Raw genomic sequence first — 72,089 nt, forward strand, 5'->3', positions numbered from 1 at the left:
CTATGTTTATATTTGGAGTTGAGCTTGGTAGGTTTCGAACCTATGTGACAATTTAAATTGAAGTCACGTACATAAGAATTATCGTGGAATAAGTGAAAAGTCATGTAGATGTATGAATGCAACGAAAACAAAATGGTGTATAAAAATGCTTCAAATATCCTATTGATTAGTATATGGAATGTGAATGTGTAACTTGGTATGAGATTGAATCGAAAGGTCTAAGGAACTATGGTATAGTTCGGTTTGAATGGAGTAATTAGCCTCGTTCCATTTTGTTTCCTCTTGCGATAATGTTATTAATGGTTGGTAGTGCATTGCTTATGACTTACTGAGTTATATACTCATTCGGTGTTTGCTTGTCACCTATTTTAGGTTTCTTGGACTCGACTTTTTGCGTATTCGGGACCGTCATCGAAGTCATCACACCGGCTAACAACTTTTGGTATTTTCTTCGTAGTTGGTCTAGGAGTACATTTCGGCATGTATAGGCTGTTATGCTTTGTTGAAATTTGGTATGTAAACTTTTAGCCATGCGAAAATGGCGTAAATGTTAGGTTGGAATTGGTTTTGTGATGTTTGGACACAAATCATGGTTATAATTTGGGACATGCATGATGAATTATTAGTTAAATCAAGGAAAAGTCATGAAATAGGCATAATTTGTTTTAGTAATAGATGCTGACAGCAGCAGTGGTGTGGATGTGAAAAATCACTAAAAATAGCAGCAGTGGAATTAAATAGTGAATAAATTATGTAAATGAGCCTTGATGAATCTACTTTCATATGGAAGAAACTAAACGGTCATATGAGTTGTATATTGAGAGATATTTAAGTATTCGTGAAACAGGGCCAGAACGGTTTCTGGATTCCCTGTTCTGACTTTGGAAATTCATTATAAATTAACCAGAGATAATTAGGAGTCAGATCATATATTTATAGATTCCTCTTTGAGTCTAGTTTCTATAGAAATAAACGGTATCAGTATTGAAGCCCTGCACAGGGAGATATTCAAGTTGTAACGCATGAAGGTCAGTGTTGTCGAGCCCTTTAACATGGGAGACTTTAACTAATAAACTGTACTAATTGGCTTGACCAAAAATTCTAGAAAAAAATCTGTAGATGGAAATATGAGTCTAGTTTCAGGGAAAAATTACGAAACTTATTTTCGAGTTTTGAAACTCCAGATATGATTTTTAAGGCGACAGTGATGCAGTAACCAGCTTGTCTGGAAATTTTTTTTTATGGACTGTGAAAACAATTAAGTTAAGTCTATGTGCACCTTGTATTCGACTCTGGTAACGGATTCGGGTACGGGGTGTTACAAGGAATGTTCTTCGAGCTGGACCAGATGAGTCAGATAATCTGCCTGTAGTAATATCGTCTTTGGCTACCAAGAAATATTTGAGGAAAGGATATGAGGCTTACCTAGCTTTTGTGTTGAATACTCAAATGTCTGAGTTGAAGATTGAATCAGTGCTAGTAGTTTGTGAGTTTACAGACGTGTTTCCGGAAGAATTACCTAGATTACCTCCAATGAAGGAAATTGAGCTTGGAATTGAGTTGGCCCCCGATACGACACCCATCTCGATTGCTCCATATAAGATGGCTCCAATGAAGCTGAAAGAGTTGAAAGTGCAGTTGCAAGAGCTAACGGAAAAGGGCTTTACGAGACCGAGTTTTTCCCCGTAGGGTGCTTTGGTACTCTTCGTGAAAAAGAAAGATGGGTCGATGAGGTTATGTATCTACTATAGGCAGCTTAATAAGCTAACAGTGAAGAACAAGTATCCTTTGCCAAGGATCGACGACCTGTTTGATTAGTTAAAGGGAACCACTGTATTTTCCAAGATTGACCTGAGATCCGGATACTACCAGTTAAGAGTGAAATAGAAAGATGTGCTGAAGACTGCGTTTCGGACAAGATACGGGCATTCTGAGTTCCTCATCATGCCCTTTGGTCTGACTAATGCCCCAGCGATGTTTATGGATTTAATGAATCGCATTTTTCGACCGTATCTAGATAAGTTTATCGTCGTCTTTATCGATGACATATTGGTTTATTCGCGTGATGAGAGCGAGCATGCGGAGCATCTGAGAGTTGTGTTGTAAACCTTGAGAGACAAGCAATTATACGCCATGTTCAGTAAGAGTGATTTTTTTCTTAAGGAGGTCAGATTCCTAGGAAACATTGTGTCAGAGACGGGATCCAAGTTGACCTAGGCAAGATCTTGGCTATTGTAGAGTAGAAACCACCAAGGAATGTATCTGAGGTCTGAAGCTTTTTGGGTTTGGCCGAGTACTACAGACGGTTTGTAAACAGATTCTCTATGATAGCTACGCCGATGACAAGACTACTGCAAAAAGATGTCAAGTTCAAATGGACAGAAAAGTGCCAATAAAGTTTTGAGAAACTGAAGGCTTTATTGACCGAAGCCCCGGTGTTAGTACAGCCAGAGTCGGCTAAGGAGTTTATGATATATAGTGACGCCTTCTTAAATGGTTTGGGGTGTGTGCTTATATAAGAAGGTAAGGTCATAGCTTACGCTTCAAAGCAACTGAAATCACATGAGAAAAACTACCCGAAACACAATTTAGAGCTAGTAGCATTGTGTTCATGCTAAAAATTTGGAGACACCATTTATATAGCGAGAAATGTTGGGTATTCACCAACCATAAGAGCTTAAACTACTTGATGACTCAAAAGGAATTGAATTTGCTGCATCGCCGATGGTTAGAGCTGTTAAAGAATTATGAGTTGGTAATAGATTACCATCCGGGAAAGGCGAACGTCGTCGCCGATGAATTATGTAGAAAATTATTATTTGTGCTGAAAGAAATAAATGCTAATATGGCTTTGTTTGATGATGGTTCAGTTTTAGCAGAGTTGGGAGCTAGATCGATGTTTCTTCAAGAGATTCGTGAAGCTCAAAAAGGTGATGAGAAATTGCAAGCCAAGAGAACTCAATGTGAGTCAGGAATTGAATCAGATTTTTGTATTGGTACGGATGGATGTATAATGTTGAAAGACAGAGTTTGTGTACCCAAGGAAAATGAGCTTATTCAGAAGATTCTGAGAGAGACACATAGTGGTCATTTGCCTGTCCACCCGAGTAGTGTGAAAATATACAACGACCTGAAGAAAATGTACTGGTGGTCGGGTATGAAAAGAGATATTTCAGAGTTTGTGTCTAAGTGCCTAGCGTGTTAGCAAGTGAAGGCTGAACACTACTTCAGCCTATCATGGTCCTTGAGTGGAAGTGGGATCAGATCACTACAAATTTTGTGATAGGTTTGCCGGTAACTCCAAAGAAAAAGAATACAGTATGGGTGGTTGTGGATAGGTTAACTAAGTCGACACATTTTATACCAGTACGTACTGACTACTCCTTTGAGAGATTAGTCGACCTGTACGTTTCTGAGATTGTGAGGCTTCATGGAGTGCCGTAGTTGATTATCTCAGATCGAGACCCGAGGTTTACCTTAAGGTTTTGGGAGAAGTTACAAGAGGCATTGAGAACCAAGTTAAGCTTTAGCACGGCATTTCACCCACAACCGACGGACAGTCAGAAAGAGTGATTTAGATTTTAAAGGACATGTTGCAATGTTGTGTTCTAGAGTTTTAGGGAAGTTGGGAAAGATACTTGCCATTGGTTGAATTTGCTTATAACAACAGTTATCAAGACACGTTTGAAAATGGCGCTTTATGAGGCTTTGTATGGGCGAAAGTGTCGAACGCCTTTATATTGGAATGAGCTCAGAGAGAGTCAGATTCACAGGGTCGATTTAGTCAGAAAGATTGTAGAGAAAGTTAAAGTGATTCGTGACTACTTAAAGCCCGCTGCGGATAGACAGAAATCTTACGCGAATTTGAAATGAAAGGAAATTGAGTTTCAAATTGGCGATAAGGTATTTTTAAAAGTATCTTCATGGAGGAAAGTTCTTAGATTTGGTAAGAAAGGCAAGTTGAGTCCTCGTTTCATAGGACCTTATGTGGTTATCGAGAGAATAGGGCCAGTTACCTACCGATTAGATTTGCCACCAGAATTGGAAAAGATTCAAGATGTGTTTCATGTATCCATGCTACGTCGATATAGATGAGACCCGTCGCATGTGATTGCGCCGTCAGAGGTTGAGATTCATCCGGACATGACTTATGGTGAAGAGCCGGTCAAGATTTTAGCCTGAGAAGTCAAACAATTGAGAAATAAGAGTATAGCACTTATGAAAGTCTTATGGCATAGACATGGGGTTGAGGAAGCCACATGGGAACAATAGGAGACTATGAGAGATTAGTACCCGAACTTATTCACTGGTAAGATTTTTGAGGACGAAAATCCCTAAGGGGGAGAAATGTAATAGCCCGATTTTTGAGCTAGTTGGAATAGTGGTCTCAAGGCCACAAATTCAAAGTCAGAGAAATAATTTTATTATTATTTTAGAGTCATAGTATGATCATAGGAGTGCATGAAAAATTTGGTGGATTAATTTTAGCGTTTATAAGCCCAATTGTGAAAAAGGATTAATTTGGTGTAGAATTTCTGTTGGAACCTTAGGAAGTAAATGGGATATTATGCCATGACATTTGGGTTATTCGAGTGTGAGCTAGTGTAAGACATGACTGGTACATGCATCGGCTACATTATGAGAGCCAGTTTAAGACCATGTCAAGGACATAACATTGGCATTGAGACGAGGGCTAGTGTAAGACATGTTTGGGACATGCATCAGCCTCGAGAAGTAAGCCAATGTAAGACATGTCTGCGACATGCATCGGCTACAAGATGATAGCCAGTGTAAGACCATGTCTGGGACATGACACCGACTTGAGATGTGAGCCAGTGTAAGACCATGTTTGGGACATGGTATCGGCACCTTACCCATGTTTGAGGTTTGATGAATATCCGGTAGTATTTCGAATGGTTCAACAGTGAAATTTATGTTCTTAATCTAGTAAGAAAAGTATAACCACGTTGTGAGTGGCACAGGTACCTAATTGGTACGCATGAGATATGAGCTCATTTTATAATATGTGACTTGTATGGATGGTGATGAGTAAGTTATGTCTATGCCTACCTTGGTATTATGAGCATGTTGATTATTGATATATTGTTGTTGTATATTTATTTATATGCAACTAACTAAGCTTTTATGCTTACTCCCTTTCCCTTCCATTTCCTCACAGTGTCGCCTAGCTAGCTCAGGGATCACAGGAAGTGAGAGATATCGATCACACTATCAACTAAAGCATTCGGTATAGTTGGATTTATATTTCTGAATATGGCATGTGTAGGACTTAGGCTTTATTATTTTGTGTCATTAAGGATTGCACATGTCTATTGACTTGGGTCAAAAACCCTTCAATTTGTATTAAGCCTTTAATGATGGCTAACATTCATTTTGAATTTATAAAAGATACATTATCATGGTTGAATGAATGCCTATTGTGGCTGATTTGGTTATTAGGAATTATGCTTGTTTTGGTATTTGTATAGAACCACTTATGTAAAGGTGGCAATAAGGCTTGGTAAATAGCCTTATATTGTCCACACAGGTAGGCACACAGGCATGTGTCTAGGCCGTGTGTCACACACGGTCTGCCCCATGGGCGTGTTGTCCGGCCGTGTGTCCCCTGCATGTAAACATTTCAAGTTAGTATGCATGGTAATAAACACACGGGCAGAGATACGATTGTCTGTTTCATCCGTGTGAAGGACACGGCCTAGCACACGGGCGTTTGCCTCGGCCATGTGACATTTTGAGCATGCTGACGTTAAAAACAGAATGTCCATGTTTTCGTACACGGGCTAGGACACGGGCGTGTCATAGTCGTGTGAAAGGCCGGGCCATTGACACAGGCATGTGTCTGACCGTATGAAAATCCCTATAGGTATGAATTAGAAATTAATTCTACACGGGTGTGGGACACGGGCATGTTCCAGGGTGCTTAGGCCATGTGAGCCATACGAGTCAACAACACGACCATGTCGAAATAGTCACACGGGCATGTGCCCTATTTTAAAGGCAAATTTCTTAAGGATGGTGTAATGACCCGGAATGGTCCCGAATAGTTTTCAACGGTCGATTTGAGGCTCGTAGGCCCATAATGAGAAGTTTAAAGTACAAATTGGAAAAGTTTTAATTTGGACCGAGTCTCGCTGACTTGAGATTGTTTGTATGCATAAGATCAAGTTAGGTAATGCCTTGTACTCCGCCCCGGCGTGGGTTACAGGTATGGGGTGTTACTGAATTAAAATTTATACAAATAAAAATGAATTTCCATAATGTTATGTAAATTACATGGTATTGATGTTATTTGATGAATTAAATATGGAATGAAGTTATATGTACTTGAGATTAAATATTTATTGTTTTCACCTATGGTGACTTGATTTTTACATTGATATGATGATACTAATATATTGTTGATTTTACATGCTTATGCATTGGGTAAATTTGGTTGGATTGTATTGAAGTGGTAATATAGGTTATAATGATGTACGAACAAATGTTATATGTGAATTGAGATATAGGTAGTTTAACCACATATTTGATGTTATTTCCATGGTTTAAAGGATAAGATAATAGTACGAGACTTGAAATGATAATATGAATCAATTCAGGTATACGTGACACGCTCGACAAGTAATATTTAATAATTTCATATGATACATAAGTGAAAACCGATGAATACATACAGGAATTATTAGGTTGTTATTATAATATGTGTTAATTTCAATGGAGCTGATTTATATGTATTCATGCTTATCTAATTGTGAATTAAATTGTATATAGTACATACTAGTCAGACGAGCTTACTAAGCTTATTAGCTTACTCTATTTATTTTCTCGTATTTTACAGTGATTTGAAAGCTCGCTCGGGTTGGAAGTCATCGATGATTTCATAACACTATCCAGGAGTTGAATTGGTATTTTTAAACTCTTTGAAATTGGTAATATGACATGTATAGGCTAGTTGATTATATGAGATGTATAAGTTATTTTAGCTATTGAAGCTTATATGTATTGAGGTGTTTAAGCCATGTGATTTGGCTTAACTTGGTTAAATATTGGGTTATGTTTATGTGTACTAGATATGGCATGTTTTGGTAAGTAGTTGATGGAATGAGGATCTGAACATGCTTTGGATATGTGATGGAAATATGAATCGAAACTGTTTGAATGAAAGTATGGTGTTATATGTGAGCTTAGGTGATTGAAGTTTAGGTGAGGAAAAGTGGCTTAAAACAAGCCTATTTCTCGTCCACGCGGTTGAGCACACAGGCACGTCACTCGACCATGTGTTTGCTAAAGCTTAGTTAAAATAAGTCAGTGAGTTACACGGCCTAGACACACGGGCGTGTCTATTGTTCATGTGTGGCACACGGGCTGAGACATGGGCGTGTGGTCAGCCGTGTGACCCAAGTTAGTATGTATGCCCTGTTTCCACATGGCCTATGACATAGACGTGTCTGGTGGCCATGTGAGGCACACGGCCTGGGCACACGGGCGTGTGACCTCTGTATTCAAGAAAATTTTTTAAGTTTCCAAAGTTTTCAAATGTTATCAGTTTAGCCCTGAACCTCTTCCAAGCATGTTTTAAGATCTCATCGAGCCTTATAAGGGACAATATGATTGTATTTGAATGATGTATGTGTTTGAATGTTTAAATGTATGAGTTATGTATATGTTATGATGTGATAGTTTGATAATACCTCGTAACCCTATTCCGAAAATGGATATGGGTTTGGGGTGTTACATTTATTAGTATCAGAGCTACGGTTTAGTCGATTCTAGGACTAACGTAACATATGTGAGTCCAGCTATACATGCATATTAACTTGTGATAGTGTGATATCTCCTGACTCTGACGAGAATTGTTTTAATTAGACAGACGTGCTTTCCAACCGAGCTAATTTTGATAGTACTGAATGTGATACTCAAATATTTGAGTAAAAATGTGTTTATGATGAGTTGAAACTCATAATGGTATGAATTATAGTTTATGACATTATGTTATTGATAAATGTTATGTCATAAGCGAGTATATGTAAAAGTCAAATTATGAGGCTTTACGACCTTCACCCCCTTACCAGTATAGAGTTATAACGAAATTTACTAGATTAGCATTGAATAAGTTCCCAAGTGTGAAATCAAAGAGTTCCAGGATTGAATGAATTATAACAAGGTCAGATATAAGAACGGGTCAGCACGTAAAGACTATTCTGGAAGAGATGATAGATTGCTTAGAAGATCATTCGGATTACGCAATGTCGCTATTAAAGAAGAAATTTACTTCAGTTAACTAAATTATTTAGGTATGATAATTAAAGAATGTATTACCGGAATTTCTTCTTAATTGATTTTCACTAATGGATGAGAAAATGTGGGATTAGTGATGACAGGATTAGATAGTGAAATAATGTTTGAATTGTATTGATAGCTGAGTGCAGCGATTGTAGTTAAAGTAAATTGCCATGATTTCTTCTGGGTATTCTATATGTTCATCTATCCTCAGAGGTATGTGTAACTATATATTATCAGATGAAATTCTTATCATTTAAGAATGTTATTTAAATATACTAATATACTAAAGCATTGTTGGGTTGTACGAGTTATGATCGACGTTATTCTCTCTTTCTCTGGTATTCTATTACATTGTGTCGATAGAAGGTCGACGGTAAAATCTGTATGATGTTAGTATTCTATTCCTACTGGTTATTGTTCTGTTGAATATATATGAAGATTATATTGCTTCTGTTACCATTGATTCCAGTGCATATGAGCGACGCTTTACTTCTGGATTTTCTCTGAAACATCATAGAGATATTTACCATCTAATATGGGTGCTTTCTCAAAAAATTCAGTATAGTATTATAATTGGGATTACAGTATCTCAGTTTTCTTATGATTCTATATGGTTATCTGTGAAAGATATTTATTGAATGGATATAATTATATTTATTTCGATTATGATTTTTGGTTTGATCATAGTAACGTTGCTGTACAAATCTCGGATTTATAGCAGTTGTGATTCTGCATTGGTTGTTATTGGAACTATATTTGATTTTCACTTTTGTTTCAAACTGCATTATTGACATTAGAGATCGACTTATTTGTTTAATCTGATTGAGTTATTCACTTGAAAGGTAATTGAATTTTGTGTGCTTGAGTTTATCTGTAGGTTCGGAAAATAAATCTTGTACGCTCACGAGTGAACAGACGGTAATCTGAATGAAGAGTTCATATTCTAGAAGACATGGTGTAGAATTATAACTATCGGATCAAATCTAGTTCAGAAATGATATTGTAAATTAAATTTATTCTGATAGAGAAAGTTATTGCATTTGTGAATTTTGAATGGCATGATACTTGTTAATAAAGTTATTAACCGTGGAAGGATTTTGGATTAGCTATTGATTATCATCTAGGGAAATTGATTGTAGTCACAAATACTAGGAGCAGAAAATATTTGTTTGCTTTACGGGTATTGAGTGCATTTACTTTATCAGAAGCTGATTCGATATTAGCTAAGTTAAAAAGCTAAATCAATGATTATTCAGCAAGTCTGTAGGACTTGGAAATAAGGTAGTGAATTGCAAGTTAAAAGAGTACAATGGGAGACTTCTTTTGATTCAGAGTTTCAGATTAGAACCGATGATTACTTGTTGTTCTGAAACAGAGTTTGAGTATTGAGAAATCCAGAGATTTTACAACGATTGATATATAAAGCTCACAGTAGTAGTTTTTCTTTTTTTCTAGGAAAAACAAGTTGATTAATAATCTGAAATTGTTGTATCGATGACAGGTATGAAACAAGATATTTTTGACTCTACGCTTAGAAGTTTAAAGTATCAGCAAGTTAAACTGATTGTTATGTACCTTCAGGACTGTTACAGTCTGAGATGATATTTGAGTGAAAAATGGAATAATATTACAATGGATTCTGTATTGGGATTTTTCTTATCGCCGAAAAAGAAATATGTTATTTGGGTTATTTTCAAATGTTTAAAAAAGTCTGCAAATTTATTTATATACGCAAAAATTTCTCTTTTGATAGACTTGTTGAATTGTACATTTCAGAGATTTTCAAATTATATGGCGTATCAGTCTCTATTATTTTGAGAACTCAAGGTTTATATTGTGATTCGGTAGAAAACTATACAGTAAGTTCTGGGTACGAGGTTGAGTTCTAATACCACATTTCATCCTCAAACTAATGGTTAATCTGAGAAACTGATTCAGATTCTCCGAAATATGTTTTGTTACTGTGGTTTAGAATTTGAAAGCAACTGAGAAAGACATTTACTGTTGGTTGAGTATCCGTATAATAATGGTTATCAGATTAGTATAAAGATGGTAGCTGTAATTACTGAACTTTGTTGTACGGGATAGAGCTTTGTGAGAGAAAAATTTACTGGGTTGTTCTAATCAGAGAGATTGAAGAGTTAGTGAAAGTAATTCATAACCGTTAAAAAGTGATTTCAAATCGACAGAAAAATGATACGCACTTGAAATGTAAAAACATTGAGTTGCAGTTAAAGGACTAAGTCTTTGAGAAAGTATTGCCCTGGATATAACATTACTCAATTTAACTGTAAAGTGAAGTTGGGTCCGTGATTCATAGGGCCGTATGAGATTAATGAGAAAATTAAGCCAGTGTTTCATATATCTACGTTGTGGCGGTGCAGATCAGATCTTTTACATATAAATTCTCCTACTAACTTTGAGATACACTCATATATAAATAGTATGTTGAATAGCGGATCAAGATTTTAGCTCGAGAGATCAAAGAGCTGAAAAATAAAAGAATAGCGCTACTAAAAGTTTTCTTTTTTTTCAACACGGGATTAAAGAGATTACGCGAAAATCTGAAAAGTCTATGAAAAAGCAATACTCTGATCTGTTTCCTGGTAAGATTTTAGAGGAGGAAAATCCCTAAAGGGGGAAAGTTGTAATAGCCTGTTTTTAGGGTTAATCGAAACGGTGGTTTCAGGACCACAATCCAAGTCAAAATATTTATTTTATTATTTTATTAAGGTTTACAGTATGATATAATGTTTGTGTGAAAATTTCGTTAAGAAATTTTACCGTTTAAATGTTTAATTCCGTAAAAAGGACTAAATTTTGTAAGGCATAAAATATGAGTTCTCTAAGTCAAATGAACCAAATGACTATAGAAATGAAAAGAATGAGTACTTGCATGGTAAATATACCATTAATAGAATTAGTGGACAAATATGGGCTTATATCATGAGAATTATAAGGTTAATTAACAAGGTTATAATAGTAATTATGAAATAATGTTTAATAAATATAATAAAACATAAAAATTCACTAGTTGTCATCTTCCTTTCACTGAAATTGAACAAAGAAAATAGTCATGGAAGAGTTCTTAGGTTCGGCTATTTTGGTTGCTTGACTAGGTATGATTTTGATCTCGGTTTTTAATGATTTTTACATTTTTGAGATCGTTGCTTCGTATTCTGCTAGCTCATACCTCCGATTTCAAAACTGTTATTGATTTTGAATGATGCCATTGTTGAATGCTTGAGTGTTTAAATGTTTTATGATAGATTATTAAAGTTTGAAGCTAGATTAACAAGCTTTATAAAGTGATTTTTGATAAAAATGTCAATTACGGATTTAATTGAGAAATTTGTAAAACCCATGGGTAAATGTGTAAATTAATGAGACAAATGGGCTGATATGAATATAAGGAAAATTCGGCTAGCATGGGCTAGTATTGAATTGTATGAATTTGTATTTTTAAATAATTTGGAATAAATTGTAAAAATGTGAAACATTAGGGGAAAAAGTTTAATTTTACCAAAATGTGTGTAATGTGTCAAATTGAATAGTTGGAAATTTAATATGCTAATTTTGATATAATATTTAGATCAAGAAAGCCAAGATCGAGCTTAGATTGGGAAAAAAGGAAAAATGGACGAATAACCGAAAAATTCCATTTGAGCAACTCGAGGTAAGTTTGTATAGCTAGAACCTAATTATTAAATACATGTAATTGTTTAAAATGTATGTGTCTAAGTTGAATGAATAATCCACTTGAAATTCGAATTACTGATTATATGATTAAATTACTGTTTTCATGAATGAAAGAGAAATGCTACAATTGTTATATATGTTACATGGATTCGGTATGATAATATGCATTAGGTATGCAAATTGAGTATTTAAATGTATATACTTAATTGAATTGAATATATTTATGATTTGAGAAAATGAATTATTGATAATTGAATGCTTAAATGATGAAGTTGGATAATTACTGAGCCCCGTTTGAACCGTAAGAATTTGTTAGATACGAGTGACATGTCACTAGGGTTACCATTTTGGTCGAGCTCTTGCATTTGTTACAGACTCACCACAGCTCGTATGAGCTTACCAATATATCAGCTCATAAGAGCTTACCGTTTTCAGCTCATTGGAGCTTACCGATTCAGCTCATATGAGCTTACAATTCAGCTCAATAAAGCTTATTGTTTAGCTCAATAGAGCTTACCGTTTCAGCTCAATAGAGCTTACTATTTATTAGCTCAGGAAGAGCTTATCGATCATGGCTCAAAAGAGCAAATGGATAATGAATTGATCGATTACCGATAAATACATTTAGTGTGTATCACCCGATTATCTATCCAAATTCTACATAGTTCAACGGGCATAATTACTCTTACCGATTATATGAATAAGCTATGTTAAATGAATTACTATTGAAACAGATAAATTACTGGTTATACGAATGAACTACTAGTTATATGAATGAATTACGGTTTATACGAATAAAAATGAATCGCCATAATGTTATGTGAATTACATGGTATTGATGTTAATTGATGAATTAAATATGGAATGAAGTTATATATACTTGAGATTGAATATTTATTGTTTTCACCTATGGTGACTTGATGTTTACATCGATATAATGATACTAATCTATTGATGATTTTATATGCTTATGCATTGGGTAAATTTGGTTGGATTGTATTGAAGTGGCAATATAGGTTATAGTAACGTACGAACATATATTATATGTGAATCAAGATATAGGTGGTTTAACCACATATATGCCCATTAGTGTGAAAAATACAAAATATTCGATGTTATTTCCATGGTTCAATGGACAAGATAACGGTACGAGATTTGAAATGATAATATGAATCACCTCAGGTATACGTGACACGCTTGACAAGTAAGTAATATTTAATAATTTCATATGATACGTAAGTGAAAACCGCTGAATACATACAGGAATTATCAGGTTGTTATTGTAATACGTGTTAATTTCAGTGGAGCTGATTTATATGTATTCATGCTTATCTAATTGTGAATTAATTTTTAAATTGTATATAGTACATACTAGTCATACGAGCTTACTAAGCTTATTAGCTTACTCTGTTTATTTTCTCATTGTAACAGCCCTGTCTAGACCTTAATTCAGAACAGTGGTTTCGGGACTACAAATTCGAGTCAAAAAAATATTTTAGTATTATTCTTGGTGTTTACAGTATGTGAATTAATATGTGTGAAATTTTCGTGTGAAAATTTTATCGTTTGTGAGCTCAATTTTATAAAAGGACTTAATTGCGTTAAATGTAAAAGTAGCATGCTATAAGTTAAAAGTGTCTAAAAGCTATGGAACTTAAAAGTTAGGGTCCTTATGTGATAAATGGACCATTAATTAGTTAGTGGAAATGTTGGTTTGGCATTATTGAAATATTGAATTTGAAATAAGGTTATTTGAGTAATTTATGAATATATGTTAATATATTAATAAAATAAAAGTTAAATTATCATCTTTGATGGTTCTTTCAACCGAAAATGAGAAAAGAAAAAGGTTCATGGAAGCCATTAGGGTTCGGCAACTTCAAGCTTTAATTAGTAAGTGATTTTGACTCGATTTTTGATAATTTTTATGTTTTTGAGATCGTTGCTTCGAATGCTAGTAAACCCATGCTTCAATTTTCGGAATTTATGTTGATTTTATGTTTTGCCATTGTTGAAAGTTTGATAATTTTTGTGTTTGATGATGAAAAATAAATATGTATTAATAGATTTTTCATGTTTTGGTTAAATAATGATTCGGTTGATGAATGTGTTTTCGGTTGTGGCTTAATTGGATAAGCTAAGTGATGAATAAATCATTGCTTGTATAATTGGATTTATTGGTGCATTTACAAAGACAAGAATATTCATGAATTATAGTTGATTTGTTAATTATTAAGTTAAGTTTAAGGTGTTTAGTTAATATGACTATTTGGTTATGAAATTGGTATAAAATATTTTTTATATAATTTGCTAGCGAATAGATGAAAAACAATTTGGTTTTGAAAATGATATTTAGCATGATTCATAGCATGTGAACTTGACATATTTTGATTCGGCATTGGTACTTAGTAAATGAGTGGTGCATGAATTATTTTTAAATACAATGGAGATTCGGTCATTTGGTAATGCTTGTATATACTTGTATATTTTTGTCTAATAATCCGTGTGGAATAACTTGACCATTCAGTAATGGTTGCTAATATTTCATGTTTGGATGTATTAATGTATGTGCATTATATGTGCTGAATCAAGTTGTAAATATATATATATATATATATATATATATGTTACCGAATTGAATTGAGCTTTGGAGAATTTGTTCCGAGTGTGAAATAAATTGAATAAATGGGCTACTAAGGGCTAAGGTAAATTCGGTCTAACGCGGGTTTGATGAGATTTTGTGTATTTTGTGCTATTTGGAAATAGGGACTAATTTGTGAAAATGTGAAATATTAGGGGCTAATGTGCAAATTTCCCTTTTTATGTGTTTTTGGGTGAATTTGAGTATATGTGAGATTAAATAAGTTTAATTTATATTAATTTAGATCAAGAAAAGAGGAAATCAGAATTGGATCGGAAGAAAAAAATCTAAATTTTTCGAATAGCCGTCCCGGTTCATTCATCTTTGTCCGTGGTAAGTTTTAAGTAGTCACCTTTAGTATATAATTGATGATGCCTTGATATGTATACATTAGATGAATTGTGACCTTTTGGTTCTACTTGAATTAAGTTTTGTGATAAATAATTTATATATATGACATATAGTTGAATGGTCACTATGGGTTAAGCTTGAATGGTGAAATGGATAGGTGATATTTATGTATAACTTTTGAACCGAAATGTAAATGATGATGTTCATATGGGACTTGTATCCGAATGTAGCAAATGACTATTAATGTGATATGTTGAATGAGATGTGTTAATATATGATTAAATATGCATTATATTTGATGTGTATCCGGGTTAAATCCCGCAGGCTTCGTGCTGGTATTATATCTGGTTTAAATCCCACAGGTTCTACTTGAATTAAGTTTTGTGATAAATAATTTATATATATGACATATATTTGAATGGTCACTATGGGTTAAGCTTGAATGGTGAAATGGATAGGTGATATTTATGTATGACTTTTGAACCGAAATGTAAATGATGATGTTCATATGGGACTTGTATCTGAATGTAGCAAATGACTATTAATGTGATATGTTGAATGAGATGTGTTAATATATGATTAAATATGCATGATATTTGATGTGTATCTGGGTTAAATCCAGCAGGCTTAGTGCTGGTATTATATTCGAGCTTAAAGTCCCGCAGGTTTTGTGCTGGTGACTGGATTCGGGTTCTAAACCTAGCAGGCTTAACGCCGGTGATTCAAGTAAGCTTATGAATTCGAAAGTTCGAGGTAAACTACTATTGATTATGTATGATACATTATGATAGTCAGGTACGTATTATGTTCTCGCATGTGAATTGATTTTTAAGGTGAATTATTAGTATCAAAGAGCGATATATGTGATTTTCATGTAAGACCACGTCTGGGACGTTGGCAGCGATATACGTTATTTCGTGTAAGACCGCGTCTGGGATATTGGCATCGATTAGTGATTTTCGTGTAAGACCACATCTGGGACGTTGGCAGCGATATACGTGATTTCGTGTAAGACCAAGTCTGGGATATTGGCATCGATTAGTGATTTACGTGTAAGACCATGTCTGGGACAGTGACATCGATATTTGATTACACGTAAGACCATGTCTGGGATGTTGGCATTGTACGAGCTTCCAGAGATATCCGAGTATCCTCTTTGTTTCCGAATGGTTCAACTGGTAATCTAAGAAGTAAATGAATATATAAATGTGCATCCGATTCAGGTATGTTGCAATGTTTATGAAATTGAGTAATGAAAGTGAATATGATTATGATCTATGGATATATAATTCAGGTATGTGTGTTTTGATTATGAATTTCAGAAATGAAAGGTGATTAGGTTTCAAGTGAGAATATGTGAAATATATGACATCAAATGATGTGAATGTATAAATAAATGGTGTGATACATATATGTTTGTTATACGAATTGTGGTCTTATGTTTTGAACATGGGAATTATAAAATGAGAAACATGGTTTTGGGAAATGGAAAGTAATAATATGTGTAAGATAATATGTGATTTATAAGAAAATGAAATGTGAATATGTGCTCTATATATATATGAAATGAAATGTATCCAAATGAATAAGTTATATATAAAGTGGTTAGTGAACCATTACATGTTTTGATTATTCATGTAATGATTATGTGCAAACTTGATTTATATGATTGAGTTAACAGTTGTCTTTCGAATGTGAAAACGTGATATATATATATATATATATATTCATTGATAAATAAGATAAGAGAAGCTACTTAATGTGGTTATATGAATTTACGAGTACAAGATTGTATAAGTGATTGATGTTTGTTAAATTTGGTTTAATGATAATGATTTGTAAATATCATTGAAAGGATTTATTTGCTTATGACTTACTAAGCTTTTTAAGCTTACTTTGTGTGATTTTCCTATGTTCATAGAGTTTCGGAGACTTGCTCGGGTTGGAAGTCGTTGGCGACCACATTACACTATCTAGTTATCACTTCGGTAATTAAAAGCTTTAAGTTTTTGGTTATGTGGCATGTATAGGCTAAATTCAATGTGGTTCATTTTGATTTGTATACGTAGCCATGCGAGAATGGCTTGTTAATGATGTTAATGTTTGTGTATATTCAGACATGGTATAAGCTTATTTTTGAGAAATATGTCTTCATAGTATGAATGAATGTGTGAAAATTTTAAATTTGTATGCAAGATTTATCTTTTGAATGTGAATGAATATTAAAATGTAAGTCCGGTAATGTCTCGTACCCTATTTCGGCTTTGGATACGGGTAAGGGGTGTTACACTTGTATTTTACAGTTATTTAATAGCTCGCTCGGGTTGGAAGTGATCGATGATTTCATCACTCTATCCAGGAGTTGAATTGGTATTTTTGAACTCTTTGAAATTGGTAATATGGCATGTATAGGCTAGTTGATTATATGATATGTATAAGTTATTTTAGCTATTGAAGCTTATATGTATTATTGTGTTTAAGCCATGTGATTTGGCTTAACTTGGTTAAATATTGGGTTATGTTTATGTGTACTAGATATGGCATGTTTTGGTAAGTAGTTGATGGAATGAGGATATGAAAATGGTTTGGATATGTGATGGAAATATGAATCAAAACTGTTTGAATGAAAGTATGGTGTTATATGTGAGCTTAGGCGATTGAAGTTTGGTTGAGGAAAAGTGGCTTAAAACAAGTCTATTTCTCGTCAACATAGTTGAGCACACAGGCGTGTGACTCGACCGTGTGTCTGCTAAAGCTTAGTTAAAATAAGTCAGTGAGTTACACGGCCTAGACACACAGGCGTGTCTATTGGCCGTGTGTCGCACACGGGCTGAGACACGGGCGTGTGGTCGGCCGTGTGACCCAAGTCAGTATGTATGCCCTATTTCCACACGGCCTATGACACGGACGTGTCTGGTGGCTGTGTGAGGCACACAGGCGTGTGACATCTGTATTCAAGAAAATTTTCTAAGTTTCCCAAAGTTTTTAAATGTTATCGGTTTAGCCCCGAACCTCTTTCAAGCATGTTTTAAGATCTTATAGAGCTTTATAAGGGACAATATGATTGTATTTGAATGATTTATGTGTTTGAATGTTTAAATGTATGAGTTAAGTATATGTTATGATGTGATAGTTAGGTAATACATCGTAACCTATTCCAGCAATAGATACAGGTTTGGGGTGTTATAGTACCGAATGCTTCAAGCTATTCTAATGGCTTTATCAACCTTAAATTCGGCTTTAGAGAAGATGAATGAAGCAAATTTTTGTTTTGTTTTATTTAATTTAACTTGAATAACCAAATTACCTATTTAACCTTAAGTTAAATCATTAAACTTTACTTAAATGATGTCCAAGAATGTCCACTAACTATATAAATGGGCTAATTACCATTTAAGGACCTTTACTTTAAAGTTCTATAGCTATTAGACACCTTTGGATAATAGAACTTAAGTTTTATACTTTACGTGATTTAGTTTTTTTATCAAATTGACCATCCAAACGATTGAATTTCTTAACGAAATTTTCACACAATCATTCTATCATGCTATAGACATTAAAATAACAATAAAATAAATATTTTAACCTCAGATTTGTGGTCCCAAAAACACTGTTCTAATTTGACTAAAAATGAGCTATTACAATTTTAACCCTAAAAGTTCGAACGTTTAGAGGCGATCAAGGAGTCTCTGATGTTTGGACAAGCTAAGCTGATGAGGATGAAGAATTTAATGTCAGTTTTTGTACTCTGCATTTGGGTGATTGATGATCTTGGGTTGCGGGTATGATTTGTGTTTATGTCTTTTCTGAGTTTGTTTAAATCTGCGGTTGTGTGTAAATATGGTGTATAAGTATGTTGTGCATGCATAACATTGTGTAAGTATGTTCACTGGATGTCAAATGGTTGTGAATTGACATATTGATAAATGGCGTACTATATGCTACAGTAATAAGTACAATGACTTAAGTGAAATGCATGTTTATTATGTACGGTGTATGGAGGGAGTTACATTATCGGGATAGTAAAGATAGGAAATTGGTGCAATGGAGGAATGAGAGGATTAAAAATGGATACAAGGGAGTTTGGTAGCATCATGGAATCGTTATCGACTAGTGTTTGGGGCGACATCGTAACGATGGTCTATAGGTCCTTCGGGGTGACACCGTGCAAATGGTATATAGGTTCTTCACGGTGACACCTCGAAATCAAAAGTCCATGGTTAAGCTATGACATAATCTAATGGTGAATAGTTACACCTTCTGGCAAAAATGGAGTCTACCAGGATGATGAATAGGGAGCCTATCAGGCCATAAAAAAGGAGGTTATTGTATGACTTGTATGGCGAGAAGTTTGACGAAATGATCATTATGCATCTGAAAACATAGGTAATCATGTTGAATAGTGGGATCCGCCAAAATGAAAAGGTAAGAGAACTGATAGAAGCGTCTTAAATGTGGCATATGTAGAAGGAATGAGTATTTCTTTCGAGGAAAGTGTAAATAATAGTCCGCCAGAGTTGATGTAGACTCATCATTGGTTAAGTGTTTACAAAAGAGTTCATTGAATCTAATATACTAAGTGGTAATTGATAAAGAGCTCGCCAAAAAAGTGGGAAACCCACCAAGGACCAATTTGAAGGGATGTCCATCGAAACTATACCATTGGTAAAGTCTAGCAGAGATTTACAAAGAAAAAGGATGTCCGTCAAGCTTATGTAGCGAGTGGAAAATCCGCAAAAACTATCAAATGAGGAAGTCCACCAAGGACAACCTAAATAAGAAATCGAGAACTATCTATTAATTGAAGCATCTTAGTAAAGTGGTCTAAAGTGGAAAAGTCCTATGGGACTACCTTACAAGTACGGGTCCGCAAGGAAAAAGAGGTGTTTATTGATTAGCCAAACCTCATAGTCAAGACTGTAAATGAAGATGTTGGATTGGGCTATCCTTATGGAAGGGTCTATGCAAAGGTTAAGTGAGGACAAGATAGTCATTGGGGTAATATGGTAAACATATGTTGGGTTGGTGTGGAATGAATAGAGTGGGGTAAGGATCCGTCGTTATGGCGAAGACAATTTAAAGTCCACTAATAGTAGCCAACAATCTACATATTTGTGTATATGGTTGCCTTTAAGGAGTCAACTAAGAAAGGTAAATTGGAAGTCTGAGATGAAGCTGAACAGGGTCAAGACCCAAAAGAAATTGATATTAGGTAGAGCACACTTAAGATTAAATCAGGGGATATGTCTGCCAACTATTAGCTCAGAGAAATAAAACAATCGGTTACGTCAGAGAAATTATGGAACTTCCTTACGATATTAAGGGAGATTAAATTTGGTGCTTTTATTCTTATTCCCTAAAAATATAAAGTCTTTATCATGAAATGTTGCATAGAATTTCACTAAGTTCATCTGAACTTACAATTGTACTACCTTGTATGTAGGAACAAGGATTGTCGGGGACGTTATGGGAAGGGCCCAAGCGAAACACCATCAAATCCATGCATTGGGCATTGAAGTTGTTTCATGTGTATAGATAGGCACCCTTAAAGGCTATGCCTCGAGGTAGGATAGTGTATGGTTTTGAATTAAGTTTGAAGTCATAGTAAGTGTAAATAATAGGGCCTAGTACAAGAAATTGATTGTAAAAATTTAAATACTTGTATAATAGACAATTTATTTAAAATTAGTTTTCAAAACATGTTGATAATCAGGGTTTTGAAGTAAATTGCATGGTAAATGTGGGATCACAATTCATTTTTGTCACAATTCATTTTTATCTAAATTTATAATTAAAATAAGTTTGAAAGGTGGATTTTATAACTCAGGTTAATTGTGACACCTATTACTCGAACCCGACGATCGAGTCGGGTAAAAGGCATTTCATTTACAGTATAATTGAAAAACAAAATAGTTTAGGCTTAAACCATAAATTTGTACCTAAATTGTACATTTTTTTCTCATTTTGATACCAAAACTTTTTTTCTCACTAGTGGTACCTAAACTAATTTTCCCAAGTTGGTACCTCCATTGGTCCTATAGTTGGCCAAATCGTTAAGTCTATTTTTAAAAAGGGCTTAACCTACAAATTGGTTCCTAAATTGTGCCTAGGGGTGTGAAAATTTCGAGTAAAACCAAATTAATTCGGTCAGAAGTCGATTAATAATTTTTTGTAAGTTTGGTTAACGGTTAATTCGGTTCAAAATCGATTAATTAACCAAATCAACTACAATTTTATATATTTTTATATACATTTTACATATATTAAATTTGGTTAATTCAGTTAATTTTTTATATGTTTTATACTTCTTTTAACCAAAAAAACATATAAATTTCGGTTAATTCGGTTAACCGACCGAATTAACCGAAAAAGTTCAATTCGATTATTTTTTTTGAAAAGAATTCGATTATTTTTTTTGAAAAGAATTCGATTCAGTTAACAGTTAAGGGATTAAAAGGGTCGGTTGATTCGATTAATGGTAGTTCGGGTCGGTTAACAGATTGAACACCCCTAATTGTGTCTTTTTCTTTTTGTTTTTGTACCTAAACATTTTTTTTATAAATAGTACCTAATATACATTTTCTTTTCCTTGTTGGTACCTCTCTTAATTCAATTGTTAGTCAAACCGTTAAGTTTATATAAAAAAAAGATAACCGATGAAAAATTGCCATGTAGCCAAAAGGCAAAATAGTATTATATATATATATATATATATATATATTCTTATAAAGAAAAACTACTTTTTTTATAATAAAAAGAATTTCTATTACCTCAAAGAATATTATTTTCTTAAAATAAGTTAATAATATATACTTAATAATTTATCACCTACATAACGGGTGTCACATAAATTGAAAATTTCCTATGCGGTTCTTTTAATATTGTGATATTATTATAATCTTTAAAAATATGTCATCTATTGCAACACACCAAAATTATAGATATCGGAATTCACAAAAAATTGAGTAAAATATAATGAGGTTTAATGATAATTAATTATTGTAAAATGAATTTAATTAAATATTGTAAAGTGAATTTAATACGAGAGATATAATTCTTGGTATTAGATATTTTTTATTTTTAGCAATTACTGGGTTCAATAATTAAATTATTTAATTGAGAATTTAAAGTTTAAGAATTAAATTGAAAAGAGTTTAGATGTCCCAGTTTTATGTAGGAAATAGCCTAAAGGTTTGTTAGCCCTTAAGTTCTTTTTTCAGCCCGTTTCACGTGTTTTTCATAATCCCTGATATATTTTGGAGTCATTATATCTTTGATGTGTATGAATTTGAAACTAGTCATTATATCTTCGATTTGAAGTAATGGTTTTTTGAAGGTGAATCTGTTTTTGCAAAAGGTGATTCTTTTTTAAGAAAACCAAGGAGTCTAATGTGTTTTTAACCTATTTTTACTTTTATTTACTTGGCTCCTTAGATTCATTGGCACATGCTACTGGATAGAAATTATGCATTGATGTTCAGGGTATCTGGTTGCTTGAGTTCTTCATTTTGACCTTTTCAAATATATTTTGCAGGGTACCTTTAATTAATTTAAAATTTTTGCATATTTCTTGACTAATCTTACCTTTTGAAAATCCTTTTGTATGTATAATTTTACAATGTTTTAAAATAATAGACATTTAAAAATTAAAAGGTAACTTGTTTGAAAAACATTTGAAGTTCCTTTTATTTAAATGTTTTTGTTATATGATAATTAATAAAAATATGTTTTATTTATTATATAATGTATTTATTTTATTGGATTTGCATGAAATTTAATTCCATTGTTAAAAGTTATTAAAAAGTCCTATCATTCAGCTTAATTCATGTAATTTAATTGTTTGAAAACTGCTTGAGGCATACAACTTTGGTAAGTAATTTAGTAATAATTAAATTTTATATATTTATAGCTATTATTATATATCTATAGCACTAATTACCGGAAAGTTATGTGGTCTAATAATATTTTTGTGTTTTTATTAAGTAACTTGTAATTTGTGATTTTGAGATGTTATTAAATTTAGAGATGTTACATATTGCCTTTAATAATTATATAAATTAAAATTTATTTTTAGAACTATTATTTTATATTTACAACAAATTAGAGATGTTAACATACGTAAAACTTGTCAAAATGTTAAAAATTACAAAAAAATATTAATTTCTATATTTTAATAAGCATATAAGCACATACTCACAAAAAACATTGTCAAAATAATACAATTCATTTAGAATTCTTGTAGGTAGGTAAGTTGTTTGTTACATCTCAAAAATAGGACTAGAAGAAATAGGGATAAAATTTAAAATTTTCTTTTTTAAAGAACACGATAAGAGAGTTAGAATATCTTAAAAATTATGTGTTAAAATTTAATAAGAATGAGTTTGTTGGTTTAATGGGAATAAACTTAAAATCATTATGTACAATCAATGTACTAGAAAATAAAGAATCAATATAGGTGAACCCCATAGAAATTATACGTGAACACCAACTATATAAAATGTGAACCATACATGTTTAGTTACGGGAACGCTTTTAATTTATGATGAGTGAACCTTGTATTTACGAAGCCTAGGTGTGCAAACCCAATATGTGCGAACCTTAGTCATATAAACCCCTATGTACGAACCCAGATATGTTAACTCTGATGTGCAGATCTCTAAGGTGTCAACCTTGTAGGTGCGAGCCCTATGTGTGTAACACCCCGTACCTGAGACCGTCGCCGGAGTCGGACACGAGGGGTTAACGGGCTTAATCCACTTACTTGCACAGTTCATTTTAAAAATTTCCAGACAGCCGGCTAACTGTGTTACTGTCACCTTAAAAATCATATCTTGAGTTCCACAACTCGAAAATCAGTTTCGTTATTTTTCCCTGAAACTAGACTCATATATGCATCTAAAAATTTTTTTCTAGAATTTTTGGTTGGGCCAATTAGTACAGTTTATTAGTTAAAGTCTCCCCTGTTACAGGGTGCAACTACACTGACCTTCCTGCATTACGATTTGGATATCTCCCTGTACAGGGCTTCAATACTGATGCTATTTGTTTCTACGGAAACTATACTTGAAAAGGAATCTGTACATATATGGCATGACTTCTAATTATCTCTGGTCGATTTATAAATTAATTTCCAAAGTCAGAATAGGGACTCCAGAAACCGTTCTGGCCCTATCTCACAAAAACTTAAATATCTCTTAACATACAATTCATATAATCGTTTCGTTACTCTCCTATGAAAATAGACTTGTCAAGGTTCGTTTGCATAATTTATTCACTATTTAATTCCATTCCTACTATTTTTAGTGATTTTTCACATCCACATCACTGCAGCTGTCAGCATCTGTCTTTAAGGTAGGCTTTACCTATTTCATAGTTTCCATGATTCAACTAGCCCTTAAACATAAATAGCACAAAATATGATCATGATTAACCATCTCAATGGCTAATCGTTTCCAAACATTTCCATACCTCTTAATGAACAACATACAATGATTATAACACCATGCCCAAAGTATACTTAAGCCATTTTCGCATGGCTATCCAAATTTACACAAAACCGAAAGGTACATGACCTACAACAAAAGGGTAGTCCTATACATGCCATTTCAAAGTTCAACCAAAAGTATACCAAAAGGAGCTTTGATAGTGTGGGCGACTTCGATTTCAAAATCCCGAGTCCGATAGCTGAAGAACCAAAATCTATAAAACAGAGAATCAAAGTAACGGAGTAAGCATTAAATGCTTAGTAAGTTTTGAGCAAAGAATTTAGACACAACCAAAGTATAGCATTCATGTAGCTAAACAGATAATTTCATATGCACAAATTTTCAATATCATACTTACTTCACATTACCAACCCTTATGTTCATACACAAAGATCAACTTAGCCAAAGGCGGTAGCTCATTTATCAAGCGGCGAATACTTATTTGTAAGGGCTCAACTACTTCAAAGCACATACGAAACATACCTCAATGTTGGGATGTTACAAGCGTTTTAACTGAAATTTTTACAGCAAGATCGTTCATTCCCGAATCACGTACCTTCAGAATTTAACCGGATATAGCTACTGTTCAAATGCCTTGGGACATAGCCCGATTATAGTAACTTCGCACAAATGCCTTGGGACTTAACCCAGATTTAGTAACTCGCACAAATGCCTTGGCTTAGCCCGAATTAGTAACTCGCACAAATGCCTTGGATCTTAGTCCGGATATAGCCACTTAGCACAAAGCCTTGAGACTTAGCCGGACATCATTCGAATAACCATGCACATTTATCAATAAATCATGACACATCCGTATTTCATTTTCATTAGCAAAGCTCAAACACAAGGCACTTTTCACACTTGCAATTTCGGCTCAATAGCCACACACAAAGAGCATGATTTTGATTTGCTTAAAACATGATCTAATCAAATCATAATCTAAGTTCCATTACTCGAAAACTTACCTCGGATGTTGTCGAACCGATTTCGATGGCTATTCGACCACTTTTTCCTTCCCTTTATCGGATTTAGATCCCCTTTGCTCTTGAGCTTAAATTGACAAACAAATTGATTTAATCATTTGAGTATCAAAAAGAGGAACTCAAGGTACTTAGCCCATATATATTCATTAGACATTAAAGTCACATATGTACGAAATCATGAATCTAACTCAACACAATAGTCCACACTCTCTTTTAGCCAATTATCTAAGCCAAGAATAGGCATCAATATGCTTGCCTCTAACTGAATGCATGCACACCAATCCACCTCATGTGGCCGAATATGCATGTCCATGTTGAGGCCAATTATATACTTAATATCACACATAAATGGCATACATTTTACTAACTAACGCATTACATATTGTAACTCAATACGCATCAATCATTTACTTCATAACTGAAACATCATCCTATGTAAATATATACCTTGAGATAGTATATATGTCATACCAATACATCATGTGCAAACATAAATATATATATATATATATGTGCAAGAGCCGAATCACAAGTTGATTATAACCAAATATAAACATATATCCAAAACACAAATCTTACCTATCATGCAATGAGCATAAATCATGCTTATGGATATACCATGGCCGATACTTCCAACAACACCAAATAAAAATATACTTCATGGATCTAAGGTAGACCCAAGAAAGGAACTCATAATCATCAAGATTTAGCATGAAACACAACCATCACCCTTATTAATCTCCATAGCCGAAAACCTTACTTATTCCAAAATCACAATTTCACATGGGTTACCAACAATAACTTGATATCTCACTCAAAATCAACTAGGATTTCAAGAACTAGTATCAACTTCCTTACCTTAATATCGACCTAAGATGACCGATTGCTTCACTCCTTTCTTCCCCCTCTCAATTCGGCCAAGAAGAACCAAAGAACACAACTTGTTTTCTTTCTTCCTTAGAATTTTCAGCCAAAAGAAGTGAAAAATGATGGACACTTTCTTTTTTTTTTCTTCTTTCCCTCAACTCACGGCAATGGGGGGGGAAACACTTACACCATTCTTTTTTTTCCCATTTCTTTATTACCCATACTCCTTATTTTATTTTTCCTAACATACACCATTGTCACAACATGTTTTATGACATGTTTTGCCCATCACCCTTTGTCATGGCCGCCACTAGCAATTAAAAAGGGGAAATTGACATGCAAGTCCACCCTTTGATTACATGCACTAATAGATCCTCATAGATTTACCTATCACATTTCAAAAGTGTCACACATAAGTCCTATCGACTAATTTCACATGCAATTTACTAAATCAAGCTTAAAACCTTCACACATTCATAATCACATATTTTAGACAATAGATATCATATTCAAATAATTTGGTGATTTCGGTTTAGCGGTCCCGAAACCGCTTTCCGACTAGGGTCACTTTAGGGCTGTCACAACTCTCCCCCACTTAAGAAATTTTCGTCCCCGAAAATCTTACCGGTAAATAGGTTTGGGTATCGCTCTTTCATAGAGTTCTCGGGTTCCCAAGTAGCTTCTTCCATCCCGTGTTTGAGCCATAACACTTTTACTAACGGAACCCTTTTGTTTCGCAACTCCTTCACTTCACGAGCTAGGATACGAATCGGTTCTTCTTCATAACTCATATCAGCTTGAATTTCGACCTCGGAGGGGTTTATTACGTGTGAAGGATCGGATCTGTAACGTCGAAGCATCGAAACATGAAAAACGTTGTGGATCCTTTCGAGTTCAGGGGGTAAAAGCAACCTATATGCAACTGGGCCAACTCGTTCGGAGATCTCATACGGCCCAACGAATCTCGGACTCAATTTGCCCTTACGGCCAAATCTGAGTATCTTTTTCCAAGGCGAGACCTTAAGAAACACTTTGTCTCCCACTTGATACTCAATATCTCTTCGTTTTAAATCCGCATACGATCTGATGCTGCCTTCAGACTTTCACAAATTATTCTTACTTTCTGTTCAGCATCTTTAATCAAATCCACTCCAAAAATTTTACTTTCACCGAGCTCGGTCCAAAACAATGGTGTACGGCATTTACGCCCGTACAAGGCCTCGTAAGGTGCCATCTTAATACTTGATTGAAAACTATTGTTGTAAGCGAATTCAATCAAAGGTAAATACCGTTCCCATGAACCACTAAACTCGAGGATGCAACATCTCAACATATCCTCAAGTATCTGAATTATCCGCTCGGATTGACCATCGGTTTGTGGATGAAAAGCGGTGCTAAAATGCAGCTTGGTACCCAAAGCTTCTTGCAATTTCTTCCAAAATCGCGAGGTGAATCTCGGATCTCTATCCGACACGATAGAAATAGGTACCCGTGTAATCTCACAACTGAGAAATATACAATTCAGCTAGTTTATCCAATGAAAAATCCGTGCGTCACGGGGATAAAGTGAGCCGACTTAGTCGATCTGTCACAACAACCCAAATCGCATCTTTCTTACTTGCCGATCATCGGCAACCCGGATCTGAAATCCATCGTGACTCGATCCCATTTCCATTCGGTACCATGATTGGTGGAGTAAACCCAGAGGCACTTGATGTTCCGCCTTTACTTGCTGACATATTAAACACTTCGAAACAAAATCGGAAATGTCTCGTTTCATACCATGCCACCAAAACTGGCGTCTCAGATCGTTGTACATTTTCGTACTCCCCGGGTGAATTGACATTTGGCTACAATGGGCTTCGTTCAGAATCATCGAAATGAGTTCTGAATTTCTTGGAACACACAACCGACTTCTGAACCTCAAACAATCATCATCATCAATTTGAAATTCGGATTCCATATTCGGAACACATTCAGCCCATTTTGCAACCAATTCATCGTCGACTTTTCGAGCTTCACGAATTTGATGAATCAATAATGGTTTGGCCTTTAATTCACTACTAACACATTGTCGGGTAGAAACGGACAAGTGTACATTCATCGTCGTAAAGCAAGCAAAGTGATTTACGGCTTAAGGCGTCCGCAACCACATTAGCCTTTCGGGTGGTAATCAATGACAAGCTCATAATCTTTCAACAACTCAAGCCAACGTCTTTGTCACAGATTTAAGTCTCTTTGAGTCATCAAATATTTGAGACTTTTGTGATCCGAAAATACATGACACTTCTCACCAAATAAGTAATGTCGCTATATTTTCAAAGCGAATACGATGGCAGCTAATTCGAGATCATGGGTCGGATAATTTTTCTCATGTGGCTTTAATTGTCTCGACGCATAGGCCACAACTCGACCTTCTTGCATCAATCGCAACCTAACCCAAGTAGGGAGGCGTCACTATAGATGACAAACTCTTTGCTTGATTAGGGTGCACTAAAATTGAGCTTCCGTCAAATAAGTTTTCAGTTGATCAAAACTTTTCGACATTTTTCCGTCCATTCGAACTTAACATCTTTTGAAGTAGCCGTCATGGGTGTGGCTATCATCGAGAAACCTTTACAAACCGTCGGTAGTAAGCAAGTCCCAAAAAGCTCGAACCTCGGTAATATTTCTCGGAGGCTTCCAGTTAAGTATGGCTGAAATTTTGCTCGAGTCAACTCGAATACCCGATACGGATACCACGTGACCCAAGAAGCTAACCTCTCTTAACCAGAACTCACACTTACTGAACTTAGCATATAACTGCTTATCCCGTAAAATTTGCAACAATAATCTCAGGTGCTCAGCATGTTCGGTCTCGTCTCTTGAATAGACCAAGATGTCGTCAATGAACACAACTACGAACCGGTCCAAATACTGTCTGAAGATCCGATTCATCAAATCCATAAATACCGCAGGGGCATTAGTGAGCCCAAACGGCATCACTAAGAACTCGTAGTGGTCGTATCTTGTTCTGAAAGCAGTTTCGGGTATATCCGAATCTCGAATTCGCAACTGGTAATACCCCGATCTCAAATCTATCTTTGAAAACACTGAGGCTCCCTTTAGTTGATCAAACAAGTCATCAATACGCGGTAACGAATATTTATTCTTTATCGTCACTTTATTCAGCTGACGATAGTCAATGCACAACCTCATGTTTCCGTCCTTCTTTTCACAAACAATCTGGTGCACCCCAAGGTGAGAAACTTGGTCAGCGAAACCTCTATCGTCAACTCTTGCAACCGAGCTTTCAATTCTTTTAACTCGGTTGGTGCCATACGACACGGAGCTATCGAAATTGGCGTAGTCCGTGTACAAGCTCAATACCAAACTCTACTTCCCGAGCAGGTGGTAAACCGGTAATTCTTCGGGAAAAAATTCGGTATTCACAAACCACCGTGCAGATTCGGGTTTCTTTTCCAATTCCTTGTCATCAAGTACATACGCAAGGTATGCTTCGCACCCTTTCTTACATATTTCGGGCCAACATTGCGATATTACGGTGGCAACCCTTTAAGTCCGTAGACTCAACTCGGATTATCTCGTTATTTGTGCACCTCAAATCAATAGTCTTGCTTTTGCAATTCACAACCGCATCATGCACGGTCAACCAATCCAAACCAAGAATAACATCAAATTCATCGAACGGCAAAAGCATCAAGTCCGCCGAAAAACAGGAACCTCGAATTACTAGGGGGCATTTCTTACACACTTTGTCAACAAGCACGTAACGACCCAAGGGATTTGACACCCGAATTACGAACTCAGTAGACTCAATAGGTAGAGTCTTACTGGATGCTAAGGTTTCGCATATATAAGAATGAGTAGAACCAGGGTTAATCAAAGCAATCACATTAGTATCAAAGAGAGTGAAAGTACCGGTAATAACATCTGGCGAGGAAGCATCCTCGCGTGCGCGTATGGCATAAGCCCTAGCAGGAGCACGAGCCTCAGATCTGGTGGTAGCATCTCTAGATCCTCTCTGACCGCCGCTAGCATTGCCCGTATTCCTAGATGGTCTACCCCGAGCAGTGGTAGCACCCGGTTTCCCACTCTGATTTACATTCTATTCAGACAATCTCGGGCAATCTTTGATAAAGTGGTCGGCTGACCCGCACTTGTATGAGGCGGTCATGGAACCTACAACTCCCGAATGCCATTTACCACAATCTCGGCATTCGCTCTGTCTCGACGGTCATTTCCAACACTGGCGATCGAAGTGACTCGTGTGCTCACAGGGGGTCGATCGCGATCTCGTCTAGAAAAGCCCGAAGTGTCTCTAGACTGGCCTAAGCCATCTCTAATTTTCTTCCATGACTGTGGGAAGGGCTTCCCCGAAGACCTCTTACGAAACTCCCTTGCTCCCGCCTCAGCTTTGCTTTTCTCCATACTGAGCTCCTCAGCTTTGCAAGCTCGCTTGACAAGTGCCACAAATTCTCGGATTTCCAAAATGCCAACATACAACTTTATATCATCATTCAATCCATCCTCGAAACGTTTACACATTACGGCTTCTGAGGAAATGCATTCTCGTGCGTACCGGCTAAGCCTTACAAACTTTCGTTCATAGTCGGTAACCGACATGGAACCTTGTTTAAGTTCAAGAAATTCCTTCCGTTTTTGATCCATAAATCTCGAGTGATATACTTTTTCCAAACTCGGTGCGGAAAAACTCCCAAGTTACTTGCTCTCTAGGCACACAGAAGTCAACGTATTCCACCAATAGTAGGCGAATCACGTAGCAAGGAGATAGTACACTTTAGGCACTCATCGGTGTGCAAGATAGCTCATCGAGTACCCGGATAGTGTTGTCCAACCAAAATTCAGCTTGCTCGGCATCATCGCTGTCCGTAGCCTTAAATTCGGTAGCCCCATGTTTTCGGATTCTGTCAACTGGGGGCTTATTTGACCTTATTTGGTCAGTTACCGGAGGTATTGTAGGTGCGGGGGTGGTATTTGTCGGGAATGGAGGTTGTGGAATAGCCGTATTAGTTCGAATGGATTGGTTGAACCAATCATTCATCACGCTATAGAAAGCTTGTCTAGCTTCATCATTCGGATTACTAGCATTAGGTTGAGAGTCCGCCGGCGCTGTCCCTTGTGCGGGAGCAGGCGCTACACTCTCAAGATCATCAGCTACAGCTCGGTTGGGATCGGGATCCATTACTATAAATAAACACATTTGCAATGTCAGAAATCACCACACTATCAAATAATCACATAAAATGGCATGTATAGCTAAACCCAACGCATTACGGTAGTCCTAGAATCGACTAAACCGTAGCTCTGATACCAATTTAATTGTAACACCCCGTACCCGAGACCGTCGCCGGAGTCGGACACGAGGGGTTAACGGGCTTAATCCACTTACTTGCACAGTTCATTTTAAAAATTTCCAGACAGCTGGCTAACTGTGTCACTGTCACCTTAAAAATCATATCTTGAGTTCCACAACTCAAAAATCAGTTTCGTGATTTTTCCCTGAAACTAGACTCATATATGCATCTACAAATTTTTTTCTAGAATTTTTGGTCAGGCCAATTAGTACAGTTTATTAGTTAAAGTCTCCCCTGTTACAGGGTGCAACTACACTGACCTTCCTGAATTACGATTTAGATATCTCCCTGTACAGGGCTTCAATACTGATGTCGTTTATTTTTACGGAAACTAGACTCGAAAAGGAATCTGTACATATATGGCATGACTTCTAATTATCTCTGGTCAATTTATAATGAATTTCCAAAGTCGGAACAGGGACTCCAGAAACCGTTCTGGTCCTGTCTCACAAAAACTTAAATATCTCTTAACATAGTGTTCATATGATCGTTTCGTTACTCTCCTATAAAAATAGACTCGTCAAGGTTCGTTTGCATAATTTATTCACTATTTAATTCCATTCCTACTATTTTTAGTGATTTTTCACATCCACATCACTGCAGCTGTCAGCATCTGTCTTTAAGGTAGGCTTTACCTATTTCATAGTTTCCATGATTCAACTAGCCCTTAAACATAAATAGCACAAAATATGATCATGATTAACCATCTCAATGGCTAATCGTTTCCAAACATTTCCATACCTCTTAATGAACAACATACAATGATTATAACACCATGCCCAAAGTATACTTAAGCCATTTTCGCATGGCTATCCAAATTTACACAAAACCGAAAGGTACATGACCTATAACAAAAGGGTAGTCCTATACATGCCATTTCAAAGTTCAACCAAAAGTATACCAAAAGGAGCTTTGATAGTGTGGGCGACTTCGACTTCAAAATCCGAGTCCGATAGCTGAAGAACCAAAATCTATAAAACAGAGAATCAAAGTAACAGAGTAAGCATTAAATGCTTAGTAAGTTTTGAGCAAAGAATTTAGACACAACCAAAGTATAGCATTCATGTAGCTAAGCAGATAATTTCATATGCACAAATTTTCAATATCATACTTACTTCACTTTACCAACCCTTATATTCATACACAAAGATCAACTTAGCCAAAGGCGGTAGCTCATTTATCAACTGGCGAATACTTATTTGTAAGGGCTCAACTACTTCAAAGCACATCTGAAACATACCTCAATGTTGGGATGTTACAAGCGTATTAACTGAAATTTTACAGCAAGATTGTTCATTCCCGAATCACGTACCTTCAGAATTTAACGGATATAGCTACTCGTTCAAATGCCTTGGGACATAGCCGGTTATAGTAACTCGCACAAATGCCTTGGGACTTAACCGGATTTAGTAACTCGCACAAATGCCTTGGGCTTAGCCCGAATTAGTAACTCGCACAAATGCCTTGGATCTTAGTCCAGATATAGCCACTTAGCACAAAGCCTTCGGGACTTAGCCCGGACATCATTCGAATAACCATGCACATTTATCAATAAATCATGGCACATCCGTATTTCATTTTCATTAGCAAAGCTCAAACACAAGGCACTTTTCACACTTGCAATTTCGGCTCAATAGCCACACACAAAGAGCATGATTTTGATTTGCTTAAAACATGATCTAATCAAATCATAATCTAAGTTCCATTACTCGAAAACTTACCTCGGATGTTGTCGAACGATTTCGATGGCTATTCGACCACTTTTTCCTTCCCTTTATCGGATTTAGATCCCCTTTGCTCTTGAGCTTAAATTGACAAACAAATTGATTTAATCATTTGAGTATCAAAAAGAGGAACTCAAGGTACTTAGCCCATATATATTCATTAGACATTAAAGTCACATATGTACGAAATCATGAATCTAACTCAACACAATAGTCCACACTCTCTTTTAGCCGATTATCTAAGCCAAGAATAGGCATCAATATGCTTGCCTCTAACTGAATGCATGCACACCAATCCACCTCATGTGGCCGAATATGCATGTCCATGTTGAGGCCAATTATATACTTAATATCACACATAAATGGCATACATTTTACTAACTAACGCATTACATATTGTAACTCAATACGCATCAATCATTTACTTCATAACCGAAACATCATCCTATGTAAATATATACCTTGAGATAGTATATATGTCATACCAATACATCATGTGCAAACATAAATATATATATATATATATATATGTGCAAGAGCCGAATCACAAGTTGATTATAACCAAATATAAACATATATCCAAAACACAAATCTTACCTATCATGCAATGAGCATAAATCATGCTTATGGATATACCATGGCCGATACTTCCAACAACACCAAATAAAAATATACTTCATGGATCTAAGGTAGACCCAAGAAAGGAACTCATAATCATCAAGATTTAGCATGAAACACAACCATCACCCTTATTAATCTCCATAGCCGAAAACCTTACTTATTCCAAAATCACAATTTCACATGGGTTACCAACAATAACTTGATATCTCACTCAAAATCAACTAGGATTTCAAGAACTAGTATCAACTTCCTTACCTTAATATCGACCTAAGATGACCGATTGCTTCACTCCTTTCTTCCCCTCTCAATTCGCCAAGAAGAACCAAAGAACACAACTTGTTTTCTTTCTTCCTTAGAATTTTAGCCAAAAGAAGTGAAAATGATGGACACTTTCTTTTTTTTCTTCTTTCCCTCAACTCACGGCAATGGGGGAAACACTCACACCATTCTTTTTTTTCCCATTTCTTTATTACCCATACTCCTTATTTTATTTTTCCTAACATACACCATTGTCACAACATGTTTTATGACATGTTTTGCCCATCACCCTTTGTCATGGCGGCCACTAGCAATTAAAAAGGGAAATTGACATGCAAGTCCACCCCTTTGATTACATGCACTAATAGATCCTCATAGATTTACCTATCACATTTCAAAAGTGTCACACATAAGTCCTATCGACTAATTTCACATGCAATTTACTAAATCGAAGCTTAAAACCTTCACACATTCATAATCACATATTTTAGACAATAGATATCATATTCAAATAATTTGGTGACTCGGTTTAGCGGTCCCAAAACCGCTTTCCGACTAGGGTCACTTTAGGGCTGTCACAATGTGACCCTGATATGCGAACCCTATATGTTGTATTGTGCGAACCTTAGGTGAATATGTGCAAACATTATATGTTGTACCATGCAAACCCTAGGTGAATATGTGAAAACCCTGTATGTTGTATTGTATGAACCCAATATGTGTTAACATGCGGACCCTAGATGTTATATATGTGAACCCTATATGTTTATTACACTAAAACTCTATACATGCACGTGTATATGTTAGTATATCCTATATGTTATACCATGCGACTAGTTATGCGAACCCTAGGTAATTAATATGCTAAACCTAGGTAATATGCGAACCCTAGATACATGCGAGCCTATATGTGAACATGTATATGTGTTAGATAACTAAGTTTGTTAATTCAAATAAAAATATTGCACATGTGCCACTGTTTGCTTTTAATCACACAAATTATATGTGAATATTTCCATTAATGAATGCATAATAGCATGCCAGATGATAATAGTATATATATGTGACAATAAGAGTGCTAAATAAGTATAGTATCAAATATGAACAATGAGCATGATATGATGAATATATATGCATAATACATTAAATCGAGAATGGAAGACGAAGGAGTTCCGTAGGAGACAGTGGCAATTTAAGTCCACATTGAAAAGTTAGTATTGCACAAAGTAGGTGGCAATGTCATCCATAACAGATAAGTTGGAATGGTAGGTTACTAAACCACCAACCCGGATCGACCAAGATGATAGTTGTAGTAAAAAAGCCATCAAAACTGGCCAACTATGATGGTAAGTTATTGTAGTAAAAGTTATCGTCACAAGTGACAAGTGAACGACCATCGCCACCGAAAATCAAACCCAGGGATGATCAGATTTTGATATGGGTTTTTGGTGTGTCAGGCAATGCTCAAGGGCAGATAATGAAAACCCTAACCGTTTTTCGAAACTCACATTAATAAAATTGTAATTGAATTATAAAGAAGAAATTGATTTAAATTAATGAATTTTTTCCTAAACACAAAAAGAGCAATTTTTAAATAAATCAACTCAAGTAAAAAGAATGGCTTTATAGGATCATTTTGGTGATCGAATGTAACACTTTTGACTTACCCAAACTCTTAAGACAGATTGGCGGTGTTACATTGTTTCTTTCCATATATAAAATATATTATAGATTAATTCTCATTATGACAATATAATTATTGGTCATATTTGTTATCTCAAATTGTTATTGTACCTTATTTTATATATATATATATATATAAATTATATATATACGATATGATATGGAAAAAAGGGAGAAGAGAGGGAGTTTATCTTTTATTCAGTTTTTGATTTAGGGTTTGAATTGATCACTTATGTAGAAACCAATTAACTAAAGGTGGAATAAGGTAGTAGCCTTCAATAAAAATAAACAAATTAACAATGGTAGTGACAGACACAAGTATCATCTTCCTCTCTTAAAGTGGAGCAATATCCAAAAGCAGTTTTTCCATATATATCGACACAATGGATATCACAGTTATCTTTTAGACAGCAACAATCATGAAATGATTTCTTACACATGTCTGGTTTTTCACGAATAAGTGTAGCATCTGTGTACACTTAGAAAAGTATGATTCTAGATGAGGATAAAATTACATAGATAAGTATATTTACATGAATTTATCCATTATTGATATTTTATTAAAGTAAACAGAAAATGAAATGAACTAAGAAAATATTTGTGATTACTGGAAGTAAGGAATAAGCAAAAACACAGCTGAAACAAAGAGGCTTTTCTTGGTTGAGTTGTTTTGTTTGGTCTACTTTAATTTCAAGTATCAAATATTGTTGCTTATAATATTTATATGAAGGGTTTTCTTTCCACCATATCTTTATTACAATATTTCATGTTAGCATACAAGGAATATGCATATCATAGATTGAGTATATTTCTATATATAGTAAGGTATGCAAATCTCCTCTAATAAATAAATAAGTAGAAACTTTTTATTGACCAATTTTTATTTTTCCACATTCAATAATCAAAACATATCCCACTAATTGACGCCTAATGTTTTTTTTTTTCGTTTTTCTTTTTGGTAAGTGACACCTAATATTGATTTTAATCCATATTTAGTAATCAGAATGTATCCAATTAAGTAAAAAAAAAATCATATCCCATTAACGTCGTACGGTATTATTTTTTGGATTTTTAACAATTATTGAGTACTTATTTGGGCCAATAATTAACTTGTTTAATTAAGAATTTGAAGTTTGAGGACTAAATTGAAAAAGGGTTTAAATGTGACAGTTCTATGTAGGAAATAGCATAAAGACTTGTTAGCTAACTCCCTTAAGTTCATTTTTTAGCCCGTGTCACATATTTTTCACAAAGAGAAGATTCTGAAATTTTGGTGTTACCTTTTAAAGAGTGGATTTGTAGTAATGGTTTTAGAAGGTGAATTTGTTTCTGCAAAGGGTGATTCTTTTGTAAGAAAAGCAAGGAGTCTAATGCCTTTTTAACCTATTTTTAATTTTATTTATTTCTTCCTTAGATTCATTGGCTCATGCTATTGGATATGCGTTATGATTTGATGTTGGGGATATCTGTTTGCTTGAGTTCTTTGTTTTGACTTTAATTTACAAATATATTTTGCAGGGTACCTTTTATTAATTTCATATTTTTTGCATAATTCTTGACTTATAATCTTACCATTTGAAAATCTTTAAGCAGGTATTATTTTACAATGTTTGAAAATAATAAACATTTAAAAATTAAAAGGTAATTTGTTTGAAAAATATTTGAATTTTCCTTTTTTTTGTTATATGGTAATTAATAAATAATATTTATTATTTATTATATAATGTATTTATTTTATAGGATTTGCATGAAATTTAATTCCATTGTCAAAAGTTATTAAAAAGTCTTATCATTCAGCTTAATTCATGTAATTTAATTGTTTGTTAAATTTTATATATTTATAACTAGTATTACATATCTATAACATTAATTACCGGAAGGTTATATGGTATAATAATATTTTTGTGTCTTTAATGATTAACTTGTAATTTGTAATTTTGAGATGCTATCAAATTAGAGATGTTACATATTGCTTTTAATAATTATATAAATTAATTTTTTTAGAATTATTATTTTATTTACAATAAAATAGAGATGTTAACATACATAAAATTGTCAAAATGTTCAAAGTTACAAAAATATTAATTAATAATTTCTATATTTTGATAAGCATAAGCACATATAAAAAAAAACATTGTCAAATTATCTGATAATACAATTCATTTAGAATTCGTTTAGGTAGGTAAGTTGTTTCTTTGTATTTATCCCTGTTCATTTTAAAAGTCAATTAATCTAAAATTATGCAAATATAATTTTTGGTCTTATTTGTTATCCAAAACTGTTGTTGTACCATAATTTATATTAATTATATATATGATATCATATGAAAACCAGAGAGGAGAGAGGAGAGAGGAAGTTTAGCTTTTATTCATTTTTTGATTTAGGGTTTCATTTGATCCCTTATGTAGAAATCAATTAACTAAAGGTGGAATAAGGTAGTAGCCCTTAAAAAGAATCAACAAACTAACAATGGTAGCGACAGACACAAACATCATCTTCCTCTTTTAAAGTGGAGCAATATCCAAAAGCACTTTTTCCATATATATCCACACAACGAATATCGCAATTATCTTTTAGGCAGCAGCAATTAGGAGATGCTTTCTCACACATATCTAGTTTTTCACGAATAGGTGCAGCATCTGTAATAACCCAATTTCCTGTAAACAAAAAAAATGCAAAAACAAAATATATGCAATAATTCTCTGGGCATGTTTTTCACAAATTCCTGATGATTTATGTTTCAACATAAAGTATAAGATTCAATGACTTATTATCTTTTATCATTTAACATGTGTTTGCTAAATGGAAATTTGAGAATGAAGAGATATAAAGGCCAGAATAGAGATGAATCTAGGAGGAACTCAATTGATGAGAGTTTTTGAAGAAAAAACATTTCAATCTCATTTTGTACCTAATAACTACAAATAATAATTTGTATAGTATGCCAAAGTTAACTTAGTCGGAGTGATTGAGCATATAGGCTATAATCACAACAGACTGTAAAAGAAGACTATAATGCTTAAATACATTTGGAGATGTATGATTCTAGGTGAGGATAAAATTACAGATATATATTTATTTGCATGAAGTTCATCGACTATTGATATTTTATTAAAGTAAATAGAAAATGAAATGAAAGGCTAGTTGCTTAACTAAGAAAATATGAGTGATTACCAGAAGTAAGGAACAAAGTAACCAAAAACACAGCTGAAACAGAGAGGCTTTTCAAGGCTACTTTAATTTCAAGTATCAAATATTGTTGCTTATATTTTTATAAGAAGAATTTTCTTTCCACCATTTCTTTATTACAATATTTCATGTTAGCATGCAAGGAATGCATATCATAGAGAGTATATTTCTTTCCACCATTTCTTTATTACAATATTTCATGTCAGCATGCAAGGAATGCATATCATAGAGAGTATATTTCTATATATAATAAGATATGCAAATCTGTTCTAATAAACAAGTAGAATTTTTTTATTTACTAATTGTTATTTTCCACATTCAAAAATCAAAACATATCCTACTAATTAACACCTATTGTTTTTTTTTGGTAAGTAACACCTACTATTGATTTTATTCCATATTCCATATTCCATATTCAATAGTCAAAATGTATCCCATTAATTAAACTAAAAAAATTCATATCCAACTAAAGCAAATCGAATTGTTAAAACAGCCTTTATTAAGGAAGAAGGATTACACGTGTTTATAGACAATCCTTTAGTATATTTAGCTTAACCAGTTGTATCTTTTCTTTTTTATCACCAAAAAAAAAAATCATATCCTATTAACAATTTACAGTAATTATTGAAAAATAAAATAGTTTAGGCTTAAACTATAAATTTGTATCTAAATTGTACATTTTTTCTCATTTTGGCACTCAAAATTTTTTTGTCGCAAGTTGTACCTAAATTAATTTTCCTAAGTTGGTACCTCCGTTGTTCCTACAACTATAAGGTCTATTTAGAAAAAAAAAAAAGCTTAGCCTACAAATTGATACCTAAATTATGCCTTTTTCTTCTCATTTTTGTACCTAAATATTTTTTTTATGTCATAAGTTGCACTTAATATACATTTTTTTTTTGTTTCTTGTTAGTACTTCTCTTAGTTCAATTATTAGTCAAATCATTAAGTTTATAAAAAAAAACCAAAGAAAATTTTCCATGTGCCCAAGGTAAAAAGTATTTTCTACATATATATTTTCTTATTAAAAACTACTTTTTTAAGAAAAAGTTGCTATTACCTTAAAATATTTTTCCTTGAAATAAGTTAATAATATATATTTAACAATTTATCACCTACGTAAAGGGTATCATATAAATTGAAAATTTCTTGTACAGTTCTTCTAATATTGTGATATTAGTATAATCTTAAAAAATTGTCATCTACTGCAACCCACTAAAAAAATTTTCGATATCGGATTTCACAAAAATTCAGTAAAATATAATGAGGTTTAATGATAATTAAATATTGTAAAGATGAATTTAGTACAATAAATATAATTCTTGGTGTTAGATATTATTTTTGGATTTTTAGCAATTATTGGGAATTTATTAACTGAGAATTTGAAGTTTGAGAACTAAATTAAAAAAGAGTTTAAGTGTGACAGTTTTATGTAGGAAATGACCAAAAGGCTTGTTAGTTAACTCCCACAAGTTCATTTTTGAGTCTGTTTCACGTATTTTTCATAATCCTTGATATATTTTGAAGTCATTATATCTTTGATGTGCATGAATTTGAAACTAGCCTCGGCAAACAGAAGATTCTGAATTTTTGGTGTTACATATTAAAGAGTGGATTTGAGTAATGGTTTTAGAAGGTGAATCTGTGTTTGCAAAGGGTGATTCCTTTTTAAGAAAACTAATTAAGGAGTCTAATGTGTTTTTAACCTATTTTTAATTTTATTTATTTAGCTCCTTAAATTCTTTGGCACATGCTACTGGATAGACATTATGCATTGATGTCGAGGGTATCTGTTTGCTTGAGTTCTTTATTGTGACTCTTTCAAATAAATTTTTCAGAGTACCTTTTATTATTTCAATTTTTTTTTTGCATAATTCTTCACTTATAATATTACCTTTTGAAAATATTTATGCCTGGTATTGTTTTACAATGCTTTAAAATAATAGACATTTAAATAATTAAAAGGTAATTTGTTTGAAAAACATTAGAATTTCTTTTTTTTTTGGTTACATGATAATTAATAAATAATATATTTTCAGCCCGTTTCACGTATTATTCAAAATCCATGGTTTACTTGGGAGTCATTATATCTTTGATGTGGAAGAATTTGAAACCAGCCTTGACAAAGAGAAGTGTAGAAGCCCAAATTGCCCGGGCCCAATTATATGAAAACCCAACCAAACCTCTAAACCCACTAAAACCCTTAACCCATGACCCATTTACATCTACCCAAACCCAATTCAAAAGCCCATTAAGCCCCCCCAAAAAAAACCTAACCCAAAAAAAAAAAAAAAAAAAAAAAGAAAAAGAAAAACCTACCCTAAAAAAAACCTAACCCCCAAAAAAAAAAAAAGAAGAAAAAAGAAAAACTTAACAAAAAAAGATAAAAAAACCTAGCCACCTAACCACTTTCCCACTTGCCCCATTTTTCCTCCCATTGTCTACCACCACCACCTACAAAATAAAAAAAAAAAAGAAAATCATGTAAAAGATGGCTATAAAAAGCCATTCAAAAATCATGTAAAAAAAAAAAGAGGGAGGATTTTACAAAGATTGAAGAAAAAAAAACACAAAAATCCCTTCAAATTTTGAACACAAAAGAAACATCAATAAAAAGGTTGCATCTTTTTCTTTTTTCCTCTTCTTTCGAATTTTTTTTTTTTTTGTTGTTTTTTTCTTTCTTTATATATACATATATTGTTAAAAAAAATTTACCTTTTCCGGCCACCATGGGCGGTGGCCGGCGGTGGCCGATGACGGACAGCGGCCGACGATTGACCGGTGACCGGCCCCCCCTTGGCCGGATTTCCTTTCCCTATCCCTTCTCTCTTCTTTCCCCCTTCTTTTTTTAGGTATTTTATATATATTATGTATATATTTTTTAATGCCATTAGTTATATATTTCTTATGTATATATTCTTAAATATTATTATATATACATATATATATTTTAAATACCATATTGTGTATATATTATTATTACAAATTATTACTATTGCTAGTATTATTATAACTATTATTATATTAGTGTATATTTTATGTACATATGTATATATATATATTTTGTACATATCATTATTTTATATTATTGTTGTAAATTTTTATGTATATATTTTTTTTTATGTACGTTTCCTAATATTTTCTTTTATTGTAGATATTATTATTATTATTATTACATACTTTTATTATATGCATATATATATATATATGTATTTTTATGTACATATTATTATTTTATATTATTATTACCAAATATATCATTTTTCCTATTTTATTATTAGTACATGATTTGTTTTTATTTTGTAAATATCATTATTATTGTTATTCTAATATTCTAGTATTCCATGTTAATATTTTTCATTAATGATATCATTTTTTTCGTCCTTTATCTATTTTAATTTCTCACTTTAGGAATATTTTTCTCATGTTTTAATTAATTTAAAAATAAGGCAATGTACCGATTTAATATTAAGCCATCGATTTCATCGCTATGTTGGGTGAAATTAATAAACTTGTGTTAAAAAACAGGACACCCTTTCTAAAAAGAAATCGAAAACTAAAATTCTCATTTTCAATCGGATCACGATTAAATATTATATTGAACTCGTATTTTTGAAAATCAAGTCAACAAATGTTTATGAGATACCAATTTTGGGCGTCGCGAGGTGCTAATACCTTCCTCACAGAATCGACTCCGAACCCCAATTTTTCTCTGGACTTTCACGTAGACCTAAATTTGGCCTTCTTTTTATTTTAAAATAATTTTATTAGGTGTCCGATCACACCTATAAAAAGGATCGGTGGCGACTCCTTTGTTAATAAAATCGAAAGTTGGTTTTCAAATGTTTAATAAATCGCCACAATTAGCGACCAAGCGAAACTAATTTTTTTTTTACGTCGCTACAGCTGGCGACTCCACTGGGGAACTCCATTTTTGAGAGTCGAGTTGAATTAAACGCGTGTTGTCAAAATTTTCAAATTTCCGTGTTAAAATTAATATTTAATCATGATCCTTAAGTTTTGTTTTCGAAAAAATCATACATACGTATCTCCTAATTTGTTTTATCTTTCGTTTTAGTTTTGTAGTTTTAAAATAATAAAGGTTTGCAAGTTTCTCCCCACACCGTGCACGTGCATTTTGTTGCATAACATGAGCTCTATACCGGGCTCCGTCCGTTTAAGTGAAAGTAAACGCTACGCCTTCGTGAGTTAACTCGTCCCTCCATGAGCTAGTGAATACTTTCGGGTTACATATGACTTATACTTTCGTGAGTTAACTTGTCCCTCGCATAGGCATAAGTAAATGTAATCCCTCGAATTGAACTCGTGAGCCTGTGATAGACTATGACCGAGGCTCCGTGCTAATCTTAGCAGATGATAGTACGGGCAATTCGAGTACCTATCTAGAACCAAAACCGCATATAATGAACCATACAAGCCACCTAACTAGAGCCATGCCGAACCTCTGTCCGTTTAGTAGTCCCCAAAATAAGTGCACGGGAGGAATGCCTCTTGCCTTTTGCATTTTCACTTTCTATATAAGAGGATCGGGTCTGTTTAATAAACTAGGTCGGGTAGTTCGATTTGTTGAAGTTCTCTATGTTTTTCTGCCTGTATTAAATTACTAATCAAGTTTGTTTGTCTTTGCTTTATTGTTTTTTATCATGCATTATAGGCATCATATTAGGAAGGTGTTGATTAAAGATTGGTTGCCAAAAACGGGTTTCTAATGGAGGAGTCAATTATACGAGTGACCGAAACGTTGTGTAATACTCTTTTGATTAAGGAAATGCCTAAACAGGGGCTATCTTGAAATTAACACCAAATTTTTGCATATTCATTCATGACTGACATCCATTTGACATTCATGCATTCATTCATACATTGCATATCCCATACTCGGTCATTGAAGATAAAATATATAATTCGCAGGTTGTAATACCACAAGATCGGAACCATGTCATCCGTATAAAACTCGCCGACAAGCTAGAGTAATGGAGGCTGAATTCAATGAGAAAATTGAAAGATTGAAAAAGGCCGAGAACCAGAATGGGAGCCTATGGAATTCCCTCATTTGTCAAGAACATTTACGTCTCATGGGAATGATATACCCGCGAGGACAATGCACAAGGCACAATGTTAATGATCGAAAAGGGTTTTCGAACATCAATATAAATTTCATTGACAAAGGAGTGACACAAGTAAAGATGTCTCAAGGATACGCCTTTGTCCCCCTGGTTTCATGATGAATAATTGACCGCCGAGAACCTTCTTGTAGTTTATAAGTCTTGAGTAATGCTCAAACATTAACATTCTATTATGTCCTTAGATATAATAGAATTCTTTTATAAACTTGCATTCGCTCTTTATCATTCAAATGAATATCAATGAAGATGCATTTTGTCATGATCTTCGCATTATCACTAATTTCATAATCATTTTCTCATTTCATAGCCTTGTCCTTACATTTGCCTCATGCCATGCCATAACATTTCGTTTGTTGGTTCCAATACTTGGATGCCCCTCTATAGTCTTTTTTTTTCATTCAACTTTCAGGTGCTCAGATGTCAACAGCATGAACAAACCCGTTACGAGTCCTGAAATCGATTTTGAGAAGGCTGTTTGTTTAGGAGAATTTGAAGCCGAAGAAAATGCTGAATACTATGTCTCGTCTTCTGACTTGCTAAGAATGGTGGAACAAGAGGGTAAACAGATTTTGCCTCATTAAGAATCCGTTGAAACAATAAATCTGGGAACTGAAGAAAGGAAACAAGAAGTGAAGATTTGGACTTCTATTTCAGGGGGCACCAGGCATAATTTGATTGCTTTGCTCCTCGAGTACAAATATGTATTCGCATAGTCATATCAGGACATGCCAGGATTGGATGAAGATGTAGCGGTCCATAAGCTCCCATTAAAGCCAGAATGCAAGCCCATTCAACAAAAGCTAAGACGGATGAGGCCTGAGATGTTGTTGAAGATAAAAGAGGAAGTCAAGAAGCAATTTGATGCTGGTTTCCTACAAGCCTCCAAATATCCAGAATGGGTGGCTAACATAGTCCCGGTGCCAAAGAAAGACGGCAAAGTACGAATGTGCATGGATTATCGTGACCTGAATCGAGCAAGTCCTAAAGATAATTTTCCCTTACCACACATTGATACGTTGGTGGATAACACAGCAAAACATTCATTGTTTTCTTTCATGGATGGATTCTCGGGGTATAATCAGATCAAGATGGCCACTGAGGATATGGAGAAAACTACCTTCATAACAATGTGGGGAACATTCTGCTACAAGGTGATGCCATTTGGGTTAAAGAATGCTGGGGCAACATATCAGAAGGCTATGGTGACGTTATTCCATGACATGATGCATAAAAAAATAGAGGTCTATGTCGACGATATGATTGCTGAATCCCGAGGGGAAGAAGAGCATGTAGTGAATCTCAAGAAGTTGTTCGACAGGCTGAGAAAGTTCCAGTTAAAGCTAATCCAGCCAAATGTACGTTTGGGGCTACCTCGGGGAAGTTGCTAGGCTTCATTGTCAGTGAAAGAGGTATCGAGGTTGATCCCGATAAAATAAAAGCCATTCAAGAGTTACCATCTCCGCGCACGCAAAAGGATGTTAGAGGATTTTTAGGGAGATTAAATTACATCGCCCGATTTATCGCTCAGCTTACCAACCAATGCGACCCAATTTTTCGACTTCTTCGAAAACATAACCCTGGAGAATGGAATGAGGAATGCCAGGTGGCCTTTGATAAAATAAAGCAATATTTGTCTAGTCCTCCAGTGCTAGTACCACCAACTCCAGGAAGACCATTGATATTGTATTTAACTGTGTTTGAAAATTCAATGGGTTGCGTACTGGGGCAACACGACGAGTCAGGAAAGAAAGAAAAGGCGATCTACTACCTCAGTAAAAAGTTCACTGAATATGAGGCAAAGTATTCGTCCATTGAGAAATACTGTTGCGCTCTGGTTTGGGTAGCTCGGAGACTCAGACAATATATGTTGTATCATACGACATGGCTAATTTCAAAGTTAGACCCAATAAATACATGATGGAATCACCGCACTCTCGGGAAGAATGGCACGATGACGATCCTCCTATCGAATATGACATTGCCTATGTAAGTCAGAAGTCGATAAAAGGGAGCGCAATAGTTGATTTCTTAGCGACTCGAACGACGGAGGAATATGAGCCCTTGAAATTTGATTTCCCAGACGAAGACTTAATGTGCATCACAGAAATGGAATCCGAGTCATCAAAAGAGAAGTCATGGAAGATGTGCTTTGATGGTGCATCAAATGCTTTAGGGCATGGAATTGGAGCAATCCTGGTATCACCAGACGGGAATCATTATTCGTTCACTGCAAGACTGAATTTCTTCTGTACTAATAACATAACAGAATATAAGGCCTGTATCATGGGACTTCGTGCAGCTATTGAACGAAACATCAAAATCTTAGAAGTGTACGGGGACTCAGCCCTAGTGGTTTACCAAATCCGTGGAGAGTGGGAAGTGAGGGACACAAAATTGATTAAGTACAGTGATTTAGTAGCTGAATTGATCAAAGAATTCAAAAAAATAACTTTTCATTATTTCCCGCGAGAAGAAAACCAATTGGCTGATGCCCTGGCCACATTGGCTTCAATGTTCAAAGCAAGTAAAGAAGTAGAAATAATGCCCCTCAAAATGAGCATATACGATGTCCCTGCACACTGTTGTAGCATTGAGAAAGAGGCAGACGGACGGCCATGGTTCTATGATATCTTAGAATATATCAAGAATCAAAGCTATCCCGAACAAGCGAATGAGAACGAAAAAAGAACAATCAGAAGAATGGCAGCGGGGTTTGTTCTTGATGGGGATATCCTGTATAAAAGAGGAAATGATCAGATGCTTTTGAGATGTGTGGATGATGTTGAAGTCAGAAAAATACTTGCAGAGGTCCATGAGGGAATTTGCGGAACGCATGCCAATAGTTTCAATATGGCCAGAAAGATCCTGAGACTCGGTTATTATTGGCTGACAATGGAAAGTGACTGCATCAATTTTTTCCAGAAAATGCCACAAATGTCAAATCTACGGCGATAAAATTCATGTAGCCCCTTCACCCCTTCATGTCATGACTTCTCCGTGGCCTTTTTCTATGTGGGGCATGGATGTCATAGGGCCAATTTCTCCAAAAGCTTCAAATGGACATCGATTCATTTTGTGGTTATCGATTACTTCACAAAATGGATTGAAGCGCGCCGTTTGCCAATGTGATGAAGACTGCGGTGTGCAAGTTTTTGAAAAAGGAAATCATTTGCCGATATGGTTTGCCTGAAAGAATCATTTCAGATAATGCCATGAATCTGAACAATAAGATGATGGAAGAAGTGTGCGAGCAATTCCAAATAAAGCATCATAACTCCTCGCCCTATCGCCCAAAGATGAACGGGGCTGTTGAAGCAGCCAATAAAAATATTAAGAGGATCATTGGGAAAATGACTGAGACGTTTAAAGATTGGCACGAGAAGCTTCCATTTGCTTTGTTTGCATATCGCACATCTGTGCGAACATCTACGGGAGCAACTCCCTTCTCTCTGGTTTATGGAATGGAAGCTGTGCTACCTATCGAGGTTGAGATCCCTTCTCTACGAGTCTTAATGGAATCAAAGTTGGAAGAAGCAGAATGGGTACAAGCTCGATATGATCAGCTGAACCTCATTGAAGAAAAGCGTCTTAGGGCAATTTGTCACGGGCAGATGTACCAAAAAAGAATGATAGCAGCCCATGACAAGAAGGTACGACCAAGAGAATTTCATGAAGGAGAACTCGTGCTGAGAAAAATTCTCCCAATACAAAAAGATTTGCGAGGGAAATGGGCACCAAACGGGAAGGACCGTGACGTCAGAAAGAAGGCATTCTCGGAGGAGCTTTGATCCTTACCGAGATGGATGGGAAAGAGTTGTCAAATCTAGTGAACTCAGATGCTATGAAGAAATATTATGCTTAAGATGAAAGCCCAAAAAGGGCATCTTAAAAAAAAAATAAGGGATCAAGGCGAAAACCCGAAAAGGGCATCTTGATTAGTACAAAAGATTAGGATGAAAACCCGAGAGGCGTCCTAATGAAACAAACTGGCGGTCGAGCGATAGGTTAAGCAAGTAAGGCTACTGATTTGAAGCATTTCGAAAGCTCGAAATCTTCTACGCAAAAAGCCACGCTCGAAAAGATTTTTGATTGAGGAACGAGGAAGAGTTCATGTGTTGAATATCTAGAGCATTTGTATCCGTTGAATACGATCTTTTCTTTCTTTTTGACATTTTTTACTCTCATTGGTTAACTTGCTTTGTTTGCCACCTTTGAAATAGATGAATATGAAATATCATTTTTGTCCCTATCTGACCTTTTTCATGCATCTCATTATGTGTTTATTTACATGATAAATGGTGAAATGATATACTCTAAACAAAAGAAATGTTAAGCATTACCTGGATGAAAATTTGATAAGCACAAGAGTCTCAAAGTAAGAACAAAGTTCAATCGGGGGCAGAAGAGTGATATCTAAGAAACGTCGATTACTTGTGAAGCTTGAAGACAGGTATAAGGCCTGAAGAGAAAGTCGAGAATCAAAGCAATGAACACAGATCCTCAACAATCGTGGCTAAATGGACATATGACAAACATGCTTAAGGAGCACTGCATAATCATGTAGGCATAAAAGCATTTAAGACAAACATGTGCATATCATGATAACATCATACATGGCATATACAGGTACTCCAACAGAGCAAAAAATCTTGAATGAGAGTCGAACTGAATCAAAGGAAAAGACACCCGAATTCTACCAAATGACAGGTTTTGGTATTTTGATGTTTTTAATTCATGCTTTTCAAGGAAAATCAACTCATATTGCGAGAGATGAGTTGAGCCTCAAGACACGTTGAGATATTTTTAATTGTTTTTTTCAAAATCAACTCATATTGCGAGAAGTGAGTTGAGCCTCGGGACACGCTGAGGTATTTTTAGTTTTAAATTGACTTATATTGCGAGAGGTGAATTAAGCCTTTTAATTTTTGTTTTTCAAAATCAACTCATATTGCTAGAGGTGAGTTGAGCCTCGGAACACGTTGAGGTATTTTCAATTTTGTGTTTTAATCAACTCATATTGCGAGAGATGAGTTGAGCCTCAAGACACGTTGAGGTATTTTTAATTTTTGTTTTCAAAATCAACTCATATTGCGAGAAGTGAGTTGAGCCTCGGGGCACGCTGAGGTATTTTCAATTTTTGTGTTTTAATTTCAACTCATATTGCGAGAGGTGAGTTGAGCCTCGAGTCACTGTTGAGGTATTTTCAATTCATTTTCAATTTACGTTGTTCAAGAATCAACTCATATTGCGAGAGGTAGGTTGAACCTTTTAATTTCTACTTTTCAAAATCAACTCATATTGTGAGAGATGAGTTGAGCCTCGTGTTCTGTTGAGGTAATTTCAATTCTGTTGTCAAAAAATCAACTCATATTGCTAGAGGTGAGTTGAGCCTCGGGCACGCTGAGGTATTTTCAATTTTTATGTTTTAATTTCAACTCGTATTGCGAGAGGCGAGTTGAGCCTCAGGTCACACGCCGAGGTATTTTCAATTTCCGTTTTCAATTTCATCTTTCAAAAAAATCAACTCATATTGCGAGAGGTGAGTTGAGCCTCAGGACACGCTGAGGTAATTTCAATTTCTGTTGTCAAAAAAATTAACTCGTATTGCAAGTGGCGAGTTGAGCCTCAGGTCACACGCCGATGTATTTTCAATTTCCGTTTTCAATTTTTGCCTTTCAAAAAAATCAACTCATATTGCGAGAGGTGAGTTGAGCCTCAGGACACGCTGAGGTAATTTCAATTTCTGTTGTCAAAAAAGTCAACTCGTATTGCGAGAGGTGAGTTGAGCCTCAGATCACACGCCGAGGTATTTTCAATTTCCATTTTTCAATTTCGCCTTTAAAAAAAATCAACTCATATTGCGAAGGTGAGTTGAGCCTCGGGACACGCTGAGGTAATTTCAATTTCTGTTTTCAAAATTCAACTCATATTGCGAGAAATGAGTTGAGCCTCAAGACACGTTGAGGTATTTTTAATTTCTGTTTTCAAAAAATCAACTTATATTGCGAGAGGTGAGTTGACCCTTGGCTCATCTTGTTGAGCTATTTTCAATTTCTATCTTTCAAAAAAATCAACTCATATTGCGAGAGGTGAGTTGAGCTTCAGATCACACACTGAGGTATTTTTTCAATTTATATTTTTCAAAAAAATCAACTCACATTGCGAGATGTGAGTTGAGCCTCGGGTTACATGTCGAGGTATTTTCAAAATCTATTTTTCAAATTCTGTTTTCAAAAATCAACTCATATTGCGAGAAGTGAGTTGAGCCTTGGCTCACGTGCTGAGCTATTTTCAATTTCTATTTTTTTTTTCAAAAAAATTCAACTCATATTGCGAGAGGTGAGTTGAGCTTTTTAATTTCTGCGAGAGTTGAGTTGAGTCTTTTAATTTCTGTTTTTCAAAAATCAACTCATATTGCGAGAGGTGAGTTGAACCTCCAATCACATATCGAGGTATTTTCAAAATCGCTTTTCAAGTTAAGTTTCAAAAATCAACTCATATTGCGAGAGGTGAGTTGAGCCTTGGCTCACGCTATTTGAGCTATTTTCAATTTCTGTTTTTAATGTCTATTTTAGAGAGTCAATTCATATTGCGAAAAATAAGTTAAGCTCGGGATCACATGCCGAGTAGAGAATAAAGATTGAAGGCGATTGAAGACGTCGATTCGCCTCCTTAAAGTTGCAGTGGAGTTGATCGAGGCATCGATCTTGCCTTTACGAGTCGCAGAAGAGAAGACCAAAACCTTATCTCACTGAAGCGATAGAAGAGCATATTGAAATTGTAGATCTTATCTTTACGAGTTACGATGAAGCGGATCGAAGCCACAAATCTCATATCCTTGAAGTTACATTGGAACAGATTGAAGCTACAAGGCATATCTCCGAATTTGCAGTGGATTGAACCAAAGCTACAAGATGCGGTGGACTGAAAAGAGACTAACTAAACAAGAAGAGTTCCAAAGCAAGTCAAGACCTAGCAAGACCGGGCAAGTTTGGTCTTCCTTGAAAGTCTTTGCTCTATTATCGTTGCACGACAATGAGCAAAGAGGGGCAGCTGTAGAAGCCCAAATTGCCCGGGCCCAATTATATGAAAACCCAACCAAACCTCTAAACCCACTAAAACCCTTAACCCATGACCCATTTACATCTACCCAAACCCAATTCAAAAGCCCATTAAGCCCCCAAAAAAACCTAACCCAAAAAAAAAACAAAAAAAAAAAAAGAAAAAGAAAAACCTACCAAAAAAAACCTAACCCAAAAAAAAAAAAAGAAAAAAGAAAAACCTAACAAAAAAAGATAAAAAAACCTAGCCACCTAACCACTTTCCCACTTGCCCCATTTTTCCTCCCATTGTCTACCACCACCACCTACAAAATAGAAAAAAAAAAGAAAATCATGTAAAAGATGGCTATAAAAGCCATTCAAAATCATGTAAAAAAAAAAAAGAGGAGGATTTTACAAAGATTGAAGAAAAAAAATACAAAATCCCTTCAAATTTTGAACACAAAAGAAACATCAATAAAAGGTTGCATCTTTTCTTTTTCCTCTTCTTTCTAATTTTTTTTTTTTTTTTGTGTTGTTTTTTTCTTTCTTTATATATACATATATTGTTAAAAAATTTACCTTTTCCAGCCACTGTAGGCGGTGGGCGTGATAACCTCTGACGGACAATGACCGACGATTGACCCGTGACGGCCCCCCTTGGCGGATTTCCTTTCCTATCCCTTCTCTCTTCTTTCCCCTTCTTTTTTAGGTATTTTATATATATTATGTATATATTTTTAATGCCATTAGTTATATATTTCTTATGTATATATTCTTAAATATTATTATATATACATATATATATTTTAAATACCATATTGTGTATATATTATTATTACAAATTATTACTATTGCTAGTATTATTATAACTATTATTATATTAGTGTATATTTTATGTACATATGTATATATATATATTTTGTACATATCATTATTTTATATTATTGTTGTAAATTTTTATGTATATATTTTTTTATATACGTTTCCTAATATTTTCTTTTATTGTAGATATTATTATTATTATTATTACATACTTTTATTATATGCATATATATATATATATATGTATTTTTATGTACATATTATTATTTTATATTATTATTACCAAATATATCATTTTTCCTATTTTATTATTAGTACATGATTTGTTTTTATTTTGTAAATATCATTATTATTGTTATTCTAATATTCTAGTATTCCATGTTAATATTTTTCATTAATGATATCATTTTTTTTCGTCCTTTATCTATTTTAATTTCTCACTTTAGGAATATTTTTCTCATGTTTTAATTAATTTAAAAATAAGGCAATGTACCGATTTAATATTAAGCCATCGATTTCATCGCTATGTTGGGTGAAATTAAATGGCTTGTGTTAAAAAAGGACACCCTTTCTAAAAGAAATCGAAAACTAAAATTCTCATTTTTCAATCGGATCACGATTAAATATTATATTGAACTCGTATTTTGAAAATCAAGTCAACAAATGTTTATGAGATACCAATTTTGGGCGTCGCGAGGGTGCTAATACCTTCCTCGCAGAATCGACTCGAACCCCAATTTTTCTCGGACTTTCACGTAGACCTAAATTTGGCCTTCTTTTATTTTAAAATAATTTTATTAGGTGTCCGATCACACCTATAAAAAGGATCGGTGGCGACTCCTTTGTTAATAAAATCGAAAGTTGGTTTTCAAATGTTTAATAAATCGCCACAATTAGCGACCAAGCGAAACTAATTTTTTTTTTACGTCGCTACAAGAAGATTCTAAAATTTTGGTATTACCTTTTAAAGAGTGGATTTGCAATAATGGTTTTAGAAGGTGATTCTGTTTCTGCAAAGGGTGATTCCTTTTTAAGAAAATCAAGGAGGCTAATGGTTTTTGTAACCTATTTTTAATTTGGTTTATTAAGTTCCTTAGATTTATTGGCTCATTCGACTGGATAGACATTATGCTTTGATGTTGAAGGTATATATTTATTGAGTTCCTTATTGCGACTTTTTCAAATATGTTATCTAGGGTACCTCTTATTAATTTCTTTTTTTTCATAAATCTAGGTTTAAAATCTTATCTTTTAAAAATTTTTATGTTGGTTTTTTAGTGAATAAAAGGGCAAAGTTTTAATAATAATATAATTAACATAATTCAAACTTAGGTTATATTTAAGGCGGTGAACACACGAGATTATTTTTGTTTATTTATTTTATAATGTTTGAAAATAATAAACATTTAAAAAATAATTGAAATTTGTTTGTAAAACATTAGAATTTCCTTTTATTTTTCATTTTCTGTAATATGGTAATTAATTAATAGCATGTTTTGTTTATTATATAATGTTTTTATTGTAGATTTGTTTTGCGTGAAATTTAATTTCATTGTTGAAAGTTACTAAAACCCTATATTTTAACTTCATTAATGTAATAAAATGGTTTGAAAACTGCTTAAGGTATACAACTTTGGTGGTTAATTTAGTAATAATTAAATTTTATATATTTTTAGTTGTTATTACACATATATGTCACATTAATTATCGGAAAGTTATATGGTTTAATAATATCTTCTTCTTTTTATCTTTAATAAGTAACTTGTAATTTGTGATTTTGAGATATTATCAAATTAAAGATGTTACATATTGTCTTTAATAATTTTGTAAATTAAATTTTATTTTTAGAGCTGTTATTTCTTATTTATAATAAATTATAGATGTTAATTACGTAAAATTGTCAAAATGTTAAAACTTACAAAAATATTAATTAATAATTTCTATATTTTAACAAGCATAAACAGCCCTTATCAAATTATATGATAATACAATTCATTTAGAATTCTTGTAGGTAAGTAAGTTGTTTCTTTCCATATATAAAAATATTGCGAATTAATCCTCGTTAGTTCATTTCAAAAGTTAATTAATCTAAAATTATGTAAATATAATTATTGGTCATATGTGTTATCCAAAATTGTTCTTCTACCTTACTTTATATTATATATATAAATGATATATATGATTTGATATGGAAACGAGAGAGAAGAGAGGAAGTTTAACTTTTATTCATTTTTGGGTTTAGGGTTTCATTTGATCTCTTATATAGAAAGCAATTAAATAAAGGTGGAATAAGATTGTAGCCTTTAATAAAAATAAGCAAATTAACAATGATACCTACAGATACAAGTATCTTTTTCCTCTTGTAAAGTGAACTAATATTCAAAAGCACTTTCTCCTTATATATTCACGCAATGAGTACCACAGTTATCTTTTAGGCAGCAGCAATCACGGAATGATATGATTTGTTACATATGTTTGGTTTCTCACGAATGGCTGTAACATTCTGTCATAATTCAATTTCCTATAAATAAAAAAATACAAAAACAAAATATATACAATCATTCGGGCATTTTTTTCAAAAATTTCCTTAAGATTTATGTTTTAACATAGGGTATAAGATTCTATGACTTATTATATTTTATCAATTTTTTTTCATTGAACATGTGTTTGCCAAATGAAAATTTGAGAATGAAAGGCCAAAATACAGATAAAACTAAAAGCAAGTTAGTTGGTAAGAGCTTTTGCAGAATGGATAGCTTAGTCTCACGTTTGTACCTAATAACTATTGTAATTTGTATAGTATGTTAAGATTAACTTAGTCTGAGTGATTGAGCATTAGGTTATAATCACAAGAGACTGTAACAGCAGAGATAGTTGCTTAAATACACTTTGGGAAAATATGATTCTAGATGAGGATAAAATGACATGCATAAGTTGGTATCTCTGTTAGCTCTAGTCCAACCATTAAGTCTATTTAAAAAAAAAATTTAACTTATAAATTGGTACCTAAATTGAGTTTTTTTTTATACCTAAACATTTTTTTAGTCATAAGTGGCACATAATATGTAACACCCCTAACCCGTGTCCGTCACCGGAACAGGGTTACGAAGCGTTACTAAATTTTTCATAATATGTAACACCCCTTATCCGTATCCGACGTCTGGAAAGGGTACAAGGCATTACCAGACTTAAACATAACCAATCATACAAAACCGGGCCATAAAATTTCATCCAATTTAAAACCATACATGCAGATGCATATCATCCCTATTACAAGCTTACGAGGCCCAAAACATACATTGGGAGTGGTTCAGGACTAAACCGAAAACTTTTTGAACTTTTACTACAATTAGAAAATTTCATACTTTGGAGAGTTACACGCTCGTGTCCTTAGCTCGTGTAACTCTCTGTTTATGACGTCATGCACAATTTGGAGTCACATGGCCAAGTCACACGCCCGTGTCTCAGAGCCGTGTCTTTCACACGGCTGAGACTCACAGCCGTGTCTTTGCCCGTGTGGCCAAGAAAATGGCTATTTACCAAGCCATTGGCCACCCTCATTTGCACACTCACATACACATCTTCAATGGCACTTAACATGGCACAATTAAGCTACCAACACAACCATAAACCAAGGCTTAAACATATCAAAACAATTATTTACTGTCCATAACAAAACTATCCACTTGAGCATAGTCACTAAATTATTTATATCTTGAGCTAAAGAACTATAAATTAAGATCTACTTGATTTTTTCGAAACTAGACTCAAATATCTTTCTACCATAAAATTTCCAGAATTTATGGATTAGCCAATAAGTACAGTTAATTTTTCAAATTCATCCCTGTTCTGCTATTTGACAATTTCAACCTTTCTTCACTAAAAATTAATTATCTCTTAGTACGGGATTCGGATGATGTTCTCATTTGTTTTTCTTGAAAATAGACTCATTAGGAATATGCACATCTCATCATATACAATAGGCAGATAAACTTTCACAAAAAAGTGAGCTCCTGTGACATAGATATATCGTATGATTTCACATAACCTCTCACACTGATCTGATGTCACATAATCGTAGGAATAGTCTCATAGATTGCTCTCGAATGCATCACATAACTACCTTATGATTTAGTTCAAATCAAGCTCACATATAAACTTGGAGTACATACCTGTTTAACCTTTCGCATTGAATATATTTATAAGCAATTCTTATTACGAAGTCTTATAGCTTTAACCTCTACTCGGATTATCGGTGAGACCTTTAGCTCGCATTTAAATCTCCACATCAAGTAATCGGGTCTTACCCGGACAAAATCTCCACACGTAGTCATCGGGTCTTACCCGGACATACTCTCCACACGTAGTCATCGGGTCTTACCCGGACATACTCTCCACACGTAGTCATCGAGTCTTACCCGGACATAATCTCCACACGTAGTCATCGGGTCTCACCCGAAATATATTTCCAAGTTTCATGTACATTTAATCACATGTTACAACATTCACATCGACTGTCATATTTGTAATTCATTTGCCTCATCAAATATCTAATAATACACACCTTTCACATTTGGTCGTTCGGCCACAATATACGCACATCGCCTACATACTTCACACTAGCCATTCGGCTTTACCACATATATGCATGTTCATATTCACCACATTGGCCATTCGGCCTTATCACACATATGCATGCTCACATTCATCACATTGGCCATTCAGCCTTATCACATATATGCATGTTCACATTCATCACATAGGCCATTCGGCCTTATCACATATATGCATGTTCATATTCACCACATTGGCCATTCGGCCTTATCACACATATGCATGCTCACATTCATCACATTGGCCATTCGGCCTTATCACATATATACACATTCACATTCATCACATAAAATCCTAAATCAAAATATAAATTTTCATGTGTTCACATCACAATTATCCAAATATACTTCACATACCATATATACTATCATGTATACACTTTGTCTTGGCCGAATCTACATCAATCATTTTCCAATGAATAATTCAATTTCACGCCATACTATCATTTCATATTCGAATACTCATAAACTTACAATTTCACAAATTTTAATATCGAAGATCCGTCTAACACTCATATATCGTTTACAATATCACGATTTAGAATTCACGTATGGGTTTAATCAATAGCTTATGAGCAACTAAAATAAGTTTTATCCATGTTTACAACAAAATCACATATTCACTACGAGCTGTTTTCCTGAGCAATAGTCACTAAATTATTTATAACTGGAGCTAAAAAACTCCAAATCACTTGCCGTTAATTTTCCCTGAATATAGACTCGTATATCTTCCATCCATAAAATTTTCAGAATTTTAGGATTGGTCAATCAGTACCAGATTTTTCTTAAAGTTTCCCCTGTTTCACTGTTTGACTAATCTGACCACTCTTCACTACGAATCAAATTTTTCATTGTACAGAATTCATAATGTGTTCTATTTGATTTCATTTGAAACTAGACTCATTAAGGAGTCTAAGCATATAAATATTATCTTATAACCATTTTTGTACAAATTATAATGATTTTCCAAAAACAGAACAGGGGATTTCGGAGTCATTCTGACACTGTCCCACACAACTTTAAATATCTCTTTATAGGAAATTTCTTTGCTTCCACTGTCTCTTTTATAAGAAACTAGACTAACTAAGCTTTGATTACATATTTTATTCAGCCTATAATTCCACACCAAAAATTTATAGTGATTTTCTAAAGTCACGTTACTGCTGCTGTCCAAAGCAAATTATTACAATTTGCTCTTAAATTTCCAAGTCCAAACACTTATGAACTTACCATTTGAGTTTAAGACATATCATGGCCACATCATATCTTATTAAACCACCTCATTATGTCCTATTATGATTGAATTTACTCAACGTTTAATCACTTAAAACTTACCTCGGAAGTGGTCAACGATTAGATGTCCACGGCTATTCGTTTACTTTCTCTTTTCCCCTATCCGACTTTGATCCTCTTTGCTCTTAAGCTTAAGTAAAACAATAGATTTGCTTAAGTACTTAACTAATATTATTCACTTAACAATCACATTTGGCAATCACATATCATTTAATCTTTGATTAACCAATTTAACACATACCAAAATCCAATCATACATCTAACCTTTATCTCAATACCAAACCGAGTTATAAGTTCATACATTATACTAAGCATATCATTAAACATACCTATTCAATTTAGCTAATTTCATAGCCGATTAATCACCTTACCCCACATTACTCAATGTCGAATATTAACCCAACATCACAAGCATAATCACCATGAAACTTACCTTAATACACATTTTATCCCATTGCCTAATACATATATATATATATATCATCAAACAAATATTTATTCACATAACAACAATTCATTCACATCTCTGTAAATGATCATAATCGGACATTATAACCAAATCAACTAGTTTAGCATTCAAATTCTTATAACCATTCCTCAATCATTTACTCAATGAACAACAATCCAAGCACATCAAAGCATAGTCGAATGTATCGTTCTTCTTAAATTCAAAAATAAATACATGGGCTAACTTCAAAATCTATTTAACAACTCAACTTTATAAACACATATTCGGCTAGGAAGAAAGATTGATAATTTAACAACCTTAGCTTAACATATAATTTGTTGTGACACATCTTTAAGCATTCTTTTATTCCATCAACTCAAAACACATTCATCACTCTCAATAACTAAATTCATATTCGCAATGGCCTCCAATATAGTGACCGATTCTTCTCAACTAGCACCTAGTGTACACACATGATCATTTGTTTGATTCAAGCACCTATCCACCAAAATTCATCCAAATTAACAAGAACAACAACCACATTCTTTGTTATCTACCATGACCGAAACCCATATTCATTCACCAAATATCAAAATTTATCATCAATTTGACATATAAGGACATAACCAAATGTTTCTTGCAACACAAACTCAAAAATTAACACATGGGTCATGTTATGAGCACCAAACCAAACTCAACTTCACAAAATTCCAAAAGAATCACATGATATCATACCTTAATTCCCCACACAAGATGGCCGAATGCCTTAGGTGTGCTTTCTTCCATTTCTTGTTTAGTTTCGCTTGAGAGAGGTAGGAGAAGAAGATGAACATTTTTTCTTTTCTTTTGTTTTCTTCCTTCAATTCACGGCAATGGAGGGGGGCATGGATGAGACAACTTTGTTTTCATCACCCTCTCTTTTCATTACTTTATTACTAACCTCTTATTTTATTCTTTCTAACATAACACACTAACACAACATGTTTCCAACATGTTTCACCCCATAGCATGGCCGGCCACTAGCTCTAATTTTGGGTAATTTGACATGCAAACCCATCATTTTCATAACATCCATTAATAGGCCACTTTAAATTTTCCTAGCACATTTCTAAGTTTTCTCACATAAGTCCTATTTAATAAAATTCACTTACAATTAACAAAATTCAAACATGAAATTTTCACACATGCATATATACATATAATAAGAATCAACTATGACGGTTAATTATTTTTATGACTCGATTTTGTGGTCCCGAAACCACTTTTCGACTAGGGTCAAATTAGGGGTGTCACAACTCTTCCCCCCTTTAGGGATTTTCGTCCCCGAAAATTTCTACCGATGCATAGTTTAGGATAACGTCCTCTTATTGAATTATATTCATATAAACATTAGCTCATCGATAGCAATTGTAATTCATTATTGATTTCGCATCGATCTATAAAATCATTTTATTATCTTAAAACAAATACATAAACATTTCTACAAGTATGCACATATATCTCATTTTCTTGATTTCATAAGCAATAATCACTTAATTTAATTCACAAATGCATTTCAAACACATATTAAGCACATATTAATATATATAATTCACATCATCAACCCACATATTTGTAACCCACATTTTCATTCATGTATAAGCTGTAACCTGACTGAAAGTACACATATACTCAAACATCCCAATAAATATCCTTTATAACTCCATCATATCTCACTATTCAACTTAACCTATTTCCAACAGAAAATCAACTTCCACATACCTGAACATTGAATTCATTTAGCACATTCAATCACCGTTAATGATACCCGTATACAATCGATTTGGCATAAAGCCTCATATAGTATACCGGCATGGGATTTATTTTAGCACATAACCCATATATCCAAAATTATCAGCATTCATCAAAAATTCTTACAGACTTTCAAATGTCGAACTTAATCGAAATAATTTCTTGAATATGATTAACAAAAAAAAAAATAGGGGTCATTTAGCAATAGCACATATGACTTCATATACCAAGCATTCCATAGACTAAATCCGTAACACATTTATAACATGAATTCATTTCTTAACAACATATCCACCATCATTTTACGTATTCACTTATTTAGTATACATAACATAATATAATATGAACTCACAAATTTTTACTTTCATTTGATTTTCACATACCTTCCGTACATACCTATATCACTTATTCTGATCTTACTTTATTTATCATCTTAAATATACCCGTTGAATCATTCGAAATCATTACGGATACTCATTAAGCACATATAGCTCTTACAATGCCATATCCTAGATATGGTCTTACATATTCTCACATATCGAGCCGATGCCATGTCCCGGACATGGTCTTACACTATCTCAAATCAATGCCTTCGTCCCAGACGAGGTCTTACATGAATTCCACTTCACACACTTAGTGCCCACTGACCGATCTCGCACTCATAGTGCTCGGTTAAAGGAATTCGCACACACACAGTGCCTCTAATCATTCACACACATAGTGCTCTTATTCATTTGTTATTACACATTGAAATGACTTAACCAAGTCTATAAACATCATGTATGTACACTTTTAAACATATCATCTCATTTAAATTTGAATTCGTATAATAATGAACACTTAAACTTTGCTCAAATTACCGGCACGAAGCCTACTAGGCACGAAGGCCCGAATACACGTCACCAGCATGATTGCTCTTCGGGACCTAGCCCGAATACATCACTAGCACGAATGCTCTTCGGGACTTAGTCCAGATACATCACTAGCACGAATCCTCTTCGGGATTTAGCCCGGATATATCACTAGCACGAATGCTCTTCGGGATTTAGCCCGGATATATCACTCTCAATTCTCATGTACATATACACATATAGCAATACACATTAGTATATCATTTACATTACTTGAATACAAACACAATATGCTTATCGATCATTCAACTTCCAGTTCCATAGCCACATACAAAAATCACATTTATAGTCATAACACTCTTTAAAAATTACATCACTTATACCCTTATAATTCAATCCAAATCGAAATTCAAATACGAGTACATGATACATACCTGATTAACTTAATAATTTAGGCATATCTAAGTGAAGTTATATCGCAAATTCTCATAGTCAGAAGCTTGCTACAGCTTGATCGGGATCAAGATTCATTACAATAAAGCAAACACATTTTAATAGTCAAAAATCATCACACTATCATTTTATCACTTTATGGCATGTATAAATAGACTCACGCGTGCTACGTTAGTCCTAGAATCGACTAAACCGTAGCTCTGATACCAATAAAATGTAACACCCCTATCCCGTAACCGTCGCCAGAATAGGTAAGGGCATTACCAGAACTTGTAACTCATGTCGAACAGTAAAATTTTGAACTTTTCTTGAAATAAAGATCGTTCATTTAAATAAGTACTAAGCATGACCAGAGGTAAAATTTAAACTTCACTAAGTAAACATTCAAAAGATGCCATTTTCGCATGGCTTATATACATTAACCAAAAATATTCTTCCGCCACTAGTCTATTCTATACATGCCATAAAATAATTCTAAACATAACAGTAACAAGCGGTGGATAGTGATAGTGTGACTAGTTGCTGACGATCCCCGAGCATGTAGCTTCGCAATGAGATCTATAAAACAGAGGAAACAGAGTAAACGGAGTAAGCATTACAATGCTTAGTAAGTTTTAAGCAATGTCAACAGATAACAATCAAATTATAACATAGTTGTTCGTATTTTTATTTCACTCTTCCTTCGGGCATACCATCCCTTTACCGAATATGCACATCTCATCATATACAATAGGCAGATAAACTTTCACATAAAAGTGAGCTCATGTGACATAGATATATCGTATGATTTCACATAACCTCTCACACTGATCCGATGTCACATAATCGTAGGAATAATCTCATAGATTGCTCTCGTATGCATCACATAACTACCTTATGATTTAGTTCAAATCAAGCTCACATATAAACTTGGAGTACATACCTGTTTAACCTTTCGCATTGAATATATTTATAAGCAATTCTTATTACGAAGTCTTATAGCTTTAACCTCTACTCGGATTATCGGCGAGACCTTTAGCTCAGACGAAATCTCCACACGAAGTCATCGGGTCTTACCCGGACAAAATCTCCACACGTAGTCATCGGGTCTTACCCAGACATACTCTCCACACGTAGTCATCGGGTCTTACCCGGACATACTCTCCACACGTAGTCATCGGGTCTTACCCGGACATACTCTCCACACGTAGTCATCGGGTCTTACCCGGACATAATCTCCACACGTAGTCATCGGGTCTCACCCGGAATATATTTCCAAGTTTCATGTACATTTAATCACATGTTACAACATTCACATCGATTGTCATATTTGTAATTCATTTGCCTCATCAAATATCTAATAATACACACCTTTCACATTTGGTCGTTCGGCCACAATATATGCACATCGCCTACATACTTCACACTAGCCATTCGGCTTTACCACATATATGCATGTTCATATTCACCACATTGGCCATTCGGCCTTATCACACATATGCATGCTCACATTCATCACATTGGCCATTCGGCCTTATCACATATATGCATGCTCACATTCATCACATAGGCCATTCGGCCTTATCACATATATGCATGTTCATATTCACCACATTGGCCATTCGGCCTTATCACACATATGCATGCTCACATTCATCACATTGGCCATTCGGCCTTATCACATATATACACATTCACATTCATCACATAAAATCCTAAATCAAAATATAAATTTTCATGTGTTCACATCACAATTATCCAAATATACTTCACATACCACATATACTATCATGTATACACTTTGTCTTGGCCGAATCTACATCAATCATTTTCCAATGAATAATTCAATTTCACGCCATACTATCATTTCATATTCGAATACTCATAAACTTACAATTTCACAAATTTTAATATCGAAGATCCGTCTAACACTCATATATCGTTTTACAATATCACGATTTAGAATTCATGCATGGGTTTAATCAATAGCTTATGAGCAACTAAAACAAGTTTTATCCATGTTTACAACAAAATCACATATTCACTACGAGCTATTTTCCTGAGAAATAGTCACTAAATTATTTATAACTGGAGCTAAAAAACTCCAAATCACTTGCCGTTAATTTTCCCTGAATATAGACTCGTATATCTTCCATCCATAAAATTTTCACAATTTTAGATTTGGTCAATCAGTACCAGATTTTTCTTAAAGTTTCCCCTATTTCACTGTTTGACTAATCTGACCACTCTTCACTACGAATCAAATTTTTCATTGTACAGAATTCATAATGTGTTCTATTTGATTTCATTTGAAACTAGACTCATTAAGGAGTCTAAGAATATAAATATTATCTTATAACCATTTTTGTACAAATTATAATGATTTTCCAAAAACAGAACAGGGGATTTCGGAGTCATTCTGACACTGTCCCACACAACTTTAAATATCTCTTTATAGGAAATTTCTTTGCTTCCACGGTCTCTTTTATAAGAAACTAGACTAACTAAGCTTTGATTACATATTTTATTCAGCCTATAATTCCACACCAACAATTTATAGTGATTTTCTAAAATCACGTTACTGTTGCTGTCCAAAGCAAATTATTACAATTTGCTCTTAAATTTCAAGTCCAAACACTTATGAACTTACCATTTGAGTTTAAGACATATCATGGCCACATCATATCTTATTAAATCAACTCATTATGTCCTATTATGATTGAATTTACTCAACGTTTAATCACTTAAAACTTACCTCGAAGTGGTCGACGATTAGATGTCCACGGCTATTCGTTTACTTTCTCTTTTCCCCTATCCGACTTTGATCCTCTTTGCTCTTAAGCTTAAGTAAAACAATAGATTTGCTTAAGTACTTAACTAATATTATTCACTTAACAATCACATTTGGCAATCACATATCATTTAATCTTTGATTAACCAATTTAACACATACCAAAATCCAATCATACATCTAACCTTTATCTCAATACCAAACCGAGTTATAAGATCATACATTATACCAAACATATCATTAAACATACCTATTCAATTTAGCTAATTTCATAGCCGATTAATCACCTTACCCCACATTACTCAATGCCGAATATTAACCCAACATCACAAGCATAATCACCATGAAACTTACCTTAATACACATTTTATCCCATTGCCGAATACATATATATATATCATCAAACAAATATTTACTCACATAACAACAATTCATTCACATCTCTATAAATGATCATAATCGGACATTATAAACAAATCAACTAGTTTAGCATTCAAATTCTTCTAACCATTCCTCAATCATTTACTCAATGAACAACAATCCAAGCACATCAAAGCATAGTCGAATGTATCGTTCTTCTTAAATTCAAAAATAAATACATGGGCTAACTTCAAAATCTATTTAACAACTCAACTTTATAAACACATATTCGGCTAGGAAGAAAGATTGATAATTTAACAACCTTAGCTTAACATATAATTTGTTGTGACACATCTTTAAGCATTCTTTTATTCCATCAACTCAAAACACATTCATCACTCTCAATAACTAAATTCATATTCGGCAATGGCCTCCAATATAGTGACCGATTCTTCTCAACTAGCACCTAGTGTACACACATGATCATTTGTTTGATTCAAGCACCTATCCACCAAAAATTCATCCAAATTAACAAGAACAACAACCACATTCTTTGTTATCTACCATGATGAAACCCATATTCATTCACCAAATATCAAAATTTATCATCAATTTGACATATAAGGACATAACCAAATGTTTCTTGCAGCACAAACTCAAAAATTAACACATGGGTCATGTTATGAGCACCAAAACAAACTCAACTTCACAAAATTCCAAAAGAATCACATGATATCATACCTTAATTCCCCACACAAGATGGCCGAATGCCTTAGGTGTGCTTTCTTCCATTTCTTGGTTAGTTTGACTTGAGAGAGGTAGGAGAAGAAGATGAACATTTTTTCTTTTCTTTTGTTTTCTTCCTTCAATTCACGGCAATGGAGGGGGGGCATGGATGAGACAACTTTGTTTTCATCACCCCTCTCTTTTCATTACTTTATTACTAACCTCTTATTTTATTCTTTCTAACATAACACACTAACACAACATGTTTCCAACATGTTTCACCCCATAGCATGGCCGGCCACTAGCTCTAATTTTGGGTAATTTGACATGCAAACCCATCATTTTCATAAAATGCATTAATAGGCCACTTTACATTTGCCTAGCACATTTCTAAATTTTCTCACATAAGTCCTATTTAATAAAATTCACTTACAATTAACAAAATTCAAACATGAAATTTTCAAACATGCATATATACATATAATAAGCATCAACTATGACGGTTAATTATTTTTATGACTCGATTTTGTGGTCCCGAAACCACTTTTCGACTAGGGTCAAATTAGGGGTGTCACAAAATAACATATATTATTTTATACCATAATTTAAGTTTATTATTTATTATTATTAAGCACATGATGCATTAAACCAACCCCACTACCATACACTTAAATAAAGTGGTAAAATAGACATGCAAATCCTCTACTTTAGTAATTTACAAAATTAATCACTTAGACATTCACCTACCACATATTCAAAGTTTCTCAAACAAGTCCTTTTTAGCTAATTCCACATTCAAATGACAAAATTAAGACACGATACTTTCACACATGCACTTCCACATATAATAAACATAGAATATAACATTTAATTATTTTCATGACTCAGTTTTGTGGTCCTAAAACCACTTTCCGACTAGGTTCAAATTAGGGTTGTCACAATTGGTGCCAAATTTAAGCCACCCAAATTATCTTTCAGGGTATTATTAGTTTGAGCTTCCTTCCTTCTATGTTGCAAGAAGCTTTGGTTACTCGAGCTTTGTCTTCTTCTTCAAATGAGAACGTAAAGAACTCATTGATTTCTTTAGATGGAACCTCCTCAGTTATGGTTAGAAACTGTATCGGCTCATCCACACTTTCATTCAGAATCAATTTAAGCTCTAAGTTAGTGATTATTGCTCCATCTACTACTACATCTATGTCTATGTTGATTGAGTCGAAGACAACTTTGGTTATATTCAATTTGTTCCCATCTCCAGATCCAAATTCTTGTTGACTTTCAAGATTTAATTTTGACTGGTTGTCAAGGATACATTGGTTCTTCAGATTGAAATTGGAGACATCATGTATGATCTTTTCCAATGGAGTACTTGCGCATTGTCAAGAGAATTGGACCAATGGCATATTAGTTGGAGTTATCCTCAGAGTTGAATCACTCAAATCGTAGTTGAGTTTTTATGAGATAGAGGTTCGTCATGAATTGCCTTTTGATGAGGAACTAGTGCAAATTATCGATCGAGATGTCAAAGTACTAAGAAGGAAGCGAGTTCTACTTGTAAAAGTTTTCTGGAAGAATCACGATTCCAACGAGCCTACCTGAGAGTTGTAAGATGCGATGCGACAACAATATTCTCACCTTTTTTCATCCACCCCCTTAGTTGCTTCAAATAAGTTAATTTCCTTCCCCTTTTATGAGTCAAACTTGCCTTAACTTGGAAAACATGATCCCCGTGATGCTCTTATGTTCCCTCTTTTTTCTTTCACTTCATTCTTGTCTATTTGCTATGATCAATGAACTTGGTCATAGTTGACCAAGTTTACCATACCTATTGTTGTCCCTACCATCGTTATTCTCCCATATTCTTATTCTTTTCATTTTCTTTCACCTCCATTTTCTCTCTACTTGAAAAAGAACCACCAATCTTTTCTTTAACTTTTATTTTTCTACCACCACAACCGACCCTTTTACCACCATCAAGTGTTCTTGTAGCCACCATTAGCACTGCCCCTTTTCGCTCCTCCTCCCTTCCGCTGCCGTGGCCCCGCCGCGAGCCACTGCAAATCCTTTTTCCATGAGCCACCATAGCCCTCCACCATCGTTGGACTGCCACTCCACTATCGCCGAATCATTGCTGAGCCACCGCCGTCACTACCACCGATGACCAAAGTTCTTTTTTCTTCCTCTTTCTTCTTCTGATTCTTTTAGTGATTAAAATTCACATTTTCTCTCCACTCTATCAATTATTTTGGATCACTCAAATTGTTAATCTCATTCCTTTCTTAATTATTTGACCATTACATGTTGAATCGTGTATAAGTATGGTTATTTGGATTGTAAATCCTTCACTGAGAGATTCCATAACTTGGCTGAATGGTATGGTTCCATAGTGTTAACATAATATTTTATTATTATTTAATTAATATCATACTAATACGATTTCATATCAAATTATGAAAGGCTAAACGATAATCAAAGAGGGGACCCCTAACTTCATAATTGAAAACTCTTCTTTTGAGAGTCTTAGGTCGTAGGGTAAGTATTGAAGAGACTTTTAATGGTAAATCTTTTAAGTGATGAAATATCATTAAGGAATTGTAATTAAGAAATGTTATTTTAGTGTTAGATTATCTTGCAAGATAGATCGAGTGAAATCACTATTAAGGATTGTGGCAACCAGATCTACAATATAAGGTGTGGGATATAAATATTTAATTTGAGTATGATAGGTCACTTTCATTTTTAATAATATGCTAATAAATAATTATTTGAGAGTACACTGAGTACTTAAAGAGGAGTTGAAAAACTCATCAAAAGGAAATCCAAGTAAGTGATCCTAAATTACAAGCTCATGAAAACTATGATTTGTGATGTGTTGATGTATGTTATGATAGCATGTGTGCAAATCTCATCTCTATATTATGTGATGCATGGCTTAATTGATATTTGATATAGGAAAATGTGAGCATGTTTACATGCAAATGTGTAAAATTGAGAAATATGTGTTATGTGAGACTATGAGCATGATTACATGAAAAATGCAAAAAGTGATTATATGTGTTAAATTTGAAAATGGCCATATCTCATGCATGGGGTGGGTCTCATGAAAGGTGGAAGTTATGTGGCTATTTATCTGTGATTATGTGGCCATTATCAGCAATTATGTGATGGCTTGTCCATAATGTGCTATGTGGCCGTTTATCGGCATTTATATGGTGGCTTGTCCACAAATGGTGTGTTATTGGATGGACGTGTTATAGGGAACTCGATATTGGTGTGTAGCGAAGATGGGTAGGAAATTCTTCAAAATGTGCATTGTTATATAAGAATGTCTCGATATATTCATGTATGTGTATTAGTGATGATATGAGATTTCTGTGAAAATGGTATATATTTAATGAATTGGATATGTTTATTTGATGCGTTGAAACACATGTTATATATATTATGTGTTGATCTCACACTGAGTCTTTTAAAGCTTGCCCCCATTACCTATGTGTTACAGATAATCCTCATGGCTAAGGTTTGGATTCAGTCATCATAGAAGCTCTTGGAAAAATGATTTTTGGTTGTAGATTTTCATGGTTAAGACTTGTGACTTTTATGAACTTTTTGATTTTATTTTTGATTTTATTCTATGGTAATTATTGAACTATGGCATGGAGTGTAACACCCTTAACACATATCCGTCACCAGAACAGGGTTACAAAGCATTATCAAAGTTTATAGATCAAATATATATAATTAATGACATTTACTATTCATGTTTGAAACAAATCGTATTCAATCATGTTGTCCCTTAATTGGATCCTCGAGGCCCAATTTATACATTAGAAACAAGTCGGGACTTATTTGGGGTCTCAGATAATTTTTGCAAAAAATTTAAAATTTCCTTATATTCAGAGGACACACGCCCGTGTGGCTCACACAGCCAAGTGACACGCTCGTGTCTTAGGCTGTGTGGGCATTCGATGTGAGGTACACGGCCGTGTCCCAGCCCAAGTTCAAATTAGGGTAGCTACTGACTTGAGTCAGACGGCCAACCACACACCCGTGTGCTAGGCTGTGTGGACAATTTAGATTTCAAAAATTAGGTACAGGATTCACATGGCCAAGACACACTGGGTCGTGTGTTTCACACGGCTGAGAGACACACCTGTGTCTCTGCCTGCGTGACAAATCCTGAGCATTCTGTTTCTCAATTTTTAAGATGCAAAGGACACACTGGCCAACCACGCGCCTGTGCATATGACCATGTGTCACACACGGTTGAGACACACGCCCGTGTGTTTACTTGTGTGGACAAAATAAGGCTATTGCCATGATTTATTTCTCACCCAAAATTTACCTTGTACCTACATTGACATTTTAATACATTTCCAAACCAATTCAAGTAATTTGAATCAATGCAACTACAAGTATTGTGTTTAACATATTAGCATATATGTTCGAGTGATTAAACTTGCCAAGTTTGCACTTATGTTTATATGTAAATTTTATCAATTATACTATTTCAAATCCATTCATCATATGGTTTATATACCTTTAACCATAAAACCAATTTTCATCACACGTCAACCATGATAAGGCCTTATATAATTACATCAAAGTATGTTTAACACTAGCCATTCCAATGGCTAGTTACAACCAAAATTTTTTATCATTTAATCTATTTAACCTATACATGCCATTATATCAAAAGTTAGCTTATTTCATATACCGAGAGATCCAAGGATACTGTGATGTCTTTCCGACTATTTCCAACCTTCACAAGCCTCCAAGTACTATAAAACAGAGGAAAATAAAACAAAGTAAGCATTTAGTGCTTATTAAGTTCACATAATGGGAATTTAACTTACCATTCATTTACATTTAAAGTAAGCATAAAAAATGCATCCAAGCAATTTAGCTAATAGCCTAAAATACATAACTTCATCAAACATGTTAGTCATTATTCCACATAAATTTCAAGAATCAAAGATGAGCTCATCATATAATAATTTTCACATTACATGTACAGCTCCATAACAGATCATTTCAAATTCAATTTAGCCATGTCAAAACTTTACCCGTTGAATTTGTTTGAAATATTGATGGATACGCTCATGTAGTACACTTAAAGTGTACAAAACTGAAAATCCATCAATTCATATCCAAGGGTACCCATTAGGGCACATAATCAGGAAGCACTCTCTCGATCCATATGATAGGATGCTCATGTAGGCCATGTAACAGGAAGCTTATCCGGGTTATAACAGAAACTCATAAGAGTTTAAAACAGGAAGCTCATTGAGCTTAACAGTTAACTCTGAAGAGTTATTATCAGGGAGCTTTGGATAGCCATATAACAGGAAGTTCAAGCGAGCCATATTAGGAAGCTTAAAAAGAGACTATATCAGGACGCTAATAAAGAGCTACGTTTGTGTCCACAATATATGCAGGATCACAACTGATCATATAACAGGACGCTCACAAAGAGCTGCGGTAGTCCACAACACATGCAAGATCGCTACCGATTAGGATGTTCGTAAAAACCATATAATAGGGAGCTCGAGAGGGCTTATAGCAGGATGCTCTTTCGAGATATTTTGTGTCCGCAACATATGCCACAACCAATCGGGAAATCCTGTATCTATCAAATTCCATCTATTGAAACGAGACTTATACTTATCGAGCAATAGCAGGCATGTAATTAATTTTATACATTAAACATTTATACAATTCACACATATTCAACATTCAATTCCAAACATATTAATATACATGATCTAGTTACACGAACTTACCTCGATAAGCGTTTGTATACAAGGATCTACAAATCCGATACTTTTTGTTTTCCTCGATCCAACTCCATACTAGGTATATCTAGATCTATATAAATGAATTTAAAATCAATTTAACCCATTTCATACTCAATTGAATTCAATTCACACCCTAGGCAAAATTACCATTTTGCCCCCTACACTTTCCATAAATGATGATTTTGTCCCTAGGCTCGGAAAATGAAATTCATGCAATTTAATCCTTATTCTAAGCCTAACCAATTTTTACATATAACATTTACAATACATATATTTCATAAAAATTAGAAATTTTCCATGAATTTTACATCTTTATAATTTAGTCCCTAAATCACAATTGCACGAAATTCACTTTACAAAAGTTGTTTATCTATCAACAACCTTTCATTTTCTACCATAAATTTCAAAATTTTAGCATATTATACATGGAAAAATTTTAATACTTTGATAACTTTACAAATTGATCCCCAAAATAGCTAGATTAAGTTATTCCGATCTCAAAAATATAAAAATTACTAAAAATGGGACAAGATTACTTACCCAGTTAGGCTTGCTTGATTTTCTTTCTCTTTCGTAGGGTTTCTATAGAATTTGGGAAAGAAGATGATATAAAATGATGATATTAGATATTTATTTTATTTATCATCTTTTATTTATTTCAATTTCAATTTAGTATTTTTCTTTTCTAATTTTTCATGGATGAATCATCAAAAATATCTACTAACTTCTCTTAATGGTCTAATTACCATATAAGGACCTCAAATTTTGAGTTCCATAGCTATTTGATACTTATA

The sequence above is a fragment of the Gossypium arboreum genome, chromosome 8, assembly GCF_025698485.1.
Source record: "Gossypium arboreum isolate Shixiya-1 chromosome 8, ASM2569848v2, whole genome shotgun sequence".
NCBI lineage: Eukaryota > Viridiplantae > Streptophyta > Magnoliopsida > Malvales > Malvaceae > Gossypium > Gossypium arboreum.